General features: G+C 43.4%; 2 protein-coding genes and 2 long non-coding RNA genes across 7 annotated transcripts; 2 read left to right on the plus strand and 2 right to left on the minus strand.

Annotated features, from left to right (window-relative positions):
* Positions 1–6949: 6949 nt before the first annotated feature.
* Positions 6950–8862, plus strand: LOC307036607 (zinc finger protein 862-like). The gene is made up of 2 exons (XM_079677063.1): positions 6950–7228; positions 7427–8862. The coding sequence occupies exons 1-2, from the start codon at positions 7151–7153 to the stop codon at positions 8399–8401; spliced, it is 1053 nt and encodes a 350-aa protein (XP_079533189.1). The 5' UTR covers positions 6950–7150; the 3' UTR covers positions 8402–8862.
* Positions 8863–36018: 27156 nt separating this feature from the next.
* On the minus strand, positions 36019–37165 carry LOC307036716. The gene is made up of 2 exons (XR_013807424.1): positions 36853–37165; positions 36019–36333 (listed from the first exon to the last, which is right to left on the minus strand). It is a non-coding gene; the product is annotated as an uncharacterized lncRNA (long non-coding RNA).
* A 1737-nt stretch (positions 37166–38902) lies between these two features.
* On the minus strand, positions 38903–42613 carry LOC307034768. Its single transcript, XR_013806989.1, has 2 exons — positions 42477–42613; positions 38903–42256 (listed from the first exon to the last, which is right to left on the minus strand). It is a non-coding gene; the product is annotated as an uncharacterized lncRNA (long non-coding RNA).
* Positions 42614–42662: 49 nt separating this feature from the next.
* LOC307034767 (uncharacterized protein) lies at positions 42663–49384 on the plus strand. 4 transcript variants are annotated; one of them, XR_013806986.1, is made up of 3 exons: positions 42663–44194; positions 44896–47193; positions 47416–49384. XR_013806986.1 is itself a non-coding variant. In XM_079673650.1 (2 exons), exons 1-2 carry the CDS (start codon positions 44082–44084, stop codon positions 46004–46006), a joined length of 1224 nt encoding a protein of 407 aa, XP_079529776.1. In that variant the 5' UTR covers positions 42663–44081; the 3' UTR covers positions 46007–49384. The 4 variants fall into 4 exon arrangements, 1 of the variants encoding a protein (XP_079529776.1); XR_013806987.1 differs by having other exon boundaries at positions 44896–47126; XR_013806988.1 differs by having other exon boundaries at positions 44896–46841.
* The last annotated feature ends 22705 nt before the right edge of the window (positions 49385–72089 follow it).

Raw genomic sequence — 72089 nt, forward strand, 5'->3', positions numbered from 1 at the left:
CACAAAGTCATAGTATATCCTATAATGCTGGTGGGTTTGTCTCTTTACTGTATATTTTAGAAAGGCTCACTGTACTTAAACAAAATGACTCAGGGTGCATCTGAGATTAGAGGGGGTGCAGTGGTAAAGTGCTCTTTTTATAAGTGGGGAGTGGACCTGACACCCTCTAGTCTAGGGGGGTCCGGGGGCATGCTCCCCCGGGAACATTTTTTTTAAAATATTGAAGTTAGATGCATCAATCTGGTGCACTTTGAGAGCAAAATGAAGAGATATATGGATACCTCTCAACATCCATAATGAAACAACTGTAAACAGATTTACTTTTTCTTTATGGATATAAAAGAAAGTAAAGCTTGACTCCTACTGGCTGGTTAAATGACTCCTCGTCCCTGAGGCCACTACCAGTTTTTTGTGCCATTTTGCTGGATTTATTTGTCAATAGCGTTGCTGCACAAAGTGATAGCCCTCTAGTTTAAATCTACTACCCAAAAAGAATCATATGGAGATGGGTTACTAATTAAAAAAAATTGCAAATCTATTTGGGAACAGTGGGGCCGGGCCTCAAATCCTATAGGGGGGTCCGGGGGCATGCTCCCCCGGTAAGATTTTTTTTTAAATGTTGGACTTAAATGCATCAATCTGGTGCATTTTGAGGGGGAAATAAAGAGACTACACCCATATGAAACAAAAATGTATACATTTAAATAATCATAAAATCATAAGTACATGGCCATAACCAATAACATACAATATCCAATATGAAAAAACATTGAAACTTGTTTATTTATTTGTTTTTGGTTCATTTATAGTTGTGAGTGTGTCTGGGCTCCTGAATCGGCCTCTCCTGTCTCCCTCCTCTCCCCCCTGCTCCTCTTTGAGGCAACAGCAAAGACTAGTTTTAGCTCTCAACAAGTTTATCTTACCTTTTTTCACCTAGTTAACATTTTGTTTGTATTATTCATGCATATTTTACTAATCACTACCCCCTGAAATGGAAATATGTGTTTACATAAATGGTGACCGAACCGTTTGAGACCCACTGAGATAACTTAAACTAAGTTAACTATCTAAAGACTCAGAGAGTAATTTACCTCACCAGAGCTGTAGTTATCAGCCTCTCAGTCTGACAGCAAAGGACTCTCCCTCCACCTTGTTGTTGAAACAGCTCCTGATATCCGTTAGCGCAGCTAGCTAGCACCAGATGCTAACAACAATACACGTAACCGGTGCGCGCGCTTTCTGGCTCGCTCGCGCCACACACACACCAACACACACCCTCCCGAGCTTGAATGACACACAGAGACCAATCGAGGGCATTAGTATGATCTCTATGAAAGTGGCAATGTCGGCAGGCCACGTCATGTAGACAGCCAGTCACCCTCTGTGAGGCAGAGTCAGACCCACATTTGCGCTGCGTTGCGTTTACAATATATACGTATATTGCCGGCGGCTGAGTACCGGCATTTTACTGAGTACCGGCACCTTGCCGGTACTCAGTAAGAAGTGCCGGTACCACATGGGTAAAAATCAGAAGTGCCGGTACTGCGTACCGGTGAGTACCGGCCCAATTCAAGCACTGGACCCAGGGGAATCACCCCGTGGTCGGCTGCCATCATGCCGAGCAGCCGCATCACGGAGAGGGCTGTCACCACGCTGCCGGGTGTGACGCGTCGAAGGAGAGCTGTCAGCGTCTCCACTCTCTGCCGTGAGAGTCGCGCTCTCATGCGGGCTGAGTTCAATTCCACACCCAGGTAAACAATACTCTGGGAGGGAAGAGGACAGCTCTTTTTCCAGTTTATCATGAAACCCAGCTTTGACAGATGCGATATGAGCTGTACCGTCTGTAAAGCCACTTCCTCCCTGGAGCGAGCCATCAGCAGCAGGTCGTCCAGGTAAAATAGTACTCTCATCCCTCCTCTGTGTAGCGGCTGCAATGCCGTCTCTACACACTTCGAAAAGGTGCGAGGAGCCAGGGAATAACCGAACGGCAGACGGTTGTACTGGTAAGATATTCCCTGGAATGAAAACCGCAGGAATTTCCTGTGTTGTGGGATGATGGGTACGTGGAAGTATGCATCCTTTAGGTCTATAGAGGTGAACCAGTCTCCCTGGTGAACACACTCTAGCACCCTTTTGACCGTCAGCATGTGAAACGGCCTTTTCATTATTGCCTCGTTGAACGCTGACAGGTCGAGGATGGGTCTCATGGGAGAGTAGCGGGAGTAATATCCCTGATTTTCTTCCCCTCGGGGAACCCTGGAAATAGCCTCTTTCAACAGGAGTTCCCGTAGCTCTGCTTGGAGCGCCCGACACTGTTCCCGGGATGACAGGCGTGTCTCCTTTATCCCGTTGAACTGTGGGGGGGGGGGGGGAGGCGAACTGCAGGGTGTACCCTCTGCTGATCAGCCTGCTCATCCATCTGTCCATCAGACACACGCGCTGCCACTCCGAGAAACACTCTGAGAGCGGGCGCACATGCTCGAGATGTGTTGTGGTTGTCATGATGACGAGCCACGCCAGAGCCCTCGCCGCCGCTGCCCGTGAGGCAACCCAAGGTGGGCCTAGAGCGAAAGGGCTGTGAAGGGGCCTCCACACGCTGCGTTTCACTCCGACTCTCATCGTGAGGCGCGTACACGCTCAGAGGATGAGTAGAGGTGTGTGCAGTAATATCCACATGAGGCGTTACCACGGCGCTCATGGGCTTATTGTGACCGTGTGTAGGTGGCAGATCTCGGACAGAGGAATGCCGCGAGGTCTGTGGTTTAATAACCGAAAAGTTATAACCATCAGGCCCCCGCAGCGAACCCTGCTGCCTACTAATCAACAGATTGGAGGCAGCTGGCGTAGTTACTGCGCTCTGTAACTTATTAACCGATAGATTAAAATGTGCAGGCTTTTGTAACGAACCCTGCTGGCTATTAACCGATAGGTCATAGGCAGCTGGTTCACCCAGAGTGGGGGATATGTGAAACCCATTTGAAACTGACGACAAAAGGTTGGAAATTAAGCTTCTTTTATTTCCTTCACACTCCCCCCCAAACCGTCAGGGCCGGCTCTGCTTCCTCGGCGGCTCTCGTGGAGCAGACGACGAACGGGAGTACTTTTCTTTTTTCTTTTCTGGTGGGGGGGCGGAGGCTCGGGACGGTGCCCCTGCCGCCGCCGACGGGCGAGTCTGCCGCCTCGGCTGTCTCTCTGCCTGCCGCTGTGGCCGGGTTGGCTGCTGCTGCTGCCGCTGGTGCCGCTGCGGCTTCGCCGCAGGCTGGAGCCAGCCAACGTGCTGGCGGATATCATCCGCCTGCTCCGCTGCCGCTTTCATGGCCTCTACCATGGCCAAAAACTGGGGTCCGAACAGCCCTTCCGAGCTGATCGGAGCGTCCAGCAAGACCTTCCTGGCCGGCTCTGTAACAGCCGCCTGTTGCAGCCAGAGGTGGCGCTGGATCTGCGTCATCCACGCTTCGATCCTCGCCTGGGAGACAGCCACGGACGCGCACAGCGTGAACGCCGTGCTGGCCGCCTTGCCGATCTCCTCCGCCTCCTCTGGAGCCACGGTGGTGGACCGCTCCACCAGCGTAACCACAGAGTTTGCCAGCAACGCGATGTTGTTCGCCGCCGCAGACGCCTGAACCGCACACTGGTGCGCCCGGTCAGCCTGGCGGGCGACATACTGATCCTTGGGGGAGGCCAACACAGGGCGCCGTCCGGCGACCAAGTTGGCCTGCTTAACCCCAAAGAACGCTGTCAAGTTCTGCTCCAGAGCGGGGGTGGTTGCGAAACCCTCGTCAGTGAATCCCTCCACCTTAGTGAAGGGAACAAAGGTGGCCACCGGAGCCCTCAGGGTCCTCGGGTTCGCCGCAGCCCCCTCCTGGTACCTCCTAATGGCTGGGAAGCGCGGCCAGATCGGGTCACTCCTGCCCGTCTGAACGCGGGAAAAAACTCCGGCCATGTCATCCAGAGCTACCTTTTCCCGTCCTAGGGGAACGAGGAGACCCTTGCAGGCTGCCGCCTTGCCGATGATCTCCGGCAGCTCCAGCATGATGCCCCCCAACGCCGGCAGTGCCGTGGCAACGGAGAAGGGGACCGCGTGCTCGGCCGCCATACCCGTACCTCGCTTCGACCCCGTCTCCCCCATCCGGGGGAGAGGGGGGAGGGGAGAGCCGCATGGCGAGCCATGGAGGGAAACGGGGTAGGAGTCGTCCGACTCCTGCCCACCACTCGGCTCCAGAAACAGGCTGTCGTCCCTGTGCTCCTGGACTGGCCAGTCGTCCTCCTCAGCCGCGGCAGCTAGAGCGTCCGCTCTTCGCTGCCTGTCGGCTGATGGGAGACGGGCACAATGCGAACACGCGACCTGCTGGTTGAGAGCCGCGTACGCGTGCTCTGGCCCCAGACAGGATTCGCATATCGCGTGTAGATCATAGCTCATGATGTACCCCGTTTTACATGAGGGACAATCACGGACACAATTGTTGCTCATGACTCATTCCTTTCCTGTGCTTCAGTACTATGACGGTTGCTGAAGAAAAGAGGGAGCAGATTGCCGGGCCACCTTCCTATTTATACCGGAAGGAGGCCCGAGGGTGGGGCCCACCTTGCGGGTGGGCGTGGACTACAAGTGTTTCAGTGCTGCGCGGGGGCGCAGGGGGATTACCCAATAGCGATAGCCTTAGAGGGCGAAGCCATATACGAAATAGAACAGAGCGATTGCTCTGCTGTGATTGTTCCGTCAGACATGCCTGTAGGGGCCCGACAGCCTCCTCCTCAGCCGCGGGAGCAAGACAAGCACAGGGAAGCAAGCGGACCAAGCTGTTTTGATATGATTTAACTGAAGTATGTGGTAGTATTTGAAAGGACTTAACATGTACGTGTTTATAGAAAGTACTACTGATAGGTAATTACCATTGTATTAGCCTATTTAAAGTCAACTCGTTACATTTTGCCATGAAAACTAGCGATAGCTAGCTAGTTTGGATAGCGCTAACATCTTCCCTTCAAGGGGTCTACATCTAGTGTGGCTTCTACAAGCTAGCAGATAGCTGTCACCTTTGAATCTAGTATTTTTCTTGCTAAGCGGTTTTGATATAATACATGACTGACTTATGTGGTTTATGGCTGAACTTAACGTATACGTTTAAGAAACACTATTGCTATTCAGCCATTTGTAAAACGACTGGTGTTGACGTTAGTGCTACACTTTTCAGTCATGTTGATTGACTAGCGAAAACTGGTGAGCTATCACTAGTTAGGAGGATACGTCTCTCTTTGAAGGAATTGTAGGGGTTACTTTTGGAATCCTTCTCATATGATTTTCTGGGCTTTTTGAACTAAAATTCTGACATTTCTGTGAGATGATGCATAATGTTTCAGTTTATCCTATAGTTAAGTTGTGGGTTTTTGCTGGCATCATGTGGGTGATTCAAACTCTGAAATAGCAGCTTGATTCACACTTGATAAAATGTAAAACAGCGCTGATGTAATCCAAGTATTTAGAATACGATAATTAGATGGAGTAATGTAACGGAATATGTTACAAATGACATTTTAGGGCATGTATTCTGTAACTGAATACATTTTAAAAGTATACTTCCCAAAACTGAACGCAACTAATAGGTCGCCAATACTATAATAATCGTCTTGCATTTCACCCTTTTCAGAGATGCCTGGATTTGACAGAATCCGTAAAAAAAAAAGAGAAACTTCTGCGTGATTCTGCAGCTAAGTGCATGCGTCTTGATGGATTTATACATCGGTGAGTTTTGCAGTTTCATTCCCAAGTATGTATGTGTACTGTATGTGTGAGAAAATCGGAACTAATGAAATGTAAAGGTTCCAATTATGTCCTAATAAAAGTTGTGAACAGGCTATATATTCTATATTATAATAGTCCTGATCTCAAGCTGAAGCTGTGTTTGTTTAACTTGCACATTCGGTTTTCACAGCACCCAGGTCAGTAAGGCTCAACATGATGGTGCACAGGGAAAAGATGGAGAGCAAAACAGAGATATGCAGGAACAGGGAAGCAGAGAGTAGACACAGGAACCAGAAAGCATGGAGTTGACACAGGAACAGGGAGATACACTAACAACGGCCAGGGCAGGAACCCAGATAGAAACGGAGGCTAATGCAAAACATAGGACATCAGCTACCCACACTGTGGACTCTTTGGGCTTTGATTGGCTCCGCTATGAGGCTAACAACAAAGTAGTAACAAAGGTCTGGTGTTGCACATGCAGAGAATACTACAGCGAACACCAGGGGTCTATCCCACTGCATGCAGGGCAAGAAAGACTTTGTAACACTGAACCGTACATCTCAGGAACTACAAATATAAAAAAAGATACAGCTAACATACATGGAAAGTCCAAGTCACATATCGCAGCCTTTCAGGCACTCACTACTCCATCACCTGAAGTGTCTGACACAGTTCAATGTCTGCAAAGGCTTAATGATAGAACAAAAGAGAAGATGTGTAAATTATTTGACATTGCATACATTGTGGCCTTTCAGGCTGCTCAGAACTTTAGTGGGACTGGAAAAGAAGCATGGTGTGGAGCTTGGAGTTACATATCAAAATTCAAAAGCCTTTCGACTTTTCATAGAGCACATCGCTGGGACAATGAAAGACCAGCTTCATGACCTTGTTAAAAAGAAGCCATTCTACTGCTCTTTGCTTTTTGACAGGAGCACAGACAAAACGACGACGGAGAAAGAGGTGATAAGCGGTCATTGAAAATGGCACACCAAGAATTCGGCTGCTTGGGTAAGTACTGGTAGCTCCCTCACATACTTGTTTATACAGTCATTTACTTGGCTTTTGTTTATTAATGCACCTGGCTTTTGAATAACTGGTTTTTAGTGTGTTGTTGATTCAGTTCAAATGATTTTCCATTTCAGCCTGAGCCAACATATGCCTCAATGTTAATAAGTTAAGGTGAATAAATGTTTGGTTTTGGTATGTTTTTTTTTTCTTTTCAGAATTGTAGAGCCAGACACCTGTGATGCTCAGGGGATTTTGAAGGCTGTTGCACAGAAGTGTGAGGAGAACCAGCTCAACCTCAGCAACTGTCTGACTGCAACAGCAGCTGATGGTGCCAGTGTACATTTTGGAAAAACCACTGGTGTCCTGACAAGACTCCAGCAGCAGTCGGCCCCCTGGATGATCAAGGTTCACTGCATTGCTCACAGGCTTGAGCTGTGTCTGAAGGATGCTTTTAAGGAAACATACTTTACCCAGGTGTGTTGAAATAAGCATATATTAGAGGATTTTCTGTGTGTTTGTGCAGCAATGTTTTGTTACATTCTATAACTTAAGAAGAAATGCATGTCTTATTTTTGTCCATTACAATGCTGTAGGTAAAAAACACACTTAATGTGAAGAATGTCTCTCTCTCTCTCTCCTCTCTCTCTCTCTGACGCCCCCCCCCCCCTCCAGATTGATGATCTTCTCACCCGCCTTTACTCACTCTACCGCCGTTCAGCCAAAACATGGAGGCAGCTGAAGGACCTCGGAGAGGCTCTTGAGGAGCATGTATTGAAGCCAACATGTGCTCAGGGGACAAGGTGGATCAACCACAGAAGGAAAACCTTAGTCGCCCTTGCTTCCAACTATCGTAGTCTCTCGGTCCATCTTCTCCAGGGTGCAGATGAACCTGGACAAGACAAAGTCAAACTGAAAGCGTACTGGCGGCAACTAACCTTGTCTAAATTTGTCCTGCATATGGTCTTATACCAGGATCTCCTGGCTGAACTGTCTGAACTCTCTCTGGACTTCCAGGCAGATGAGCTGTCCCTTTCCTCTGTCAGGAGTCGGGTTGTGGCTTCCCAGACTGCTCTGCTCAGACAGAGGGAAAAATCTGGCCCTTACTTGCGTCCTGTCCTCAATGCCTTCACCAGCACAAGCAGCGCTGCTATTTTTGAGTTTAAGGGAGTGGCTATCAGCCACCATTCTACGTCTGATGAGGCCTTCCGCCACCAAAGGGTGGAAATAGTCAACAGAATCACTGACTGCATCTCTCAACGGTTTGCCACTTTCTCCACAGACCCTTTGCTCCTGGCTGCTGAGATCTTCGATCCACACAATATGCCAGAGAACATCAGTGCAATCGACCCTTACGGAGACGAGGAAGTTCAGAGACTGTGTGAGCATTTTGAGCCACTGCTTTTGGGTAATGGCTGCAATGTGGCCGAAGTGGAGAGAGAGTGGCTGAGAGCCAAACATGACATTCATCAGCATCACAGGAAGGAGGCCTTCCTTGTGCTATGGCACAGGATGCTCACAGAAAAAAGAAGCCATCTATCCAAACCTCCTTCCTCTCATCAGGATTGTACTGGTCTTCCCTGTCTCCACAGCACCAAGTTGAACGCCAATTCTCAACTATCAAGAGGATCCAAGGAGACTGGCGCTTGAGATTGAAATTGAAAACAATAAAAGATCTCCTCTTAATCAAATCACAGGGATGTGATCCCTTGGAATACCAAAGTGAGGATGCAGTGGCAAGGTGTTGGAGAGATGGCCTCTCAAGCAGGAGACCAGACATTCAGCCGTATGGGCCAAGACTGAACTCTGAACCTGTTCCAGATTCTGATTCTGATTCCGAGTCAGATTAAAACTCCCTGTCTCTCTCACTCACACTCTCTCCGTCTCTCTCATACAGTCTCCATCACTCTCTCTCACTCACATTCTCTCTCTCTCTCTCTCTCTCTCTCTCTCTCTCTCTCTCTCTCTCTCTCTCTTTCTCTCTCACACACACTGTTTCAAATTGAGCTTGTATTGTTAAGTAGTTTTGTTTGTGTGTTTGAGTGTATATGTTCATATGTATGCAATGTTTTTCAATGTTTTTAAATTAAAACAAATGTTTTAATACATAATTAATGTTTCTTGGTGAATGAGAATGTTACGGTATAAATCTGAAAGGTAAAACCAGCGTAATTTAACCAAACGGCCTTTGTGCACTGTCATGTGGCCTTTGTGCCCTTAAAAAAAACGGGAAGGCCAAATGGCCTTGCCCCTAAAATGACGAAATTCCAAGCCTGCTACCTCCCTAAATAATGACGGCAGGATCCAGGACAGGGGGTTTCCATCGGATTTCAAATAAGAAACAAGCCTTGGCCATTAGAATATTCAAATATGATAGCCGAATTAAAATGATGAATACGCCGTTGACGTTCGTAAATGTACGATGACGAGCTGCCAACAGAGCTACTTGAGGGCAGAAGTTTTACAACAGACTGTCTGTGTTGTGTGTGTTTCCCCTGGAACTACACACACACTCAATCACACTGTACTATGCCCCTATTATTTTAAGCCTGGATCCCCCTCTTAAAATTACTATGGCAAAACTTTGAAGGCCTTTTTCTAAAAATTGTGTCTTGGTTAAGTCTTTATGTGTTTTGTCATCACCAAAATACTAAGTGTATCATTGCAGAGCTGAGAATGTCCTCTTTCCAATAGTGTATGTAACTCAATATGTGTTTCAGGTTTGATGTGACTTTGATACAGCAGGTCACTGATAATCCCCGGATATAATTTGAACCCAGGTCCGCCGCAATGGGGACTGAGCCCCAGTATATGGGGCTCTACCATGAGCCATGGCAACCATAAACATGTAACTTGTGTAATGTGTTTAACATGAAGGTGAAAAATGATATACAAAAAGCATTGAGCACTCAGCATGGATGTCAAGCCTTCCTGCTGACACTGATAATGACAGATGTGTCTAGAGTTTTGTCATGTTACAGGCATGTGGATGGATTTTAACAGCCATTTGAGACAAGCCAAATGAAGATGAAGAGGTTTTGCATGTGCTGCAGACAGATGGCCTTCAACATCATAAGTGAAGACACATGTGCCACATTAAGATGAAGTGGAAAGTCACACTACCTAACGCAATCTAATCTCTTGGATTGGAATCCACATCAAACATAAGGATACCATTTCTGTTTAAAGAGAGAGATTTAAAAAATCTAAATTGTATTTCTTTTTTATACATCCACCTCTTTGTATCTGTCTGATTGTCCATCTTTCAATGATAAATCATTTCCACACACTTAGTTTTATCATCAGTCACAGTTTTCTTTCATATCTTGTAATACCGAATCTTTCTTAGCCATTTGCCACTGAACTTTGCAATCTGTACTTTTTAGAATATGCAAAGCTTTGGTACATGTGCTTCCACAATTTTTTACAAACTTGGACATTTAGCTGCATAAAAGGTGAAAAATGCTGTCATTGTTCAGCGCTGTGTTTTAGGAAAGTGTAGTAAGTGGTTGTGGTATAGAAGACAACAATTTGGAATAGTGGTGCCGATATTTTTATGTTATGCTGACAAGGCCTTGATAAAGTCATTTTGTCTGTCCATTTGTTTTTCGCCATTTGTTTACCTACACCCAACATCAACCAGTTATGTTGGCCATGTTTAACCTAATCTTAACCCTAAAGTGCTGCAGAAAAGAAAAACCTTGCAGGATACAGCATTGGTCTGGGATTTCAACTATCAACATTTATGAGGCTTCAGTAGGAACATTCTTATGCCTTTATTGTGATATCTGGAGACTACAACAGTGCAACTCTTGCTTAGAATTGTTCTGCTTTGTACCAGTTTGTGGACTGCATCAAGATGAAGAACAGGATAACATACCTCCTTTATGATAATGTGAACATGAAAAGTGTTATGTGAAAAGTTTTGTGTTAAACTTGGTGAGCATATCGTTAACCTGAGCCTGGGACTAAGAAGGGGAACAGAACTTCATAAGATTTATTTGTTTTGGTCCAGTTCCTCAGAAGGGTTGCCCAAATATGCTGAATGACTTTAGGCCAGTTGCTCTGACATCACATGGAGTAAAGACCCTTGAACGACGGATTTTTCATCTCATCAGACCCCAGGATGGCCATGCACTGGGCCCACTACACTTACAGATGAAGTTTGATGTAGATGATGCTATACTCCACTGCAGCACGGAGCTCGCTTTAAGCGTGCCGAGCCGTGCGGGGCCCGTTCTTGGTTGCGTTTCCACTTGGCCTAGTACCGGCTAGCGGGTCCTAATTCACAGTTTTTCTGGCCCCATAAAATCGTGGTTCTAGGGCCAGGAACAACCAGGCTGAGTCGGGCTGAGTATGCTAAACGACAGAGAGAATCGCTGGCAAGGGGGCTACAACTAAAACAAGATGAACATATTTGACCTTGATTTATTTGTAATACACGTTTCAAAATGATGCCGAAGTAACAACATACTGATACCGGTTAGTAAAAACCATAAATTAATGCTTTGACAAGTCTGCAGACAGACGGCAGGCGAAAAACCTTTTAAAATGCGTGTTTTCTAAATGGAGATTGGCTCAGCTAACGTTGTAAATGCTCCGTCCACACTCACAACAACGGCCTATACAGACATAAATAAACCAGCGACTGTATTCGCCATGACACAGACAGTCTGTGGTTTGTACTTGTTTAACTTTTGTCTAGTTTCTGAACAGATATGAGGAGCTGTGAGCTCTGAGTGCTAAGAGCTAACGGCTGTATTGTTTTTCTGGGGCTCTCACTGAAGATGAAGTCACGGCTCTGCCTACACTGCGTTACTATAGATACTACCCCAGTTCCTAAACTGTAAAGGAAATGTGCCATAAAGTGAGCCAGTCCTAACGAGGCCTAGCCATACCTAGGGAGGCCGAGCGAGGCCGTGTAGTAGAAATGCGCCATAAGTGCCTCAATGGGATTCCTCTTATTGGTTAATGCTTTAAGAATATGTTCTCTGATTCTTTAAATGACTTCCACTAACTCCTAACCGTAACTCTATATCCCAGGTGACTGTGCTCCACCCTGTCTCGTTCACTCTATACGCCAGGGCTGCCAACATTTGAGTTCAACTTGGAGTGAGATTTTTTTTTTGGTGAACCGAAAAAAGAAACGTTCATGTGTTACAAATGTATTGGGGGGTCCTCACCTCCTCTAGGGGGGTCCGGGGACATGCTCCACCGGGAAGATTTTCGCAAGGTACGCAAGTACAAGTGTCTTGAAGTGGATTCTAGCTGTTACCGGAAGCCAGTGAAGGGAGCGGAGGAGCGGCGTGGTGTGGGAGAATTTTGGAAGGTTGAAGACCAGACGAGCCGCTGCATTCTGGATGAGCTCCAGAGGTCGGATGGCACATGCAGGTAGACCAGCCAGGAGGGAGTTGCAGTAGTCTAGGCGTGAGATGACGAGAGCCTGGACCAGAACCTGCGCTGATTTCTGGGTCAGCTGGGGACGTATCCTCCTGATGTTGTAAAGCGTGTATCTGCAGCAGCGGGTTGTAGCAGCAATGTTTGCAGTGAAGGACAGTTTGTTATCTAGGGTCACACCCAGATTCCTTGCTGTCTGAGTCGGGGAAACAACAGAGGTGCCGATGTTGATTGTTAGGTCAAGAGTGGGACAATCTTTTCCCGGAAGGAAAAGCAGTTCACTCTTGTCAAGGTTGAGCTTGAGGTGATGAGCAGACATCCACTGAGAGATGTCTGCTAGGAAAGCAGAGATGCGTGCGACGACCTGGGTCTCTGAGCGGGGAAAGGACAGAATTAGTTGGCTGTCGTCAGCGTAGCAGTGGTAAGAAAAACCATGCGGGCCAATGACAGACCCGAGCGAGTTTGTTTCTTCCAAACTCCTTGCTGTAGTATGACACACAGGAGACTATTGATGTGTGTAGTGAGTTTGGTAGTAATAAGCTGTATAATAGTGATTGAATATTATTGTATTCTCTTTTTTCGGAGTTGCACTTTGCAGACGGTCCCTGAGCACTCGTTTTTTCTCCGGCTGCGGATAGAGACCAATGTAATGTGCCCAGCTCGGAGGACGGCGCGTATTGGCTTTTTTTTTTTTATCAAAATGTGATTGTAGTTCGTTGTCAACCTTACCATGGTACTTAGGAGACGTCATTTGTGTCTGAATAACGTTTTGTTCATGAGTTATTGATCCGTGAAATCAGAATCTCCCAATATCGTTCCAACTTTACTGAACTAAGCCAGAAGACCGTCTCATTTTGTAGACCGCTCGGTTTGCTGTTCCTTCACTTTATTTTTATATACATTTATTTTGGACGAAAACTTAGCGTCAGGAAAGGCAAGTGTGGCGTGAGTGCGTGAGATATAGGTTAATTGCGTGACTCTAACGCTCAATGCGTGAGTGTTAGCAGCCCTGCTATACGCACATGCATACGTCCTTAGCTACACAATTGCACTTTACCCTTATTTGCATAACCTCAACTTGAAAGTCAGTAGTGCACTGTTGCAGTGAGTGAAGAGCACCACGATGATTAAACCATTTCCCTTTTCATTGACCAGAAGTCATGTCTAATAGCTGTTACATTGATTTGCTGTAAGTGTTGCAGCTCACATCTATTCAAAACAGTTAGCATGTTTCAAGCACTTAGTGTGACTGTGTGTGATTTATGGGCTGAGTGCTCCATTTACATGACTCAAAGGCGAACCTCTACTCCTACCCTCAGAGTCATGTGACTTCTGATTTCTGCTTGTAACACCAGTGATAAAATCAAGAAGATTTGCAAAGTGAAGGAAACTGGACTTGCTTTGGAATCTTGAAGAAACGTGGCTTCTGATCAGAAAGGACAGGTTAAAGACATCAGCAATCAAAGTTTGAAACTCCTTCCCTAACTGCTCTTTTTAAATACTGCTTTGTATAGAACAATATAAGTTAAAAAGGATTATATATTATTTTGGATTTCCTTTTGTTTTTCTGTTACTATCTCTCTTATTGAATAGCAAGGAGAATAAGCCTTGTTAATATATTCACTTTTTCTTTTCTGAATACTGCGGTCGACGTCCAGCCTTGTTCTTCTCTGTTTTGTTTTCACTGCTCTACACCATCTCTTCAGCTCGTAGCTTCATGGCTGGTAATTAAGTGCTGAGGGGCTCCCAGAGACCCCTTGTGTTTCACACACTGACCATTACACCAATAGAAACGGGAGTAAAGAAAAAATGTATACATAACAAATTAAATGAAAAACTGAGTATTTTAATGAGAAGCTCGACAAGCAAGCGAAACAAACAGACCACAAAATAAAACACAAGAGTTTTAATTATGGTTTGGATGGAGCTGGGGGATCTCTGCAGAACTCTGCCTCCAAATGTGTTTCCACATCACCTGCTCTTTGTTTTGTACAGCTAGTTCTATTTTTACATCCATTATAATCATGTGCGTTCTTCATCTGTAAACTGGGAACAAACACAGATAGGCAGGGTTCAGTCTATTATTCATGTGTGTGTTTTGTTGCATGCATGTGTTGATTCCCCTTAATTCATCTATAGATATATATCCTTCATTATTGATATGTATATATTCACTGTTGTTTAACTTCTACTGCTGATATGTATATCTTTATTGTTTTTATTTTGTTTACTTCTGATTCATGTACAATGTGTCATCTATGCTGCTTTCAATCAATCAATCAATCAATGTTTATTTATATAGCCCAATATCACAAATGTTACATTTGTCTCAGTGGACTTCACAGTTTGTACAGAATATCAGTATGACAATACGACACCCTCTGTCCTTAGACCCTCACATCGTACAAGGAAAAACTTCCAGAGAAAACCCAGTTTAAAGGGAAAAATGGGAGAAACCTCAGGGAGAGCAACAGAGGAGGGATCCCTCTCCCAGGATGGACAGACGTGCAATAGATGCCGTGTGTAAATTGAAAAGATAATACATTTGCAACATAGGTCGTCCAAATGTTTGGAAATGCATGTGTGTATAATAGGAAGATGAATCCATGAGTATATCCATCCAGGACTTATGATCCAGGACCACAGCCACGACTCAAGATCCAGGACTCGCAATCCATGACACAGGACCGCAGGATCATCCATGACTCCGGATCCCGGCGTATATAGACACCAAAAAGAAAGACATTTGGGGAAGCTGGGTTAATCGGAACATGAGAGTACACAGGTATAGACAGAGAGAAGGAAGAAGTAAGATGTCCCCCGACAAACTAAGCCTATATCAGCAAAACTAGGGGCTGAATCTAATCAGCCATAACTATAAGCTTTATCAAAAAGGAAGGTCTTAAGCACACTCTTAAAAACGGATAGGGTGTCTGCCGTCCGAACACAAACTGGAAGCTGATTCCACAAAAGTGGAGCTTGATAAGAAAAGGCTCTGGCTCCAATTGTACTTTTAGAGACTCTAGGAACAACCAACAACCCTGCATTCTTGGAACGCAATGCCCTAGTAGGACAATAGGGTATAATGAGTTCTTTAAGGTAAGATGGCGCCTGCCCATTAAGGGCTTTGTAGGCGAGAAGAAGAATTTTAAATTCTATCCTGTGTTCTATAGGGAGCCAGTGTAAGGCAGCCAGAACAGGAGTAATGTGGTCCCTTTTCCTAACTCTGGTTAGTACACGAGCTGCAGCATTTTGAATCAGCTGAAGCGACTTGACTGACTTCTTGGTACACCCTGATAATAAGGAGTTACAATAATCCAGCCTTGAAGTAACAAATGCATGGACTAGTTTCTCTGCATCGTTTTGAGGCAAGATATGCCTGATTTTTGCAATGTTACGTAGATGGAAGTAGGCGGTCCTTGAAATTGATTTTATGTGGGCGTTAAAGGATAAATCCTGATCAAATATAACACCAAGATTCCTTACAGTCTCACTGGAGGCCAAATTAATGCCATCCATAGTTAATATATCTTTAGATAATTTGTTTCGTAGATTCTTCGGGCCAAGTACAATAACTTCAGTTTTGGTCGTGTTTAACATCAAAAAATGTAAGGTCATCCACGTTTTTAAGTCCTTGAGGCAGTCTTGAATTTTATTTTGATGATTAATTTCATCAGGCTTGATTGATAAATATAGTTGAGTATCATCCGCATAACAATGAAAGTTTACAGAATGATTCCTTATAATATTGCCTAACGGAAGCATATATAGGGTGAACAAAATAGGTCCAAGCACTGAGCCCTGTGGCACTCCATGGCTAACTTTGGTTTGCATGGAAGATTCATCGTTGACACGTACAAACTGAGAGCGTTCAGATAGATAGGACCTAAACCAGCCTAATGCAGTTCCCTGTATGCCAACTAAGTGCTCTAGTCTTTGCAATAGGATATCATGGTCGATAGTATCAAATGCAGCACTAAGATCAAGCAAGACAAGAATAGAGACAAGTCCCTTGTCAGAGGCTATTAGAATGTCATTTGTGACTTTAACCAGAGCTGTCTCTGTGCTATGTTGTGTTCTAAAGCCAGACTGAAAATCTTCAAATAAATCATAGTTTTTTAAGTAATCACACAGCTGTTTTGCGACTGCTTTCTCAAGAATCTTTGAGAGGAACGGAAGATTAGAAATAGGTCTATAGTTGGCTAAAACCTCTGGATCGAGGTTGTGCTTTTTAAGAAGCGGTTTTATCACTGCTACTTTGAATGATTGTGGAACATATCCTGATAATAAAGACATATTCATAATATTTAATAAAGAAGTGCTAATTAATGGAAAAACTTCTTTTAACAGCTTAGTTGGAATCGGGTCTAAGATACACGTTGATGGTTTAGAAGAGAGAATCATTGAATTTAATTGTTCAAGGTTTATGGCTGAAAAGCATTCTAGTTTACTATCTAGTGTAATATTAGAACTTACGTTTCCGGGAGCTGTTGATAACACTATACTGGTCAAAGGCAAGAGGTCATTGATTTTGTTTCTAAGAGTAACAATTTTATCGTTAAAAAAGCACATAAAATCATTACTAATGAGTGCTATGGGAATAGAAGGCTCAGTCGAGCTGTGGGTCTCTGTCAGCCTGGCTACAGTGCTGAAAAGAAATCTTGCATTATTCTTATTCTCATCTATTAATGAAGAGTAGTATGCTGCTCTCGCTTTACGCAGTGCTTTCTTATATTCATTGAGTGTAATATGCCAAATTAAACGAGATTCTTCAAGTTTAGTGGAACGCCATATCCTTTCAAGTTGTCTCGACTTTTGCTTTATTTTGCGGGTTTCGGCATTATGCCATGGAGCTAATCTATGTTGTTTTATTTTCTTCTTTTTCAAAGGAGCAACAGAGTCTAATTTTATTCGCAGCACATCTGTAGCACTATCAACAACATGATCAATTTGGGGTGGTGTACATTTTGTATAAGTTTCCTCCCCTACATGCAGACATGCTATCGAGTTAAGTATTGGTGGAATCTCTTCCTTACATTTGGCTATAGCACTAACAGATAGGTTTCTGCTGCAGGAGCTTTTGGCTAATGCTTTGTAGTCTAGTAACAGTACTTCAAAAGTTACTAAGAAATGGTCGGATAAAGCAGGATTATGCGGTTCGACTAATAGTTGCTCAATTTCAATACCATAAGTCAGAACAAGGTCAAGAGTGTGATTATAGCAGTGGGTTGGTTTATTTACACTCTGACAGAAACCAACAGAATCTAATATAGAGTTAAATGCAACAGTAAGGCTATTTTTATCATCGTCAACATGAATATTAAAGTCACCTACGATAATTACTTTATCTGTTTTAAGTACCAAAGCTGATAAAAACTCAGAGAATTCTGATAAGAATTCTGAATAAGGACCTGGTGCACGGTACACTGTAACAAATAAGATTGGCTGCAAAGTTTTCCAGGTCGGATGCGTAAGACTGAAAATGAGGCTTTCAAAGGAGGTATAATTTAATTTTTGTTTAGTATTGATAAGTAAACTTGAGTCAAAGATTGCTGCAACTCCACCTCCTCGGCCCGTGCCTCGGGCAATATGAGTATTGATATGGCTGGGTGGAGTGGCCTCATTTATGCTGACATATTCTTCATGTCTCAACCAAGTTTCAGTGAGACAGCATATATCAATATTATAATCTGATATTAAATCATTTACCAGTATTGCTTTAGATGCTAGAGATCTTATGTTTAAGAGACCACATTTAATCTTCCTGTTTTGTTGCACTGTAGTAGTTGTTACATTTACTTTTATTAGGTTATTATGTATGACACCTCTATTAGGTTTTACCTTAAATTGTCCTTGGGCAGACACACACACCGTTAATATTGGGTATTTTATTGGGTTCGGGATTCCTATGGATGACTGCCTAGGAGAGAGCGCAGAGAAGCGTGTAAGACTGCGACTCTGCCTCCTGGTCTCAACTCCAGTTTGTCATGGATTAAGTCCACAGAGCCCTGAAATGTTTGCCGAAATGAGATTTGCACCTTCCAAAGTAGGATGAATGCCGTCTCTCTTAATCAGACCAGGTTTTCCCCAGAAGGCTGTCCAATTATTCACGAAGCCCACATTGTTTGCTGGGCACCACCAAGACAACCAGCGCTGAAATGATGACATGCGGCTATACATGTCATCATTGATCAGATTGGGGAGGGGACCAGAGAAGATTACGGTGTCCGACATTGTTTTAGCATAACTACACACCGACGCCACATTAAGTTTGGTGCATTCTGATTGGCGTAAACGAACATCATTACCACCGACGTGAATAACAATCCTACTGTATTTACGTTTATTTTTAGCCAGCAGTCTAAGATGCGCCTCAACGTCGCCCGCTCTGGCCCCCGAAATGCATGTGACTGTGGACGCTTCGGTCTCTAAATTCACGTGTCTCATAATAGAGCTACCAATAACCAGAGTTGGCTTCTCAGCGGGTGTCTCGCTGAGTGGGGAATATCTGTTAGATACGTGAACGGGTTGGTGGGGACCTGCGGGTTTCGCGTTATGCCCCTTCTGAACAGTCACCCATTCTCCCTGCTGCTCGGGAGTTTCCGGGGGACGGCTAAGAGGAGCTACCTTTTGCCGGTCCGCACCGGCTAATATGGGCTTTACTGTAGCTGAGTTATTTTCTAAGATGCGGAGCCGGGCTTCTATGGCTATGATTCCCGCCTCCAACCTAACAACTATACTACATTTAACACATGTATCGGTGCCAGTAAAGGAGGTAGGGGAGTAACCAAACATGAGACAGTTAGAGCAGGAAATAGCACCCGAGGGTGGGGAAAGAGCCATGGCTAGCTATCAAGCTAAAGTAGCTACCGTTAGCAAACCCGAAAAGAGTGTAGGCAACTGTGGAGTTACAGTCGCTAAGAGAAGGAGAGTTTGTGAGTGCTTAAGCTGTAGTAACGTGTGATTACAACGTCAGGCAGTTGCCGTGATCAAGAGTTTTAAAACGATCGATTAAGTTAAGATAATAAGCTATCAGCAACATGCTTTGATGTAAACATTTCCATATCTTAGTATTTCTTATCCAATCCAATCCAACTTTATTTATACAGCACTTTAAAACCTCCAGACCAAAGTGCTGTACAGAGAGATACATCAAATATAAAATCACACAGCTCAGCTCACAAAACATAAAAATAAGTATAAAATCACGTAAAAGATACGAACACAAAACAAACCAGAATAAACGTAACAATTACAAAATAAAAACATAAAAACAACCTGTCTGATTAGCAAGGGTAGGTCGTTCCACAGTTTAGGGGCGGCAGCAGAGAACGCACGATCCCCTCTGCGCTTAGACTTTGTTTTTGGCCCCCTCAGGAGCAACTGATCAGCTGACCTGAGAGTGCGAGTGGGCGTGTAGCTGTGTAACAGCTCAGAGAGGTAGGGCGGGGCCAGGCCATTGAGGGCTTTAAAAGTAAATAAAAGAGTTTTAAAATGAATTCTCGAATGAACGGGCAGCCAGTGGAGTGAAGATAAAATGGGGGAAATGTGCTTGTGTTTGTGAGTGCCAGTTAGGAGCCGTGCTGCTGCATTTTGCACCATCTGCAGGCGAGCAAGGGAGGACGCACTTATCCCAATATATAGTGGATTAAAATAATCCAAGCGGGAGGTGACGAAGGCATGGATTACTGTTTCAAAAAGGTCACTATTTATAAAAGCCTTTATTTTGGCTAGCTGCCTGAGGTGAAAGAAGCTGTTTTTAACAACTGCCTTGATCTGGCTGTCCAGCTTGAGTTCAGGGTCCATCTTTATCCTAAGATTTGTGATGGTAGGCCTGGTGGAGTGGCCCAAGGATCTTAGGTCTATAGGAGTGGTCCGAGGGGCACCAAAAACCATAACTTCGGTTTTGTCATTATTTAATTAAAAAAAGTTGCATGACATCCAGGATTTAATGTCTTCTAGGCAGTTTAACAGTGGTTTAATTGAGTGTGAGTCGTTCTTTTTAAGTGGCACATATATTTGGCAATTGTCTGCATAGCAATGAAAAGCAATGCCGTGCTTCCTAAGAATGGACCCAAGAGGGAGCAAATACAGGGAGAATAACAGGGGGACTAACACTGAGCCCTGTGGAACCCCACAAAGTAGAGGAGCAGACGAGGACTTTGAGTCCCCAAGGCTGACGCAGAAAGTCCTACCAGTCAGATATGACCTAAACCATTTGAGGGCTTTGCCCCTAATGCCCACCCACTGCTCCAAACGAGCTATCAGGATCTCATGGTCCAATGTATCAAAAGTGGCCGTTAGATCCTGGAGTAAAAGGATAATGCATTCACCTGAGTCTGTTGCTAAAAGGATATCATTAAAAACTGATTCCGTGCTGAGCAACGTTTTAAAACCAGATTGGAAGACCTTGAGTACATTGTGCTCTTAGAGAAAAGCGAGAAGTTGACTGTATACAATCTTTTCTAGGATTTTCGACATAAAAGGCCATTTGGAAATGGGCCTAAAGTTTGCAAGAACTGTGGGATCCAGACTAGGTTTCTTAATAAGTGGTTCTACAACGGCATGTTTCCAATTTCCCGGAACAACACCTGTGAGCACACTGCTGTTAAGAACTTCAAGAGCAAATGGTCCTACAGTGTGGAATACCTCTTTAAAAAATTGAGGAGGGACAGGGTCGATTGGAGAACCAGAGGGCTTTATTTTGGAGACAATCTCCTGCACAGAGGACAGAGTCATAGGTTCAAAACGGTCAAAAACACAAAGCAGGGCGCAGAGACAGAGATATCGTTTGCTGGAGCAGTGATTTGAGTCCTAGTTGAACTGACTTTATTAATACAAAATTGAAGAAAATGTTCACAGACTGCAGGGGAGGTCTCAACACAGGTAGTCTGAGGTGCATTAAGAACATAATCTATTGTCTGAAACAGTTACACAAGGTTTGTGACAGTTTTAAAAGAATGATGTCAGAGAATTTTTTTCTTTTTGCCTCTTTCACAGTTGTCTGACAGAGACGCCAACACTGCCTCAGCGTTTATCTTTATATCAACACATTTATATAAAAAAATGTATTTCAGAACAAAATAAACAATATATAGTATCCCTATACATGTCATTCAGCAATCTTATTGAATTGATTAGTGTATATGGAATTGTGGAAGATTTATAATGTTGTCCATCAGTAATGTCTTGAGAACAGATTCTTTGAAACCAAGTCGAATAATGGTGAAAATGTGCATTGAGAAAAGGCAAATAAAAAATGATTATGATGGGTTAGAATTTGATTGTGTAAACTTATATTAGAAAGGACCTCTGAAACATATTCAAACTGTAATACAAAAGTGTATGTTGAACTACATAGGATTAATGTGTTTGTTTTTACCATAGAATCAGATTTGTATGAAGGACTGCAGAATTTTACAAGTAAAACCTTTCTGATATGGTGACATGCAAAGAAAGACTAACTTCAGAACAGAAGGGAGTGGAAAGTGGAAATAGTACATTCTCCCGTAGGGAAACATAGACTCAGAGGTGGGTGCAGGGTGGAGGTAGAGCTATGAAGAGCTGCAGCAGTAACATAAAGTGACAGCACAGCTGGCAGGTGAGCAGTGTCACTGCAGCAGCGCACTGACAGCTTAAGTGAAATTTTGATGAAAATTCTGATTAAAAGAGTGCTTTTGATACACGTTGTAGTGAAAGGAGTCTGCCCTCCGAGTGCAAGCAGCAGCCGACTTGAGTAGAGTGACATGAACAATTATTATTTGCGCTAATGTTTGTATTCACTCCACGAAAGGTGAGCAGCAGTGTTAATGGCGGCAAATAATTGTACACATTATTACGTTAAAAACGTCCAAACACTCAATTTATTTAATTAATGGGTTAGTTTAAATGTTTATTTACCCGTTTGTGAATGTTTGGGAGTGAGATGTTTATGTTTTGTCTGTTCATTTGGTTATTGTATTGGTTAGCATGTAGCTAATGCGCTAATATTTGTATTCACTCCACGAACGGTGTGTCAGAAGAGCTGCCATTGGGACGAATAAATCATTACTCAGCGTCTCCATCACAATCCGATCTACTGTGTCCTGTCTTCCTCCCCTCTGCATAACATCCCATCACCAGTAATAAACACAACGCAGAGTCCCAGGGTGTTCAGAGAGGCTACGGGACATTTGGGTTAAATCCTTCCAAGTGCCAGCTTGTGAGAAAGGAAGTGCAGTACTTGGGTCACTTGGTATCGGCGGAGGGAATCAGGACTGACCCAGAGAAGATCAGCAAGGTCAGGGACTGGGTGAGGCCCACAAACAGGAAGGAAGTGTTGCAGTTCTTAGGGTTTGCTGGATATTACAGGCGGTACGTTGGTGGCTACTCGAGCATCGCTGCTCCTTTATACCGCCTGACAACTGGTGACCCCAGGAAGAAAATAAGAGGAAGGAAGACAAGTTTGGGTCCTGAGCTGCCCTTTTTGTGGACTACAGAGTGTGAAGAAGCCTTTCAGTCCCTGAAGCAAAAGTTGAGGACTGCTCCAGTACTGGGTTATCCGGATTACAGCCTACCTTTTGTGCTTCAGACCGATGCGTCGGGACAGGGGCTTGGTGCTGTCTTGGTTCAAGTCCAGGATGGAGCTGAGAGAGTCATAGCCTATGCGAGCAGAGGCTTGAGCCCGGCCGAGTCGAGGTATCCTGCACACAAACTGGAGTTCCTTGCTCTGAAGTGGGCAGTGACAGACAAGTTTTACGACCATCTCTATGGGCGTCCATTCTCTGTCCAGACAGATAACAACCCCCTCAAATATATGTGATGTCCTCTGCAAAGCTGTATGCTACCGGCCAATGATGGGTGTCTCGGCTGTCCACCCAGGTGTCGCACAGCAGTGGAGAAGCGGAGGTGCATGGGAAGCTCTACTGGCTCCAGAAGGTACTGCAGGTCACAAATCCAGTACTCTATGAGCATTTTACTGTCAGCATTGCCAGTGAAGACTTGGACATTCTTCACCTGATGGGTCTGCATGAAGCCACCATAGGCAGGCAGTGGAATGCTTGGGTGGGTGAGGGCTCTGCCAGGATTCCTTTGCAGTGGCTCAGATAGACCAGGTTGAGTGTGGTGATATGGAGGTAAGCGCGCGGACTGATGAAGAAAATGGCGATTACTGCTGAGTTGAAGGTCCGAAGCACGCATCCTTGGAGCAGGGGCTTGGGTGTGAGCTGCATAAGTTACATTCAGGGGGTTGGGCGCTGTCATGTTGGGGCCCCATGCACTGGCGACAGAATGTAGCCTCGGGGCTCCTTCACTTTGAGTCAGGTCATGTGGATAATGGACAGCAGCTTGTGACATATGTGATTGGGGGGTTCGTTCATAATCTGACCATCGGAGGGTCTGCCCAGCAGCAGGGGGGTTATTCATAATGTTAATTGTTTGTGGTGTTTCAAACCTTGGTGCGGGTACTTGGGGTTCAGGAGCTGGATATGCATAGCTGGTGTAGACATGGGATTTTCGTTGACTGTATCACCGGCTGAGAAGCGGCTGCACCCAGTCTGCCATAATCAGACCTGTTAGTCTGGTGACTTGGACCCGGGCTAGGGCTGTTGTCGAAACAGAGCTGAAGTACCTGTATTGAAGCTCCAGTGCCTGGAAATGAAGATACATGAGCTGGAGTAACAGGGTGATCAGTATAAGGTGATAGGATTGGGGGTTGTGGGGTATTATGCAAGCCTGAGTCTGTGGGGTTCCAGCTGATCCGGTGGTCTTCAGTATCAAACTGTAGTGAAGCATTTGCAAACCTGGTGGGCTGGTTGGTGAGTTTTGGCCTCACTGATAGCTGGTGGTTCGCTGTGCTTGTGCACCAAAACCCATTAATTAAATAAATGGAATGTTTGGAAGTTTTTAACGTAATAATGTGTACAATTATTTGCCGCCATTAACACTGCTCACCTTTCGTGGAGTGAATACAAACATTAGCGCCAAGATGGCGGCCGCACCCAGAACAGGAGAAATACAGTGTCTCACAATGGACAAAACACAACAATTTGCTGCGCAACACCTATTAGCCTGTCAAGGCTGCTACCTTACACTAACATGGGGAAAGTGACATCTGTAAATCAGTGGATAATTTTTTTTAAACTCAATAAACTACCCAGTATGAACTATTTTATAGCCCTTAGAATCATTAGGTCCTTAAAGTTGTAAAATGCACTAAAAGCCGAATCTAGATTTATTTTCTCTCTGCATTCATTCTAGTGAGCCGAGAGTGGGAGCTCGGGGGGCGGCGCTTAAGGGGCGAATGCTCTGTGAGCGCACATACGGGTTATTCTCATGGATGTATAATAGAGAGGCGAAGTCCCTCCCCTTCCGGTGGGACTCATGGGACCTTATTTCGGAAAAAGTTTGTATTGAAGTCAATGGGGAGAGAAAGATTATCTTTCGATCCCGTTTGAATTGTGCCACGAATTACACATATGATGTTTGTCAATCTTAAATAATAATTTCCATGTCAAAAAAGTCACAGTTTGTCGCAAAACTGTTGAAATATAATGAAAAATATGCAACTAGAAAGACTACAAATCCCAGAATCCCGGTCCCGACTAACTCCCCTTTTGTGTATGTACAGCTCTCATCATGGCCAGACTTGTAGTGAATTTCACCTCTTTTAATACTTTCCGCCTCATTCTGAAAGAAAGAAGTGAAATATGCCAACGTGACGGCCGTCTTGGTGGGTGGTGCGAGACGGGAGATGTTGTTCATTGAGCGGTTTCACACCAAAAAAGTGTTACTTCACAGTTTTCAGACCCATTTTTATTTTTTTGACTTGTAAAATTATCTTTTAAATTGATTGTGGGCTACCTAGCGCCACTTGTTTTGATGTACGTTTTTGTTGATAACGTCGCGAGTTTGTATCTTTCAGTGTTGAGGTGGGCACTGTTAGATTCGGTGTCTTTACGATAATAAACGATGTGTTGGATGTGCAGCTAGGATAAGTAATAAGGGAGCTAGGAGTGATTTTCGGTGCATTAATAGGTTAGCATCTTTCGCTCAGGGCTAATTCAGAGGCTCACTGTTAGAATTATGTGTTTTTTTTGAAAAAAAAATGAAAAAGATCAGTTAAATGAGTTTTTTCCAAGCGGCAAATCCTGGGGAAGAGCCGGGATGCCAATACGGAAGTGCAACACACTGCAGTTCATCTAGTGGCCAGTAGGAGCAGTCTGCAGAAGGGAGCAATTTCCATAGACCCCCATGTTAAAATGCCCAACTTTAAAGCAGAAATAAACATGTTTACATCGTGGTTCAAAAAACCATATTCTCTGTATAGTTAGATCCCCCCTTCATGAATATGGATTGGGGGGTGAATTATTTTTCAACTCATCTGTTTAATTAATATTAAGCCTTAAAATTACGCATATATTAGGGCGTGGTCACATTGAGTGACAGCTCCGTTCAATCACTGCTGCTGCTAGCTTCTTGTCTCTCTGCTAGCTGCTCCGTGAAGCTAGCTACAGGGACTCTGCCTGCTCAGTTCATCAAGGGAACACAACTTGATCCGGCCGTGGTTGTTTGTTCTTCATGCTTATATATCGGACTATTGTGACTCGTTCTGCGGTTAAAACAGACGGCGCATTAATGCGGTTTTTCGGTAAGTGAAATTCGAGTACTTTATTTATGTGTTAATGATTTTAACCAGCTACGTAATGAATGTTAAGGCTTGGGTTAGCGTGTAAGCGAGTGGTAGCTACATCGGTACTAACAATGCTAATAGTGTAGATCATTCTCATATGATAGCCTCCAAGTTAAAATCATAGACTATATATAAAGGTTAAAACGAAATAGACAAGTGTTAAGCGTTAAGTGGGATAATACTGTACAACAAACGGCTTCTGTTTGAGGTTGATAAAATAAGGTCATCCTTGTAACTTAGAGAGATATTTTATTTTATAGGTAGGAACTGTATGCATCGCTAAGGTTAATTTAGTATGTAGACAAGCTAATGTTGAAGTCAGGGTCGGCGTCATGGGTGGGCATTCGCGGGCCATGCCCCCCCAAATGAGTCACTGTGCCCCCCCTGCCAGGCCAGGCAAGCCCTGCCACTTTGCCGTTTTTTTAATTAATTTTTTTATCATATTATAAGTGAAAACGTTTCCACTAAATCTTTTTTGTGTGAAATAAATCAGAAATAAAAGAATATAAATAAAAAACACAGCCTGAGGTGTGCTCACTGGTGATTGGTGTGTTTCTTGACCAATGATCCCGGCCTTTGATTTGTTGTTATTAATTTAAAAAATGCGCGCATAATTAGCAAGTCAGTGAGACGAAGCTAATGCTCGGACTGTCGGACAGTAATAAAGTAATGGATATACGAAAATGGCTGCAAGGTGCAGCTGCTACACGGCCTCCTCCAACTCCTCCACCTCCTGAAAACGAAGGGAATAATGCACCCATCTCCAGCATCGCCGGCGGCACCACCTCTGAAGAGCTGGAGCCGTGCTCTTCGACCAGCCAAACTGCTAGCCAAGCCCATCTACCTGCTGCAGCTAACGTTAGCGCTGGAATTCAACAACCCATATATGATCTTGGAACTGATCAGCCCAAACAAATCTTCTTAAAACAGTACCCTTACAGCATCCTCACTGGCAGGAGGCGTTCGTTTGTCTCTGCTTGGTATCACAACCGAGACTGGCCTGAATACAGTGTTAAGGCCGATGCTGCATTTTGTTTCTGCTGTCGGCAGTCTAGCAAAACCCGGAGAATGGATGCATTTATGTCTGTTGGCTTCCGTAACTGGAAAAATGTGGTGGAAAGAGACAAGGGATTTCAGAAACATGCAAATTCAAAGGAGCATCTATCTTGCTATGCAATGTGGAAGGAGCGAGAGAGGCGTGCCAGCACTGGAAAGGAGATTTCTACACTTGTTAACGCAGACCAACTACGAAAAAACAGGTATTATATCTCCTCTCTTATTGATGTGGTTGGATTTCTGGTGGAAAACCAGTTGCCTTTACGAGGGAAGATAGAGGCTTTTGATAACATGTCAGAGGGGGGCAGTGGCCTTTTCCTCTCCCTGCTGGACTATACGATAAAAAAAGACCCCAAATTGGCTGATGTAGTGAAATCAATCCCTCGAAACACCACTTACACTTGTCACAAAATGCAAAATGAACTCATAAGTACACTCAGCAATGTGGTGACTGAGGCTATCGTGGAGGAAATAGGAGACTCCTTTGACACACTGAAAGTAGATGGAACCCGACCAATAATTTCACCATATATGTAAATAATCTCTCTAATAATTTATCAAAGGCTGCTTTCCATTTTTATGCAGATGATAGTGTTATTTATTGTTCATCCTCTTCTATAGAGCAAAGTCTTGATTTCCTCCAGTCGGCCTTTGATGTTATTATTATTATTTTCTGTCAAAAATACTTGAACGTGTCATTGCCTCACAACTAAAATCCCACCTCAGCTCCAATGACCTCTTTGAGCCATTTCAATCCGGTTTCCGATCAAAACACAGCACCGAAACAGCTCTTCTGAAAATCACAAACGACCTCCTCCTCTCCTCTGACTCCGGCAACCTGAACATCCTCATCCTCCGCGACCTCACCACAGCATTCGACACCATCAACCACACCATCCTGCTGTCCCTCCTCGAATCATCACTCAACATCACTGACACTGCACTCTCCTGGCTGAAAAACCACCTCACCGACAGACATCAGTTTATCAACATCAACAACTGCACCTCCTCCACTGCTCCTCTGTCCCAAGGCGTCCCCCAGGGTTCGGTGCTTGGCCCCCTCCTCTTCATCCTTTACATGCTCCCCCTTGGCAAAATTATTCTTCGCCACAACCTTCAATTTCACTGCTACGCCGATGACATCCAACTTTATATCTCAACAAAAGCCATCACCCCCACAAAACACTCCACTCTCACCAACTGTCTCTCAGAAATAAAAGCATGGATGCAAACAAACTATCTCCAACTGAACAGTGCCAAATCAGACATCATCATCATCGGCCCCCAATCCCGTATCAAAGACATCCAGAATTTCAACTTCACCATTGACAGCCACACTCTATCTCCCCCCCCCCCCCCCCTCACATCCGCAACCTCGGAGTCATTTTTGACAGTCAGCTCAAATTCAACCACCACATAAATCACATCACCAGGAAACCCTGATTCATGCATTCATCACTTCACGACTCCATTACTGCAATAGCATCCTCTATGGCATACCATCCAACCTCCTCAATAAACTCCAACATATCCAGAACTCTGCTGCCCGCCTCCTCACCCACACCCGCTCCCGAGACCACATCACTCCCATCCTCCAGAACCTCCACTGGCTCCCCGTCCGTAAAAGAATCCACTTCAAAGTCCTCCTCATTACTTACAAAGGCCTCAACAACCAGGCCCCCCCCCCCTACCTCACAGACCTGCTGCACCACCACACCCCTTCCCGCTGCCTCCGCTCATCAGAAGCCAACCTCCTATCCATCCCCACCCGCACCAATCGCCGGACCTGGGGAGACAGAGCCTTCTCCGTCGCTGCCCCCTCCCTCTGGAACTCACTCCCACAACCCATCAGAGACTGCACCGACCTCACCACCTTCAAAAAACTCACCTCTTCAATCTGGCTTTTAATGTGTGATTGTTTTTGTATTATTTGACTTTAACTTTAACTATATATTTATTTGTTGTTCCTTTCTTCTCTTTTCTTTTCTCTTCACTATTATCTGTAAAGCGTCTTTGAGCACATGTAAAAGCGCTAACAAATTAAATCTATTATTATTATTATTCCATCTAATTTATCTCAAGTCAAGTTAGTATTAAATGCAGACAAATCCAAACTCATTATATTTTCAAATGGCAAAAAGTTAACTTATTTTCTCCCCAACATTTGTACTGTTCAAGGGACTGACATTGATATTGAAAGGGTCACTACATATATCTAGGTTTTATTATTGATCAGAACTTATCTTTCAAGTCACACACTGAAAATGTTGTTTTAAAATTAGGTTTCTCCTTTCAGACAAGGAAACATTTGATCTCTGTAACGTTTTTACCAGTATTGGATTCTGGCGATCTGCTTTACATGAATGCCTCTAACCAGTGCCTAAAGACTTTGGATACTGTGTACCATTGCATTGTGCATTACGTTTTATTACTGGAAGGATATATATATTGTGAGTTTGGCATAAATATGCACTTTATGAAAATTATTAGTTGGTTACTGTTAGTAAAAACAGTAAGGTTAATAGCCTACTGGATGTTTGTTTTGCTAGTGGATCGCCAGGCCCTCTGACCTGATCTGTGGAGTCTCAGCTGTTCATATGAACAGGGCTTGACATTGTAAATGGCCCGCTGGCCCGGAAGCATTATTTAGACACCTCGGCCAGCATAACGTACTTTAAAATCGCCCCACAGCTGTTTGCTGCGGAGCGCAGCGGGAGCGGTCTCCGGTGAGCGGGAGCGCATTCATTCACTACAGTCAGTAGTGGGAACCGCAGTAGACAAAAGGCGTTGCTATAGCAACACGTCATATTTATGTGAAAAGGGGTGGGGTTCCGCTGGCGGAAATAGGTAACAACAACAGAGGGTGCTACATAACACTTTCAAGTGTGTGTGTGTGTGTGTGTGTGTGTGTGTGTGTGTGTGTGTGTGTGTGTGTGTGTGTGTGTGTGTGTGTGTGTGTGTGTGTGTGTGTGTGTGTGTGTGTGTGTGTGTGTGTGTGTGTGTGTGTGTGTGTGTGGGGGGGTGTGTGTGTGTGTGTGTGTGTGTGTGTGTGTGTGTGTGTGTGTGTGTGTGTGTGTGTGTGTGTGTGTGTGTGTGTGTGGTACCGATACATGTGTTAAATGTAGTATAGTTGTTAGGTTGGAGGCGGGAATCATAGCCATAGAAGCCCGGCTCCGCATCTTAGAAAATAACTCAGCTACAGTAACGCCCATGTTAGCCGGTGCGGACCGGCAAAAGGTAGCTCCTCTTAGCCGTCCCCCGGAAACTCCCGAGCAGCAGGGAGAATGGGTGACTGTTCAGAAGGGGCATAACGCGAAACCCGCAGGTCCCCACCAACCCGTTCACGTATCTAACAGATATTCCCCACTCAGCGAGACACCCGCTGAGAAGCCAACTCTGGTTATTGGTAGCTCTATTATGAGACACGTGAATTTAGAGACCGAAGCGTCCACAGTCACATGCATTCCGGGGGCCAGAGCGGGCGACGTTGAGGCGCATCTTAAACTGCTGGCTAAAAATAAACGTAAATACAGTAGGATTGTTATTCACGTCGGTGGTAATGATGTTCGTTTACGCCAATCAGAATGCACCAAACTTAATGTGGCGTCGGTGTGTAGTTATGCTAAAACAATGTCGGACACCGTAATCTTCTCTGGTCCCCTCCCCAATCTGATCAATGATGACATGTATAGCCGCATGTCATCATTTCAGCGCTGGTTGTCTTGGTGGTGCCCAGCAAACAATGTGGGCTTCGTGAATAATTGGACAGCCTTCTGGGGAAAACCTGGTCTGATTAAGAGAGACGGCATTCATCCTACTTTGGAAGGTGCAAATCTCATTTCGGCAAACATTTCAGGGCTCTGTGGACTTAATCCATGACAAACTGGAGTTGAGACCAGGAGGCAGAGTCGCAGTCTTACACGCTTCTCTGCGCTCTCTCCTAGGCAGTCATCCATAGGAATCCCGACCCAAATAAAATACCCAATATTAACGGTGTGTGTGTCTGCCCAAGGACAATTTAAGGTAAAACCTAATAGAGGTGTCATACATAATAACCTAATAAAAGTAAATGTAACAACTACTACAGTGCAACAAAACAGGAAGATTAAATGTGGTCTCTTAAACATAAGATCTCTAGCATCTAAAGCAATACTAGTAAATGATTTAATATCAGATTATAATATTGATATATGCTGTCTCACTGAAACTTGGTTGAGACATGAAGAATATGTCAGCATAAATGAGGCCACTCCACCCATCCATATCAATACTCATATTGTCCGAGGCACGGGCCGAGGAGGTGGAGTTGCAGCAATCTTTGACTCAAGTTTACTTATCAATACTAAACTAAAATTAAATTATACCTCCTTTGAAAGCCTCATTTTCAGTCTTACGCATCCGACCTGGAAAACTTTGCAGCCAATTTTATTTGTTACAGTGTACCGTGCACCAGGTCCTTATTCAGAATTCTTATCAGAATTCTCTGAGTTTTTATCAGCTTTGGTACTTAAAACAGATAAAGTAATTATCGTAGGTGACTTTAATATTCATGTTGACGATGATAAAAATAGCCTTACTGTTGCATTTAACTCTATATTAGATTCTGTTGGTTTCTTTCAGAGTGTAAATAAACCAACCCACTGCTATAATCACAGTCTTGACCTTGTTCTGACTTATGGTATTGAAATTGAGCAACTATTAGTCGAACCGCATAATCCTGCTTTATCCGACCATTTCTTAGTAACTTTTGAAGTACTGTTACTAGACTACAAAGCATTAGCCAAAAGCTCCTGCGGCAGAAACTTATCTGTTAGTGCTATAGCCAAATTTAAGGAAGAGATTCCACCAATACTTAACTCGATAGCATGTCTGCATGTAGGGGAGGAAACTTATTCAAAATGTACACCACCCCAAATTGATCATGTTGTTGATAGTACTACAGATGCGCTGCGAATAAAATTAGACTCTGTTGCTCCTTTGAAAAAGAAGAAAATAAAACAACATAGATTAGCTCCATGGCATAATGCCGAAACCCGCAAAATAAAGCAAAAGTCGAGACAACTTGAAAGGATATGGCGTTCCACTAAACTTGAAGAATCTCGTTTAATTTGGCATATTACTCTCAATGAATATAAGAAAGCACTGCGTAAAGCGAGAGCAGCATACTACTCTTCATTAATAGATGAGAATAAGAATAATGCAAGATTCCTTTTCAGCACTGTAGCCAGGCTGACAGAGAGCCACAGCTCGACTGAGCCTTATATTCCCATAGCACTCAGTAGTAATGATTTTATGTGCTTTTTTAACGATAAAATTGTTACTCTCAGAAACAAAATCAATGACCTCTTGCCTTTGACCAGTATAGTGTTATCAACAGCTCCCGGAAACGTAAGTTCTAATATTACACTAGATAGTAAACTAGAATGCTTTTCAGCCATAAACCTTGAACAATTAAATTCAATGATTCTCTCTTCTAAACCATCAACGTGTATCTTAGACCCAATTCCAACTAAGCTGTTAAAATAAGTTTTTCCATTAATTAGCACTTCTTTATTAAATATTATGAATATGTCTTTATTATCAGGCTATGTTCCACAATCATTCAAAGTAGCAGTGATAAAACCGCTTCTTAAAAAGCACAACCTCGATCCAGAGGTTTTAGCCAACTATAGACCTATTTCTAATCTTCCGTTCCTCTCAAAGATTCTTGAGAAAGCAGTCGCAAAACAGCTGTGTGATTACTTAAAAAACTATGATTTATTTGAAGATTTTCAGTCTGGCTTTAGAACACAACATAGCACAGAGACAGCTCTGGTTAAAGTCACAAATGACATTCTAATAGCCTCTGACAAGGGACTTGTCTCTATTCTTGTCTTGCTCGATCTTAGTGCTGCATTTGATACTATCGACCATGATATCCTATTGCAAAGACTAGAGCACTTAGTTGGCATACAGGGAACTGCATTAGGCTGGTTTAGGTCCTATCTATCTGAACGCTCTCAGTTTGTACGTGTCAACGATGAATCTTCCATGCAAACCAAAGTTAGCCATGGAGTGCCACAGGGCTCAGTGCTTGGACCTATTTTGTTCACCCTATATATGCTTCCGTTAGGCAATATTATAAGGAATCATTCTGTAAACTTTCATTGTTATGCGGATGATACTCAACTATATTTATCAATCAAGCCTGATGAAATTAATCATCTAAATAAAATTCAAGACTGCCTCAAGGACTTAAAAACGTGGATGACCTTAAATTTTTTGATGTTAAACACGACCAAAACTGAAGTTATTGTACTTGGCCCGAAGAATCTACGAAACAAATTATCTAAAGATATATTAACTATGGATGGCATTAATTTGGCCTCCAGTGAGACTGTAAGGAATCTTGGTGTTATATTTGATCAGGATTTATCCTTTAACGCCCACATAAAATCAATTTCAAGGACCGCCTACTTCCATCTACGTAACATTGCAAAAATCAGGCATATCTTGCCTCAAAACGATGCAGAGAAACTAGTCCATGCATTTGTTACTTCAAGGCTGGATTATTGTAACTCCTTATTATCAGGGTGTACCAAGAAGTCAGTCAAGTCGCTTCAGCTGATTCAAAATGCTGCAGCTCGTGTACTAACCAGAGTTAGGAAAAGGGACCACATTACTCCTGTTCTGGCTGCCTTACACTGGCTCCCTATGGAACACAGGATAGAATTTAAAATTATTCTTCTCGCCTACAAAGCCCTTAATGGGCAGGCGCCATCTTACCTTAAAGAACTCATTATACCCTATTGTCCTACTAGGGCATTGCGTTCCAAGAATGCAGGGTTGTTGGTTGTTCCTAGAGTCTCTAAAAGTACAATGGGAGCCAGAGCCTTTTCTTATCAAGCTCCACTTTTGTGGAATCAGCTTCCAGTTTGTGTTCGGACGGCATACACCCTATCCGTTTTTAAGAGTGCGCTTAAGACCTTCCTTTTTGATAAAGCTTATAGTTAGGGCTGATTAGATTCAGCCCCTAGTTTTGCTGATATAGGCTTAGTTTGTCGGGGGACATCTTACTTCTTCCTTCTCTCTGTCTATACCTGTGTACTCTCATGTTCCGATTAACCCAGCTTCCCCAAATGTCTTTCTTTTTGGTGTCTATATACGCCGGGATCCGGAGTCATGGATGATCCTGCGGTCCTGTGTCATGGATTGCGAGTCCTGGATCTTGAGTCGTGGCTGTGGTCCTGGATCATAAGTCCTGGATGGATATCCTCGTGGATTCATCTTCTTATTATACACACATGCATTTCCAAACATTTGGACTACCTATGTTGCAAATGTATTATCTTTTCAATTTATACACGGCATCTATTGCACGTCTGTCCGTCCTGGGAGAGGGATCCCTCCTCTGTTGCTCTCCCTGAGGTTTCTCCCATTTTTCCCTTTAAACTGTGGGGTTTTCTCTGGAAGTTTTTCCTTGTACGATGTGAGGGTCTAAGGACAGAGGGTGTCGTATTGTCATACTGATATTCTGTACAAACTGTGAAGTCCACTGAGACAAATGTAACATTTGTGATATTGGGCTATATAAATAAACATTGATTGATTGATTGAGTGTGTGTGTGTGTGTGTGTGTGTGTGTGTGTGTGTGTGTGTGTGTGTGTGTGTGTGTGTGTGTGTGTGTGTGTGTGTGTGTGTGTGTGTGTGTGTGTGTGTGTGTATGTGTGTGAGAGAGAGACTTGGCTTAATGAAGCGTGCAGTGCTGTGTGTGTGAGAGACAAGAGTCTTTACAGCATGTGTGTGCCCTCCCCCTGGTAAATGATTGCCCCCCCATTCGATTTGTTCTGGAGCCGACCCTGGTTGAAGTAGTGTATGTGAAATCAACCTCACAATAAGATGTGTGTATATAACAATTATTAATGTCATATTTCAAGATGATTACTTAGATATTACAATATGGTTGGTTGATCTGGAGTTCATTATTGAGCTTACACGTTAACGTCACAGTCATCTGAAGAACGAATCCAAACCTTGTTGTTTTTATTAATGGCATTACCAAATGGGTATCAAATAAACAGTAAGCATTGATAACACAACTTCCAAAGTTACAGTAAAATAAAAAGGACCCTGACTCGGACAATACACAATCCAACATGTTCAACAGAAGAGAATCAGTTATATTGTTTGTACACATGGTACTTTACATATATATCTGTTTGTTTAAGGTGTCCAGGTGATGCAGACAGGCTGGACCAGAGAGTGAGAGACAGAACTGGACTCCTCATAGCAGTGAACTTCAGCACAGGTATAAAGACTCTGTTTTTCATACTGTACAAAGAATCAAGAAAGATATTGGTTTAACTAAATTCACCTACAGTACACATCAGTTAACTTGAGGGGTTTTTCCATGCAAAAAGTTACATTTAGATGTTAACAAGCAATATGATTTTGTCAGCTTTCTAATTTAATGTATTGAAGGCAAATATATTTAACACATAGTGAGAACTGCTACTATTTATCTCTGAATATTGTCTGTAAAAAACGTGGTAAAAGTTATTCTTTCAGTGAGACAACAGAGCAAGCTTCTACAGTTGCACAACATTTTTATAAGTTAAATATTATTTTGATAACATATATTTCAATGTTGATGAACTTCATACTGTTCATTATTAATCTGATTGTCTTTGTAGCTCACGGTTGAAATAAAAAAAAACATTACAATTACAACATAATGATATCTACAGCCCCTAAACACACAAACACACCGCTTTCATAAATAACACTCTTGTTCTGCAATAATATGTTTTATGTTTCCTGTCATTTTTGTTAGGAAAGGACATGCCTGAAAGACAGAACATGTTCTCCTTCTCTGAGGGTCAAGAAGAACATCCAAGAGGAACATTAAAAGCTGATGCTATGAGATTTTAAGACCAGTACACTAAGAAACTACTTTTATTGTAAAAACCATCAGCTGATCGAATGTACCTATTTCCACATCTACACTCCATCAGCTGATTATTTCTATTTGCCTCGCTTTATGAGCTTAACATCACTTGTGCCTTGTACCGCAGAGTTTGCATCGTCACAAATAAATGGGGCCAACCTTCAGTCAGATGTGAATGTGTAATCTAACATTTTCAGTAAGAATAATGGACGAAAGGAGTGCAAATACAAATACAATTTATTGAAATGTGAACCATAAGTTAATCAAACATGTTTTAAATAAAAAGCACATATGGACAGAAGGTGTAAAACTATTAAATGTATAAGTAAACACATTTAGTCAAATAAAGTGACAGACTAGGCCAATGCAGTTGGTATCAGCTTTGCCCAGCATGTGCTCCTCCATCAGGCCTGGTCCTCCTGATGGAGACCCTCAGTCCTCTCCAAACCAACAGACAGGACGTCCATCACATGGAGGTTTCTCCCTGAAGTCTCTGCAGCTTTCTGGACACCACGCTGTCTCAATCCATCCACACTGAATATGAGAGGGGGAAAATGAAAATAATAAATGCTTTAGACAATAAGAAACATAAAGTTGACTGTTGAGTTGCTCAGTTTAGATTGTCAATACGATTACTGTATAACTAATATATCAGGTTAAGAGGCTCATTAAAATAAAGATTGGTTTTTAAATACATGTTGTCTTTTGAATTGTTTGTCTAAAGTCAAGGATCTAGAACTGGTACTTAGTTTTAATGATACAGTCTGGTTATTATGCTGTTTGGAAGAGGCCTCACAGGTAAGAGCACTAACTAGCTACCATCACATGTACCTTAGCTTGACTTAAATGTATTTAAACGTATAATTAAGTGATATCAAAATATAAATAACTAATGTCATGCAAACATATTAATATTTGCTTGATTCCAGTGTTGAATTTAGCACAATTGTATGCAAACGTTCAGAGATTTTAAGATTCTGAAGTATTATGCAAAAAACTCAATAACTTAGATTATTATTTATAGTTTTGCTGAATAGTTTCATGTCCGCTTACCTTAGAAACGTAAAACGCCACGGCAGTGTGCAGATGGGGAGCATGTTAGCTTAGCTTGGTAGCTTCAGCTAGCTCTGGAACTTTCAGCTCGGTGGCAGCAGGTCCCGGTGTTACAGTATAAGTTGAGTCATGACAACTGGCGACATTCTATTATTTTCGTCATAGGAATCCGGGGCGTTTACATTGAGGACCCATTGTTGACTTACCAGGAAAGAAACATCGTTTGTCGTTTACGTTCATCTTTTGCTATATCTGCCTTCCTAAGATCACTTTGCTGCACATTCAGTACTCGTATGTGAGGTTGTGGGTGAGAGTCCGATATCGTGACGCTTACAGGGAGGTATCGAACATTACAAAGTAGGTGACTGTGTGGATGCCTGTTCAAAACATTGCAAACTTCAATAAATCATTTAAATTATATATTTGTGTCCGACTTTCATTTGTTCATCGTTCTTAATGTGATGTATAGTAGCTTTGATAGCTGTCCATACCTTCAGACAGCCTAAAAGTAAAACACAAGTTGTTTATTCACAGCCCGAACGCTCATCGAGATGACTGGATCAGTCATGACAACTTGTGATCAGCTCCGATTAAATTGTGATATCAATTCTGTAGCTAACCTCCAGGGAGCACGTTTATTTTATGAAATACCTGTATCCCTCTCATCACAACAAGACTCTACACTGTGCAGGAAAAACAATTACATACATGAAAATAACCTTGATGCATGGGAATTAAACACACAACTATCTTCCGTGGCTATACTGATATGTCACAGTAACGGTAAACCACAGAAAAGTAAGTCCAGCGGGGCACAAGTTGAATACATATAATACGGTAGTTCTATTATGCCTTTAAGCCTATACGTTTAACCCATAAGAACCCGGACCCATTTCTACTTTTGGGGAAATTAAGGGGAACGTCATTTAGACTAAATAGACATTTCTGACAAGTAACCTCCCTAGTGTCAAATATCTGGGCTTTAATGGTAAAGTAACTCTTATTTATAACTTAATTAACAAGGATGATGTTTTGGTTTGCATTTGTTTGAACATACTATGAATTGAAGAATAAAAAATATGTTAACTAAATATAATTGAATCAGATAGATTAACTGACCAGACCATAATCATATTTCTAATTGTGCATATATGTCACTCCGGGTTTACTGTGAATGTTTAGGGTTAAAGTCCCGATGTGACACCATGTGTCACAGCAATATTTATGGCATTTGTTTCATATCAATTTCATCAAGAAATGTTTCCACAACAGGTTAAATGTAATCAGAATCAGAATACCTTTATTCGTCCCACAGAGGGGAAATTTACATTTGTTACAGCAGAAAAGAGCCGAAGACAGCTTAATGTTTAACAAATGACATGTCATGTAAGCATTTTTATTCTTAAATGGCTTGAATATTAACTTTAGCAACAAAAAACCTTTCCAAATCTAGCTAGTTCTGTCACATGTTTTAGCCTGACACATGGACATCTTGGACATGTTGTTATGGGAAGATAAAAGCAAATGACAAGGACCATGACCCCAGACTGTTCAGTGTGTGTCACTTTGGGACTTCATGAGATAAAAAAGGCTAAAGCTGTATGGAACTTTCCAGAACATTTAAATTTCATGTGACACCCGTGTCTAAGCAATTCTGTCTGCCTTCCGTGTTCCTGTTGTTATTTACTTCCTCTCTGCCTTCTTCTGATGATTTATCTGTTAGTTTGTGTGTTTAATTCCCATGCATCAAGGTTATTTTCATGTATGTAATTGTTTTTCCTGCACAGTGTAGAGTCTTGTTGTGATGAGAGGGATACAGGTATTTCATAAAATAAACGTGCTCCCTGGAGGTTAGCTACAGAATTGATATCACAATTTAATTGGAGCTGATCACAAGTTGTCATGACTGATCCAGTCATCTCGATGAGCGTTCGGGCTGTGAATAAACAACTTGTGTTTTACTTTTAGGCTGTCTGAAGGTATGGACAGCTATCAAAGCTACTATACATCACATTAAGAACGATGAACAAATGAAAGTCGGACACAAATATATAATTTAAATGATTTATTGAAGTTTGCAATGTTTTGAACAGGCATCCACACAGTCACCTACTTTGTAATGTTCGATACCTCCCTGTAAGCGTCACGATATCGGACTCTCACCCACAACCTCACATACGAGTAATGAATGTGCAGCAAAGTGATCTTAGGAAGGCAGATATAGCAAAAGATGAACGTAAACGACAAACGATGTTTCTTTCCTGGTAAGTCAACAATGGGTCCTCAATGTACACGCCCCGGATTCCTATGACGAAAATAATAGAATGTCGCCAGTTGTCATGACTCAATTTATACTGTAACACCGGGTTATAGCAAAGGATCCGTCTAGTGTAAATATGACGTCACATTCTCGTTGTAACTCTCGTTGTAATCGGAGCGGCTCGGAAACACATCTACAGCAGTAACATGATGCAACATACACATTAATGCAGCTGCAATATTAATAGAGAAACATCAGACATAATAGTAAAACACTGCAAGGGAACATTTTATTGCACCAGGAGCTATCTTGGGACTTTTACTGCGAGAACATTGACTTGCCTGTGAATAAAAAAAAAACCATAGTGTTGGTGATCTACAGTGTTGTCGTTCTTCTTTGAACACCAGCAAGACCGCTAACACCCTATTTCAACAATCACACTCCCTGTAATTGACATAATTAATAGATAGTTTAGCTTCTCATCATCCTTTGCTGTGGTGGCCCACTGATGTTAACGATCGTAACTGAAAGGCTGCTGCCAAACGTAAACATTCAGCCACGTGACATTCAGCCAACATCTCGCGAGAGTTTTACACAAGACGGATCCTTTCTAGCCATAACCCAGGTCCCGCCTCGGCTCCGCCTCTTTGCCCTTATTTGGAGCAGGCTGGAGTAGGCGGGAGTTGAACTCTGACGTCAGTGTCGAGCCGTTAGTGGCCGACTCCGCCTACTAAGGGCTTCTCGGCAACTCTGCAGAATCCTATGGGTGACGTCACGGACCCTACGTCCATTTATATATACAGTCTATAGAGAGGCGAAGTCCCTCCCCTTCCGGGAGCCTCCATGGGACCCCGGAAGCGGAAAATTATACATTGAATTCAATGGAGAGAGAAAACGTATCTTTTGATCCCGTTTAAATTGTGCCACGAATGACACATATGATGTTTGTCAATTTAAAAGAACATTTTGCAAGTCAAAAAAATAAAAAATGTGTCGTAAAACTGTGAAGTAACACATTTTTTTGTGTTAAGCCGCTCAGTGAACTACATGTCTCTGGTCCAGCACAATACGCGTCACCAACACAAAGATGACCGTCACGTTGGCACATTTCACCTCATTCTTTCAGAATGAGAATAAAAGTATAAAACGAGGTGAAAATCACTACAAGTCTGGGCACGTTGAGAGCTGTACATACACGAAAGGGGAGTTAGTCGGTTCTGTAAGAGCCAGCATGCGGGACCGGCTTTACAAGGTTTCGGTGAGTAATATGAGTGCAATGTTTAAGGTTAATGTCAGTCAATAAGGAGGAGAATGAAAAAGAAGATGATGAACCACAGACCCGGCATATAATGACTGCAGTGTGCAGGGCTGTGTTAACTTATGTTACTGTTATCAATAGCATTAGTTGACTGAGAAAACCGTCAAGAAAAAAAGTTTAGCGATGTTACGAGTCGACTAGCATAATATGAACCACGGCTGTGATTGACAACCTGGACAGCCAGTCAGAAGCTAGAATGCCAACCTAGAGAGCCAATCAGAACCTAGAACGGGTGTACTGTATACGGGTGTGTATGCTGTGGATAACATTAGTGTTCACAAGAACAAGGTACACTCCCGTGTTTTGTTTTAGTTGCTCTTCAGATTGAAGCGGACAGTTTTATATCGACTATATGTGTGATCTCCTTTTTACATCTCGTTGTGTCATTTGAGTTTATTTGCTGTGTGTAGATTCAAGGATTTTGGTTATCTTGTCAATTTGTTTGGTTATCTAGGCACAGCTGTGTGTGACTCCCTCTGGTACACTGGTATGTTTTCCTAATGTAGAGAGCATTGATTAATTCATAAACTACACACTGAGTCTAGATCCTGACCAAATCCTTTTTTGTTGATCAAATGTTTTTCAAAAATGTAATACACATTTAAAAAAATACAATGTACAATCACAACCAATACAACACAAATTACAACAAATTCAGAAAAAACAAACAACAACAATCAGACAAGAGGACAGAACTATGGAAAAATAAACCCTCCCACCCCCAGATCTGGACCATCCTTGTATTGCTCATTCAATCTATTATAGCATGTTAACAAACATGGTACTTACTTTATTTGTACAGATCTACATGGGAGAGGATGGCGTGATGCAGAGCGCTGTCTGTGGTTGTGCACGGGGGATGTACAAATGCAGCCACGCTGCAGCATTGGCAATATTTGCCATGTGGCAGATCAGCTCCACAGAAGTTGAGTGCCAGTGGAGGAAGCCTGGCACTTCAAAAGTAGTCCAGCCGGTGTCTCAACTCTACCAACAGCAAGAGGAGACATACAACCCACTGGCCAGAGACATCGCCACTGAGGAAGTACAATGGTTCAGGTCTGCACTGAGGGGCGCAGCGTGGCATGGCATGGCTTTTGTCACCTGAGCCAGAGCTGCAGCCTCAACATCAGGCCATTTTCAACGTGCCGGAGCTGGTGAAGGAGCGTGGGGGTCGGGGGCTTGAGGCAATTCTTGCCTCAATGCGACTGAGCAGAGACCAGCAAGCTGCCATCCAGACAGCCACCGTAGGACAGCGGACACATCCTCAGTGGCAGTTACACAGGCAGGGCAGGTTGACAGCCAGCAATTTTGGTGCTGTGCTGAGGTCGGGACTTTCATCCACTCCATGCGCGTCCCTCATGAAGAGGGTGCTTGGGGGGTACAATTTAGACGGAGTCATGGCTGTCAACTGGGGAGTTGTAAACGAGGTGTGTTTGGCCAGTGTGTTTGGCCTTTTAAGTGTGACACATATGTAGTGATAAATGCTTCACCTGACCACTGTTCCTAAATAAAAAAAGTTTTCTGCGTCGTCAGTCATTTTTTCGAAATAATTACCAATATTTCACAAATTCTTCATGTCAACTTAAGAGCACAGCTGTATGTTGAGTGTCAGCTTTGCTTGGTTCATCTTACTGGGGGGCAGCTACATGGATGTCGGTGCAGTCCACAATCATTTTGCAGTTGAAGGCAGAATGAATTTATTATTGACTCAGAATGAAGCACAACTTCATGTCATACAATACATTGACTTTATTTGTAACTGTAAAAAAATAAAGCATTTATTAGCAAGCAGGACCTGCAGGAACAGAGAATGGTGATGGATGGAGCTGGGAAGAGAGAAGAATAAAGAAAACAGATCAACTTTATTATCGGATATTAAAAATTCAATTTCAAAACAAGTTGCCGCTCCTACAGTTTTCTAGTATGTAAAGATGATTTCACATTACCTATGCAAAATATCACACTCAATACATGTGTCTCTCTGGGGGGTGCGTTGTGCCTTTGATGTATATAAATAATATACCATAACCAAATACTATTACGTACAGTGGAAATCAGGTTGCCAGAGCAGGTCAGTCCAGTGTGCATGTTCCTCAGGGTCTCAGCAGTTACAGGTGAGGTAAAGAAAATAAAAGAGAAAAAGGTCAGTAACAACACTTTAAAGTAACAACACTGAATAATTATCTATTTTAATAATTTTCTCTCAGTAATCCCTCAACTACTGTCTTTCCAACCAACAGATTGACTCACCCTCACTGTGATCACAATGACACATGTCCAGAAGAATGTCATGCAAAGCTCCCTGCCTGCCTGCCTTCCTTCGACTCTCCCTGAACTGCTTCCTTAGCACCCGGTGGAGGGCGCAGTAGGCCACTCTTCAAATGTTTCACGAAATACTTACCATGATGACTACTCTTACTGTTTAACATTTTGGTGTACTTCATGTAATAAAATAATAACTTAATGGTAAGGCTACTAAAAATGACAAGGCTAAGTAATGTAATGCTAACTAACGTGCTCGCTACTCGTCGCTACTAGCTAGGTAGCTAACTTGACTATGTTCCATGCACAACATGTATATTACCTATGATATTACCTGATATGTCTGATCCAGCGACTCCTGTTCCTTTCATAAGAGGGGAAGCGATAGAATGAGCAAGTGGTATGATCACTTTTGTGATTACAACATGGTACAAAGCACACAGGCATCTTGTAAAAGTGAATTTATTGGAGCAATCTCTTATATTTATTGGAGGGAATAAATCAGTTATGAAATCTTCTTCTTCGCTTTAATTACGAGTCGCAACCACTTGGAGCATTATCGCCTGTGACATCACATGCGCGACCCAGAATGGGATTTGGGATTTGTAGTCTTTGTAGTCGCGTATTTTTCATAGTCTTATATTTCAACAGTTTTACGACAAAATGTGACTTTTTTGACATGGAAATGATTGTTTAAGATTGACAAACATCATATGTGTAGTTCGTGGCACAATTCAAACGGGATCAAAAGATACGTTTTCTCTCTCCATTGAATTCAATGTATAATTTTTCGCTTCCGGGGTCCCATGGACCGGAAGTAGATGGGCGTGACTTCGCCTCTCTATAGAGAGCCGCAGTGACGCGTCGTAAAACCCGGAAGTAAGTTAGCATTTTTTAGCACTTCCGGTTCCTTCCTCAAAAAGCAATGCATTTTTTCCATAGGGTTTTGGAAAATAGCTCGAAATAAGGTCTGTGGTTGACACAAATTTAAGAGGTAATTGACGTTTTGTTCTACGACATTAAATACATCAGCAGTGACCCCACTGGGGATTTTTGAAGAGTTTACGTGTCTGAAAAACAATGGTTGTTACCGAGTGGCTGAATAGGACTACAGAAATTGTCGAGGCCGTTGTACGTCATTACGCCGAACACGTAAACACTCCCGCTAAGTTTGTTTTCCCCTGTGTTCTGCTTGAAAGCAAGTACATGCATATCTTTAGTATCTGTATATATCTGACCATTAGAATCTGTATTTTTGAAATTGTCTTTTTTAACACCGTAGTTTTACAAATTATAGAACAATTAATTACCAGCATTTTCCCATTTTACTCGGCAGTTTGTTTCGTTAGCTAACGTTAGCTAAAGCTAGCGCTACTAGTTAGCTACGCAATGGTTTATTGCTTTGCTCCAGGTTGCAGCCACAGGTCTTCGCATGGAACGTGCTTGTTCTATCGTTTCCCGGCCAATGTTTCCCAAAGGAGAGTCTGGATTCGTGCTATGAGGTAAGCTGATGTTACATTTTTGTCCATGTCACTGTGAAATGTAAATGATGGGTAGTGACTGTATCGCCGTTTTAGAGATGGCGCTGCTGAAAAGACCGCAACATAAGTAAAGATAATGAATACATCCTATTAAAACCTGCGTGGCTTATATGATAAGTCTAATTAGTACAAGCAGCATAACGTTTCACCATGTAACTAAAGATTGTAGTCAGGGAAATCAGTTTGACATATTGAACTAATAACAAATCACCTCTGGCTGGCAGAGAACTCTGCTCCATAGCTTCTCTTGGACGTAAAATCACATGTACATTTTACATTTATATTCAATTTAATATCCCATCCCTCACATACTTTTGTATATGTAATAACTTATATTTTCTTTTTCTTTTTATGCTGCTGCAACACAAACATTTCCCAAATTGGGATCAATAAAGTAATATATTATCTTAATTAAGAAATATAACTATTATAATTAGTGTAGCAGCTGACACATATTTTCAGTATGGATTAATCTCCCATTTATTTCTTTAGTTCAATTTTGATCTATAAAAATGTCAAAATAGTGAAAATGTTCACGAGACTTCAAAGTGCAAGGTTATATATTTAGGTGTTTTGCTTTAGCCTATGTACTGTATGTCTTAATGCTCTTATATGTGACGGTGTGACTTCCATGAAACTAATATTTTATATCTTCCCAACAGACGAGCTGACAGGAAGCCCAATGCCTGTTCCCGCATCTGCAGCTGTCATTTTCTTTTACAAAAGAGAAAAAGGCCTGTTTCATTTGAAGCACAGAATGTAGAAGAGCATTCCTACTGTCTGAGAGGGATAATTGATGGAATGGAGGAAGAAGCTGCGTGTCTAATGACTGAGGAGGAAGCAGGTCCATCAACACAGGCGGCTGCTAATGAAGATCCTCAACCACTATCTGAGAATGCCGAGGAGCAAGCAACCACGGTAGAAGAAAAACTTCAATCTCAGCAAAGACACATAATGCAGCTAGAGATCCAGCTAGAGGAGTCCAAGGCAAAGCAGAGTTACTGCCGTGACAAGTATTCTGCCTCTCAGCTGAGTGAAAAGGTTCTTCGGATGGAGACAGGATTGCCAGATAGAGACACATTCAGTGCTGTGTGTGAGTATGTTGCTCGTTTTGAGGGTTCCATTACATACCCAGAAGGTTGGTTCCCCAAAGCACTGAGTCTTGAAGACCAAGTTTTCATGACCCTCATGAAACTGCGTCATAATTACACACACCTTCATCTGGCTGCACTCTTTCACTGTGGTGAAAGCACTGTCAGAAATGTGATTGTAACATTTATAGAGGTTCTCCACAAATTACTTTTTAAGGACATAATGAGTACTGTTCCCAGCCGGGAGAAAAATAAAACCAGCTTGCCTTCTTCATTTCGGCACATCCAAAACTGCAGAATGATAGTGGATTGTACGGACATCAAAATTGCTATCCCCAAGCAAATGGATATCCAGAAAGAGACCTACTCTGCTTACCGTGGCAAGCACTCCTTCAAACTACTGCTCGGGGTTGCACCAAATGCTGTGATCACATACTGCAGCAAACTATACCCAGGATCAACAAGTGACAAAGAGATAGTACGGGATTCTGGTGTTCTTCAGCATTTCAAACCTGGAGATCTGATATTGGCTGACAAGGGATTCTTAATCCAGAACATTCTTCCTGAAGGAGTCACTGTCAACATTCCCCCATTCCTCTGTCATGGCCAACTGACACACAGCGAAGCACAGGCTATATCGCACAAAATAGGATTCACGTCGAGAGAGCAAATGCTCGTTTGAAAGAATTTAGGATCCTAAAGTTCATTCCATCTCACCTGAGGCCCTTCGCAGATAAACTGGTGCAGGTATGTTGCGCACTAGTGAACTTCCAACGTCCTCTCATAAAAGAGGTGGGAGAAAAATAGTGTCTTTTCACATGTAAACACATATGTTTCATACACATCTTTTCAAATCTGTAAGCCCCCCTCCCCCCTCTCAATCAACTTCCTCTTGACTGACTTTTCTGTTTATTTTATTTTACTATATTTATTTGTTTGTCTGCCCTCCCTCTGTAAAGCGTCTTTGAGTTGTAAAAAAGCGCTATATAAATAAAATGTATTATTATTATACTTTGTTTTACATTTTGAGTTCATCATTACACTCAAACTGTCTTTTCATTGGGTGCATTTTATTTATTTTATTTAGATTCTGCTTTTTAATCAATCCAGAAACATGTTTCATACTTTGTTTTACATTTTGAGTTCATCATTAAACTCAAACAATGTCTTTAAACTGGGTGCATTGTATTTCTTTTATTTAGGTTCTGTTTAATACACATATTAATTTGACTCAGATGTGCTGATAATATCTGCAAATATAAATCTTTAAACTGTCTTTTTACCTTGAAAAGTCTGGCCTCTCGGGGTAGGCTCATGTTTGTTTTTCTGTCTTTCTCTATCAAAAACGTTACTCCAAAGAATGGTTTGTGATTTGTGATTCAGAGGCAGGCTTGAATCAAGAAACCACAATAGTTTTCTGCATGGACTGCCTTTTTTTATTAAGAAACATTATTTTGTAAATATGTTATTCTCTGTAGTCAGAAACCTAACACTCTAACAACCACAACATTGCAAAGGTGAGTAAATTACATTTAAAAATTATTCACAATTTCTTAAAATTACTATATTTGAAAATGATAGATTTATGATCTTTTTCATCGAAAATATGAACGACTCAAACAAGGATCGCAGCAGCTACAAGAAAGATCTTCAAAGGGGAACCATAACAACCTGAAGCTGAGTTTTCTCTAAAAGATTTTTTTAAATTTTAACAGCAGTGCTCTCTGAACTCAGAACAAGTAAATTAATATGCCTTTTTGTTTTTCTGTCTTTTTCAGAAAATAACCACAACAGTGACAAAGGTGATTATTCCGTCAGTGCCAGCTTTGGAAGCATGTGGGCCTTGAAAAAGTCCTCAAGAGCCAACAGGTTAGGCTGCCAATTGTCATCTCGGGCTATCGGAATGATAACACTGTCTTTCGTAGTCCAGACCACAAAGTAGCAACTCTCTCTTGCAGTGAGGTGAAGCTGACCTTGCACTTGGTGCCAGTAAGGATGTTCCTCACGCAGGCGGAATGTTTCTCCTTCCTTACTGACACAGAAGCCCTTGATTTGCAATGCTTCACTAATTGTGATTCCCTGGCTCCGTAGGGACACTTTACCTCCAGCACAGCGGAAGACCCTACCAGACCATCTGGAGATGCCCCCAACACTCCTGATTGGGAGAGCCACAAACCTGACTCATGGACCTGCATCTGGGTTGCAGTGGTGAATGCCCTGACGCCCTCACATTCATTCATAGTCCCCCACTGTACAGACAAAACACCATCAAGGGCCTGTTGTTGCCCTAGCACCCTGGCAATAAGGGAAGCAGTCACACGCTTTGACCTCAGGACAGCTCCAAAGTTGCTGGCAGTCAACCTTCCTTTCCTGAACAAATGCCAGTTTGGGTTGGTTCGCTGACCAGTGGTAGCCACCTGAATTGCCCTCTGTTGCTCTTCAGACAATGCCATGCTTGCCACAATTACCTCAGGTCCTTGATGCCCAACATATTTGAGAATTTCAGGAACAGTAAGTTTTTCCAAGCTGTAGTGTTCCTCTTCTGGCTCGGGGGAGGGAAGCCAAGAAATTCCTGAGAACCTGCCCCCGAGTCTGTCCCTCAGCCAGTCACGATCTTCGGAGGTGGGCTCTCTTGTCAGCGGGTTGAATGAGTTATTGGTTGGAGGAAATAGCTCCTCCACTGAATGTGTACGTTTAGCTGCCTTTGGTTTCTTCCACTGACAGGGGGTGTCAGTGCAGCTGAAATTGTGGATGGCAAAGACGGATAATGCAGCCGCATGACTGCATTTCCATTCTCCACGTGGGCATTCACATTTTGTGGAGAGAATTCCCTCTTCTCCTGTAGATACCTGTGGTGGTGGGATTGTTTTATTATTTAAAATATATTTACATTTGTAATGCCTTCCCAAGTATCCCTTTAATTGTTTATAGCCTACTGTATGTTTATTTCATGGATATTTCTGTGTTTTCTGGTGTGTAATATTTGTAATAAAGATTTCATGTGACACATAAAATTGATTTGTTGATGGGAATTAATGTGAATAAATTAACTCTAGGTTAATGGTACTCTCGCTATCACTACTCACCGACACTCTATAAACCTTGTCCCTCATGCTAGCTCTGACAACACCGGTAAGCACACCTTCATCTAGGCTGCACTGTTGTACGTGTCCTGACTTGTAGTGGTTCTCTCCTCTATCTACACTCTTCTTGTCATCTTTGTAAAATGATATCAGACTGGTAATTGACACAGCCATGACTTCTAGTGAAATTCAGTGTGGCTAAAATGAAAAGCTTTGTTAAAATATGCAAGTGCGCGAAAGTCAGTTGAAACGATCTTAAGTTGGCGTGACGTTGAAGTCGTACGACCCTGCTGCTGTACTGGCTTGTAGTTTGTTTATAGCATAACGTTAGCATTTTGCTTCTGCCGACTAGATTTATTATTCAAAAATTATAAAAGTAGGGTTGACATGTGGATATTATCCGGGTGAACAAAACGTGATCCATCTCTTAAATATGTGTCAACCACAGATCTTATTTCGAGCTATTTTCCAAAATCCTATGGAGAAATTGCATTGCGTTTTAGACGAAGGAACCGGAAGGAGTTTACTTCCGGGTTTAAGGACGCGTCACTGCGGCTCTCTATAGTCGAGCCCTGGAGGTCCCATGGAGGCTCCCGGAAGGGGAGGGACTTCGCCTCTCTATATGGATATCAAATATTCATAGTTTATTAAATATTAAGGTTCCTTAGACCTTAGACCGGGTCCTTGGGGGCCGAAATCGCATCATTTGCAGGAAACAACATCTAAGGAACCTTAATATTTAATAAACTATGAACATTTTATATCCATATAACGGGAAAAAACTCATTTAACTGATCTTTTTCATTTTTTTTCTCCAAAATAAACACACAATGCTAACACTGACCCTCTGAATTAGCCCAGAGCGAAAAATGCTAACCTATTACTGCACCGAAAATCACTCCTAGCTCCCTTATTACTTATCCTAGCTGCACATCTAACACATCGTTTATGATCGTAAAGACACAGAATCTAACGGTGCCCACTGAAAGATACAAACTCGCTAGGTAGCCTAAAACGCTAACATGGCTTACCTTGGTATTTCACTGGTCAAAACTGGTCTTCAATTACATTAAAAGGATAAAAACTATGCTCAATCTGTCTAAAAAGGTCAAATGTCACTTGTTTTGCATCAATCTTGATACAGGGTACTTATTATATGTTGTACTTTGGATTCCTAAAGCTTTTAGTCTACTAACCCATCATCCAAGGTTAGTTTTCACTATAAGTACAACATATTGTTTTGGCGGACACTATAATTTACAGTTTTTTACCATGTTCAATCTGAATTTTCTTGAAAATAAAAAACATCTATATTGATTCTGACTTTTCTACATCCAACTCACAGGTTTATCATTACTTTGAGAAAAAAAATTAACCCTTTTAGAAGGGAAGATATGGTCATCTGTTCTGGGAATGTAATTTTCGAGGCTGAAACCTGAAAAACAGGCTTGGGGCCTAACAGGTTAAGAAGCTACTGTAGTCTTATGGTCATGCTCGTCTCTTGTGTAAACTATTTGATCATAAAAATACAGTGTTTTTTTGCTAAATTGGATTTTTTTTAGAAAAGTGATAACACGAGATTGCAGACGTTTCTCAACTGGAAGCCATGATAGGTTTCTATGCCTAACTCCAATATGAGTGTGCTTCGAACAGTGGAGAGCTAGTCTGGCAGCCTTGTTTTGAGCTATTTGTAATTTCTGTAAATGTGTTTTTGCTGCTGAGGACCATATGACCGGACAGTACTCAAGATGTGACAAAACCAGAGACTGAATGACTTGTTTCAACGTGGTTGGTGTGTTACTGATGTGGAATCATCAGCATACATTATTACACTGGACTTATTTAATACGTAAGGAAGGTCATTTGTGAATATAGAATACAACAAAGGCCCAAGCGAACTCCCCTGTGGGACCCCACACGCAACACCTTACTTTCAGAAAAGCTCCCATTGAAAAAGACTTGCTGCCTTCGCCTAGTCAGGTAGCTCTCCATCCAACACATAACAACAGAACCAAAGCCATAGCATTTGAGTTTGTTCAGCAGCAGACTATGATCGATTACATCGAAAGCTGCGCTAAAGTCTAACATCACAGCTCCTACAAGCCTCCTACTGTATCATCCATGCTCTCGGTCATTTGTGCAAACGCTGTACTTGTAGAGTGACCATCTCATGTTGGTAGTTCTTTGTCAGATTGTTACTTGAAAAGTAGTATTGAATTTGGGTGTATACTATCTTTTCTATTAATGTACTTCACACTGGGAGGAGACTTATAGGTCGACTATTGGAACCAGCAAAGGTTTTTCTTTTATCCTTGGGTAATGGGATGAGCTTGGCTTCCTTCCAGATCTCGGGGCACACGCCTTGCTCTAAACTTTTATTAAAAATGTGACTCAATGGCTTGGATATATATTTGGCCGTCATTTTGAGCAGTTTACCATCCAAGTGTCAATCCCAGGAGATTTATCATCGGACAGATGTAAAAGCATATTTTCAACATATTCTTCTGTAACATTGTGGAATTCAAACATGGACTGCTTTTCCCTCATGATACGTTCTTTAATGATGTGATGTGACACGGTGTCCTCGACTGCACCCATGGCATTCCTCAGCTTATCTACTTTATTTGTAAAGTAATCATTAAAATGATTTGCAATATCTGCTGGCTTGGTAATTAATTTACCCTCGGTTTCTATAAAGGAAGGCTGCATGTTTGAGTTGCTCCCCATTATGTTATTCAATATTTTCCATAATTTCTTTCCATCATTCGTAGAATCACTGATTTCCTGCATGTAGTATTCCCTCTTTCTACATTTATTCAATTTGGTTACCGCATTTCTTAGTTTACAGTAATGTTGTTTGTCACATGGAGAACCTGTTCTGTCTGCAGTTTTTTTAGAATCATCTCCTTGGACCATTAAACTTCTCATCTCGTCATTCAACCAAGGTGCACACTTTGACCGGGCAGACCATTTTCTCATAGGAACATACTGATCGGCAATCCCCATGAAAGACTTCATAAATACTCCCAGTGCTTTTTCTGGGTTTTCCTCATGGCAAACATCAAACCATTGCACATTCTTTACCTCCTCTACAAATTGTTCCTGATTAAACCCCTTATAAATCCTTCTATAATTTATCTTGGAGCCAGCCTTAGGTATTTCGGTCTTGCGTACAGCAACTAGATTATGACCACTAAAGCTAGCTGTGAGTTACAACACTTTAGTGCAGTGCTCTGGCCTGTTAGTCTAGATGTGGTCAATGCAGGTCGTTGGAATAGCTCCATGTTTATTTGTAGCCCTTCTGGTTGGTGATGTTATTACCTGATTCATATTACACATTTTGGCAGCCAATGCAATCTTGTTCCACATGGGGCATTTCTCATTGAAGGCATTGATATTCAGGTCTCCCATGAAATATATTTCGCTATTACACTCAGCTGTATTATCTACCATTTCACAAATACCATCTAGATATTTTGAATTGGCACTCGGTGGCCTATAACAGCATCCAATTAATATGGGTTTTAAATTTGGCAATTGTATTTGTAACCATAAAGCTTCTACTTCATTTTTCATTAGGTCGTATCATACTTTAGCTGGAATATGATTTTGTACATAAATCAAAAATCCGCCACCATTCTTATCTCTATCCTTTCAGAACAGCTTGTAACCATGCATTGCAAGCTCTGAATCATCAACAGATGAGTCCAGGTGTGATTCTGAGATAGCCAGTATGTGTATATTATTTGATTCTAGCAAATGGCAGAGTTCATGCACCTTATTCCTCAAACTACACACATTCAAGTGAGCAAGTAACATTCCCTTCTTAGGCAGATTAACAGAATGTGACATTATTGTCATGTGTTCATAATTAGTTCATATCAGATATACCTTAAAAGTCCAGTGATACAATTAGGTTCTGGAGGGGGGTGGGGGGGACATGTCAAAGAGATAAAACCTTATGAAGGGGCCTAGCGTCGACCAAGACGCCACCGTGCATACATCTTCTACACTCACACCGTTGAATAAGGCTGTTGATACAGCCACAGCCCGTGTGGAGTGCGCACAAATCCCCGTGGGGCAGGCTCTCCCTGCCTGTCCGTAGGCATGTGAAATGCACTCGCGGGGCAAGCCTGCCAGGCGTTTCTTGGACAGAGCTTTCCCGATCAGCTAGCGCACGCACCGTGCAGAGGAGGTGCAGTTTAGCCTCCCTGGCCCCACCATAGGGGGGGGGGGGGACTAAACCCCCCCAACTGAATAGCCCTTGACCTGAACGCACTCCTTAAGTTTTAAGGCACAAAGGAGGGGTTCGGTCTAAGTGTCGTGCCGCTCTGGTCACCCCGAATTAGCAAACAACTTGGGTGCACCGACAGAGCAGTTAACTCGGACAATCTTTTGGCTGACGTTAAGGCAAGAAGCAAAGTTTTTTTCCACGACAATGCTTTCAGAGAGGAGAGCTCCAGAGGCTCAAATGGTCCTGAGGCCAGAGCCTCGAGCACTAGGGGCAGGTCCCACTGCGGGGTGGAGACGTGCACCACATGGCGCAGTCTCCTAACCCCCTGTAAAAACCGCGACATCAGTGGTTGACTAAAGGCTGACCTGCCACCAAATCCCTTATGACAGGACGAGATGGCTGCTGCATACACCTTCACTGTGGAATGCGCCAGCCCTCTGTCCACCAATAACTATAAGAAGGACAAAATAGAGCCTAGCTCAAAAGATAGGGGCTCTATTCTCCGCTCCTCACATCATCGCTGGAACCCCAGCCACTTTGGCCTGTAACAGGCTGTGGTGCATTCAGCCCTAGCTGCCTGGATAGACTGAATAACACTGTCAGATAATCCACCCTGTCTCAGCCTGTCCCTCTCAGGAGCCAGGCCTGGAGAGGTTGGCCGAGAGTGGGTAACGCCCCGATTGCACCTGCCTCTTGAGACATCGCCCTCCAGAGCTGGGGTATAGCCGAGGGCTGGCCCACCTTCATCTGTGTCATTTATGAGTACCACGGCGCCCCGACACAGACGTTCTTGCCTCACCCTCCCCAGGAGGGGGAGAATAAGATGCAGCGGTGGAAAGGCGTAGAGCAGCTTCCTTGGCCATGGCTCGTGTGCAAACGCGTCTACCCCCAAGGGCGGGTCATCGCTGAGGGCCATGGAGAACCACAGGGCACAGTGGCTGTTGCGCCGGCTGGCGAACAGGTCCACTTCCGCTCTCCCGAACTGGGCCCAGATCTGCTTCACCACCTCCGGGTGAAGCGTCCATTCGCCTGGCAGGGGGCCGCCCCTCGACATGAGGTGGCCCCCCTGTTCTCCAGTCCCGGGACGTGAAGTGCTCTCAGAGATAACACCACCTCTGAGGCCCATAACCACAGCTCCTTTACTGTGGCCAACAGGGCGGCGGAGCGAACTCCGCCCTGCCTGTTGATAAGCCACTGTGGTGCTGTTGTCGCTCCTGACCATTACATGTCTCCCCTGAATTAGAGGCATGAAATGCCGGAGGACTAACACTACTGTCCGTAGCTCTAGGAAGTTGCTGTGTCGAGACTCTGTCAGAGCCCAGCGCCCACTTATAGCCCTCTTCAGGCAGGTCCCTCCCCATCCAGTTCTGGACGCCTCCGTGAACACTGTGATGTAGGAGGTCACCCGTCCCAGTGGAGACCCCCTCCGGAGGTGGTCCGGGGACCCCAAAACTGGAGGTTGCCCTCCACTGAGGGGGGGATGGTCACCAGCCGTCGTTTGTGCCTCTTGGGGTCCAAACGTAGGCTGGAGAACCACCTCTGCAGGTGGCGCATATGTAGTAACCCCAGCGGGACCACCATGTGAGCAGCCGCCATGAGACCCAGCGTCTGCATGACAGTTAAAGCTGTCACAGTTGCCCCCTGTCGCAGCCTGTGCACCGACCTGAGAAGGGTGCGTCCCTTCTCAGGGCGCTCTCTGACAGGGTGGCGCGTCTGCATCGAACACCACACCGAAATACAACGCCTGTTGGCGAGGTATGGGGGTGCTCTTTTTCCAATTGATCGCAAAACCTAATTTGGTTAGGTGTGTGATCAACTGTGCTGTGCAAAACATTGCCTGCTCCCGGGACCCCGCCCGATAGGGAATAACGGAATGGCAGCCTGTTGTACTCGTAGGCTATTCCCTGTAAGGCAAAACGCAAATACTTTCTGTGCTCTTGAGCAATTTCCACATGAAAGTACGCGTCTTTCAGGTCGATGGTGGTGAATCAATCGCCTGGCTGCACAAGCCCTAGTAACTGTTTCACAGTTAACATGTGGAATTTCCTGCAGGAAATATTACGATTCAGGCCGCGGAGATCTAGAATAGTTATGAATTCCCCTGTTTTCTTGAGAACGAGGAAATACATGGAATAAAGACCCTTCTCTCTGTGCCGAGGATGCACAACAGATACAGCCTGTTTCTGCAACAGAGCCTGAATCTCTGCTGAGAGGAAACCCATCTCCTCCTGGGAAGACAGATTTACCACTCGCATGCCCATAAAAGGAGGTGGGACGCTGCAAAACTGGAGTAGATTTCCCGTTTCAGCGTCCTGTCCATCCACCTTGTCAGTACACAGCTGAGTTTCCATTCCCCATAACATTGTGTTAATGGGCAAGCCCTCAGCTGTGGGGCCGCAGCTATAAAGCTGTGATACTCTCTGATGACCCGCTTCGCCGCAAAACTCCCCGTAAAGGGAAGATTTGCCCGTGGGGGTTCGAAAAAGAAAGGGCCGATTATCTATTGAGGACCCTGAACGCACCGCCGCACGCCGTGGAACTTTAAAAAATAACTAGAATAATAATAGATTTATTTTGTTAGGACTTTTACAGGTGCTCAAAGACGCTTTACAGATATAGTGAAAAGAAAAGAACAACAAATAAATATATAGTTAAAGTTAAAGTCAAATAATACAAAAACAATCACACATTAAAAGCCAGATTGAAGAGGTGAGTTTTTGTGAGTTTTTTTAAAGGTGGTGAGGTCAGTGCAGTCTCTGATGGGTTGTGGGAGTGAGTTCCAGAGGGAGGGAGCAGCAACGGAGAAGGCTCTGTCCCCCCAGGTTCGGTAACTGGTGCCAGTGGGGATGGATAGGAGGTCGGCTTCTGATGAGCGGAGGCAGCGGGAAGGGGTGTGGTGGTGCAGTTGGTCTGTGAGGTAGGGGGGGGCCTGATTGTTGAGGGCTTTGTAATTAATCAGGAGGACTTTGAAGTGGATTCTTTGACGGACAGGGAGCCAGTGGAGGTTCTGGAGGATGGGAGTGATGTGGTCTCGGGAGCGGGTGTGGGTGAGGAGGCGGGCAGCACAGTTCTGGATATGTTGGAGTTTATTGAGGAGGTTGGATGGTATGCCATAGAGGATGCTATTGCAGTAGTCGAGTCGTGATGTGATGAATGGATGAATCAGGGTTTCAGCAGCAGAGGAGGAGAGTGATGGGCGGAGACGGGCAATGTTTTTGAGGTGGAAAAAGGTGGTCCTGGTGGTGTGATTGATGTGGTGATTGAATTTGAGCTGACTGTCGAAGTTGACTCAGAGGTTGTGGCTGTCAATGGTGAAGTTGAAATTCTGGATGACTTTGGTACGGGATGGGGGGCCGATGATGATGATGATGATGTCTGATTTGGCACTGTTCAGTTGGAGATAGTTTGCTTGCATCCATGCTTTTATTTCCGAGAGACAGTTGGTGAGAGTGGAGTGTGTTGTGGGGTTGATAGTTTTTGTTGAGATATAAAGTTGGATGTCATTGGCATAGCAGTGAAATTGGAGGTTGTGGCGACAAATTATTTTGCCAAGGGGGAGCATGTAGAGGATGAAGAGGAGGGGGCCAAGCACCGAACCCTGAGGGACGCCTTGGGACAGAGGAGCAGTGGAGGAGATGCAGATGTTGATGTTGATAAACTGATGTCTGTCGGTGAGGTAGGATTTCAGCCAGGAGAGTGCAGTGTCAGTGATGTTGAGTGATGATTTGAGGAGGGACAGCAGGATGGTCTGGTTGATGGTGTCGCTACCTTCCCCCGCTAGTCAACTCCGGGAAGATGGAGCACCCCACCCGGGCGCTCTCTCCTGCTGCGGAGCCCTTGGTCGGGCAGCCCTACCCCGTGACTGGCGGTACGCCGGTTCCACGGGGCGGGCCGTGGAAGTGGAGGGCGCCGTGACTGCCACCCAGCGCCTCTTCCTCCGTCTCACTGTCGCACTGCGCTCCCTCACCTGTGTGGAAACCCGTGGAGGAGCGCGTATCAGGGTCTGAGGAGGGGCCAGCGGCAGCATGCGGCTAAGCTGGACCCTCTCCTCCTCCAGGCGACTGAAACGCTACGTGACCGAGGAGATCGACCCAAAGAGCCCCTCCGAAGATACGGGTGCTCCGAGGACATCCTCTCGGTCTTTCTTGGACAGCGCGGTGAGTCCCAGCCACACGTGATGAGACGCCACTGTGGCTAGGGAAATCACCCGTCCAGAGGCCAGAGGACGGGGGCATCTGCCTGAGGTTTTGTGACGCCCAACACGCCAAGATTATGGGCCGCAGCCGCCATCTGAGTACTGAGCTTGAACATCTTATCTAGATATTCCAGGGTGTCTCGGTCCCGGGGCAGCAGGGGCAGAGGGCGTTTACCCTCCGACCAACCAGCCGCCCACGGGAGCAGATGGGCCGCCAGGCTCTCATCGAGGGGGGGCACACCCGGACATGTCGTGTCTGAGCGATCCACCACCTTAATGATACCCGCCATGGCGGTTACCGGGGCCTTCATTTTTAATGTTTGCTGCCATGTCGCCTCCACACACCGCCATACCTCTGGCAGCTGGGGCGAAACGAAGGTCGGCTGCGCCGGATGCACCGGGCCATAAACCCCCGATATCAGGCGGTTTACAGGCCTCTGTGGCAGCGGTGGGGGGAGCGGTAAACCTACACGCTCCGCTGCCAGAGTCATCACCGCCGGGAAATCCCTCTGCGCAGAGCTGAGAGTTGGACCTCAGAACAGCGAGGCGTCCTCGTCGTCACCCATCGGAGAGAACCGGAACGATGTCTCCTCGCTTCCCAAATCGCCTATGTCCACGACGTTGAGATCCAACTCATCCGACTCCTCCTGCGTGGCAAACTTCTCCAGGAAGTGCTACCCACGATACTCCCTCGTGCGCCGCGGGATCACCTGGCAGGCTGAGCACGCTGGCGTCGAGCCCATACCGTCCATCGCGTGGTCGGGCCCCAAACACATGAAGCAGAAGGGGTGCGGATCAGCCCCCGCAATCAGATTCGGACATTTCGGGCAGGTCCTATGGTCCAGTACTGGCTCCATACTTTCTCTCTTTCACTTTCACTTCAGATACGTCTCAGTCTCTCGTGGAATCACTTCCGCTGCTGAAGAGAAAAGGATGATGGGCAGGAGGCGAGGCCTCCTTATATACGGTGTGATGCGCGCGCATTCAGGGAGGCCTGCCCTAGGCCGGCTACGTCTATAGAAGTCCCAGTGGGGGAATGCACGCAGGATAAGGTAGTACCCATAGAGTCCAGTAGAGGGCGGAGCCTGTGAGTGATATAACCACTTGGTAATATACAAATATATATGTATTTTGAGTTATGATCAGTTGTGATTTAAATCTTTCTCTAAAAAGTAAAGCTGATGATGGATTACTGTGGTGGGGTTAAAATAACAATAGCCTATTTCTCTTTGAAATGTGATGGAGTAAAAGGATAGTAACTGGGATTATTCATGTTAAGTACCCCACAAGTAACTAAATGTATAGTACTTGAAGGTAAGGTGTAAAATGTTCCCATAAATACCAATATCACACACTACAACACAGACTATAACACCCCTTGTTGTTAAATACCAACCATGTGCAATATATTTTAAATTACATTTTCGTAGAGCTTTGACTCTTTCAACTGAATAAATATTACAACTCTAGATGGTTCACAGCTTCACTGTTGAGCTGTACAGTATGTTGTGCCCAGCATTCTCCTGTCCTGTGCTGAAATCAAAATGTGGATAAGCATAAAACAACACTAAAATAAATGCTACAATACTACTTGTTATTTGTTTTTTGACAACAAAGGTTGTTCATTTGTGTGTATAAATATACAACACAGGCTATATGCATATATATATATCAGGGATGCAAACTCATCAGGTATGAAGAGGGTGACAAGGATCCGAGCCCCCCGACCACACGGAATATCGGCTTTAAAATGAGGAATAACAGAGGATTTTAGCAGTCAGAACAACTAAAGCAGCAGTGTTAATAATAACAGAAATGCCAAAGAGTCACATCTAATAGAAATATATAAAAGCATTTATTTCAATTGTGTAGCAGTCAGTTTATAATTTTTTCAGCACTGTTGAGTTTTTTGAAAATGTATTTTCATGCCTCTGTGCAAGGCTTAGTCTTTCTATCTGTATAGCCAGTGGTGTAAAGTAACTAAGTTCATAAACTCAACAAGTACTATACTTGGGTACAATTTTGAGATACTTGTACTTTATGTAAGTATTTCAATGTTTTGCTACTTTGTTCTTCTACTCCTACAATTCAGAGGTAAAAGGTGTACTTTTACTCCACTACAAGTATGTAATACCTTCAGTTACTTTACAGATGTGGATGAATGATGTGAAATATAATCAAGTGTTAAATCAGACTTTAGTTCCACCTGGAGTAAATTCACAAGCTACCCTGAAGTATACAAAGTCATTCAAACTACACCTTTGAGAACACTTTAATGATCAATCATTATAAAACATATCATATATATTATTCTGAAATGGACCAATCTGCACAAGAACTGCTTTTACTGTCGCTACTTTAAAGAGAAACTTCCAGGTTAAAGCCACCTGTGAATAAATGTGTAGGAAAATGATGAATACACTAGATTTTCCCAAAAATATACAGAAATATACACGACAGTGACATCTGCTGTCGTTTTTGTAAGACATTTTCACTTCCGCATAAAAAAGCCTCGGCACGTGACCTCCCGCGTGTGACGTAACATGGGGGAAACAAGGGGGAGAGCGGCCGGTGTAACGTATTAATAAACATGGATCCCAATGCTAGTATCGACACAGAAGAAGTTGAACATGAATATTCGAATGCATATGACAGACCACAACCTTATAATTATGAGCCTGCAAGGCGTCCAAGAGACCAGGAGCAGCCAAGGATTAGAAGAAATAACAGCCATCGGAGAGAAATTGAGCTGTGGTGTGACGAGAACCAGTGGAGAACTGGGCAGCTATCTTGGTGAGTGACCGACGTTAGCTACAGAATGTTAGCTAACGTCAAGTCAAAACATTGTAAAGTTAGCTATCATATAGGCTATAACTAAAGTAGCATTGATAATATAGTAACGTTACTGGCAGGACTGTTGATACTGATCCATAACAGAAACTAATGCGCAAGTATCAGCCGTATCTCACGTTACCTAATGCAACTCCACACTACGGTGCTGTGTACCGGAGGAGAGACGCGAGATACGGCTGATACTTGACAATCTGGCGGAGAAAGGTTGTGGAGACTCCATTGATATGTCGTTGTAAATGGCTTGATGGAAAGCAGGTGTGTAGTCGGGGAGGGTGCACTGCACAGCTGATTGCAGCAGGTGAGTGGAGGTTGAGCCGGGAGCCAGGAGTGACAGCCACCACGCACACACAAACAACACAGACAGGGGGAAACAAACAAACACAAAGGAGACGGCTGGAGCAGTACAGCCACCACAGCGTTACCTAATGCAACTCCACACTATGTCTTACGGTGCCGTGTAACGGAGGGGAGAGAGAGAGAGCAGCGAAGGGGGGGGGGAGAGAGAAGTAATACGGTTTCCTGATAAAGCTGTGGAGAGTATGTGCTGCAGGGAGGTGGATGCACAACGCACCCAGGAACGAACGCTAGCTCCGGTCCTTTTTACTGTGGACTCGATGTCCTGACAGGCTGGTATTTGTGCAACCTGCACAAACACAATACTGCACCATGATTATAAATGGTGAAATACAATGTAAAACTACCGAAAAATACCAGCTCCTTAAAACACAACCGCTCTACTGTGGGATATTTTCATTTAGGGACTGGAAGAAACCTGCCGCCCCAACTCAGATGTTCAATCTGACCATTGATTGACAGTTTTGTGAATGAAAGCAGTATGGCGCCGGTGTGTGTACCTGGCCGCCTGCTACTCCTACAGTTGTTTGTGTTTTCGATGTTCTTAACCCTTGTCGCTACACAGATCCAGTCTCTGCTGGTGTATGATCGTCAATATCTTTTAGATCTTCGACATAATGTCAGGTTTTTGGATGCGTTTGAGCATGGTGGGCAGAAAACTGTGCCCCCGCTACTGGCGGGGATCCCGACTCACCTGTGCCGGGCCTTGGCCCTGCCTCCTCGGCGGAAGCGTCTCCGTCGTCGCGGCAAACGCGGAGGTCGGCTGGTGAAGCTTAAAACCTGGCTGGCAGGATCTTCGTCCATTTCCCGGACAGGACTTGGATTAATCCATCCTTTCGTTGTGACCCAGTGTTTCCTGGACCCCATCGATGCCTGCCTTGTACCTGTCATCGGATCGTTTGTGGGATTCCAGCCCCGCCGCCCCGGCCCTCCTCGGCTTTTCCAGCGCGGGGTAAACCACGATCTTCTGAAGACGCTGCCACGGTCTCGCAGATCCGCTGAACCGCAGCCCCCAGCGCCCGCCAGGGTCGGCCTGGTAAACGCCAGATCACTGGCGAACAAGACGTTTATCCTGAAGGATTTCTTCAACTCTCGCGGCTTGGATTTTCTCTGCGTGACAGAGACCTGGATCGGTGCTGGTGAGTGCAGCCCGCTGGTCAAACTTTTACCGGCCGGCTGTTCTTTTTTTAACTCCCCGCGGACGTCGGGCCGTGGAGGAGGAACGGCGACTGTCTATAAAAATGACTTTAAATGTAAGCAGCGCGCCGTCTTGTCCTCCTTTTCCAGTTTCGAGGCACATTTATTTGAGGTGGATCGCTCCGATCCGGTGCTGTGCGCCGTCATCTACCGACCCCCCAAATACAATAAGGACTTCTTAAATGACTTCTCTGATCTGCTGGCTGAAATTATGCCTCAGTATGATCGTGTCCTCCTTGTCGGGGATTTTAACATTCATGTGTGCTGTCCGGACAAGCCGTTGGTGAAGGACTTCTTAAGCCTTATTGACTCTTTTAACTTGGTGCAGTGTGTGTCCGGTCCTACACACGAACGTGGACACACATTAGACCTTGTCCTCTGTCATGGTTTGTCTGTATCCAACCTGGAAATCTGTAGTAATGTACTGTCTGATCATCTGCCTGTGATGTTCGAAGCTGCTTTCTCCCGCGCTGCAGTTCAATCCTGCGCTCCTGCTCGGAGCCGTCGGATTTTTAACCCTGTCACTGCTGGTCAGTTCTCGTCTGCTTTTAACCAGCTGTGTGTCTCCTCTGGCTTAACATCTGCAAACACGGAGGAGCTCAGTTCTTGGTTTCACTCCTCCTGCCGAACCATACTGGACTCTGTGGCTCCATTAAAAACTGTGCAGCCCAAAGCTAAACCTGAGCCCTGGCTTGATGCGAACACTCGCGCAGCTAGACAGGAGTGCCGCAAAGCTGAACGCAGATGGAAGAAGGACAAGCTGCAGGTTTTCTATCAAATCCTAATGGACTGTTGGCGCTGCTACCAGAGCACTGTTAAAGAGGCCAGAAGACAATACCTGTCTAACATTATCGACTCTAATCGTCACAACCCGCGTGTGTTATTTAAAACCATTGTAACTGTTCTTAACCCCCCCCAGCCTGGGTACACAGAGGCTTCCCCCGAAATGTGTAATAGCTTCTTGCACTTTTTCATTGATAAGGTTACTACTGTAAGGGCCCTCATCTCTACTCCTGCATCGGACCCCTCTGACCCTGTTCCTTCCTCAGCTGTGTTTGATGTGTTTGAACCTGTGTCTCTGAAGGCCTTAGAAGATGTGGTTGGCCAGATTAAGCCATCAGGTTCTCCTTGTGACTCTGTCCCGCCTCACTTTTTTAAAGAGGTTTTCCCTAGTATAGGGCAGTCGGTTCTGGCCGTTATTAACAGCAGTCTGTCTTCTGGTATTGTCCCCCAAAGTTTTAAACATGCTGTGGTGGAACCCCTGCTTAAGAAACCTGGTCTTGATCCTGGTGTGCTAGCCAATTTTAGACCCATCTCAAAACTGCCTTTTATTTCAAAGATCCTAGAAAAAGTTGTTTATACACAATTAAAATCTTTTCTGGATGAGCATGATGTCCTGGAGGTTTTCCAGTCTGGTTTTAAAACACTGCATAGCACAGAGTCAGCCTTACTAAGAGTTTTTAATGACATCCTCCTGGCAAATGACTCTGGGGACTATGTGATTCTTGTCCTCCTGGATTTAACTGCGGCTTTTGATACTGTGGACTACAACATTTTAGTGCCTCGGTTACAGCACCTAGTGGGTATTTCTGGTACTGCCTTGGACTGGTTCAAGTCCTATCTGGCAGACAGAACCATGTGCGTAAGCCTTGGTGGTTCTGAGTCCCACCCTGCTCCACTGTCATATGGGGTTCCACAGGGTTCAATTTTAGGGCCCCTGCTTTTCTCATTGTACCTGCTGCCCCTGGGTTCCATCTTGAGGAAGCATGGTATCTCCTTCCATTGTTATGCTGATGACAGCCAGATCTATGTGCCACTAAAAAAGAAGGATGCTTTCTCTCTGCAACCGCTTCTGTTATGTCTTGAAGACATTAAAGCCTGGATGTCTTTAAACTTTTTAAAATTCAATGAAAATAAGACAGAAGTGATGGTGTTCGGTCCCAGTGGCTCATGTAAACCCCCTCCTGTTGACTTGGGCCCCTTGATGCATTACAGGAAGCCAACAGTGACAAACTTGGGTTTTAAGATGGACAGTGATTTTAAACTTGACCGGCAAATTGGGGCAGTAGTGAAGTCCAGCTTTTTTTATCTTAGGCAGCTGGCAAAGGTGAAGCCCTTCCTTGGACACAAGCACTTTGAAATAGTAATCCATGCCTTTATTAAATCTCGGCTGGATTACTGTAATGCACTGTATTTTGGAGTCAGCCAGTCCTCCCTCGCACGTCTCCAGTTAGTCCAAAATGCTGCCGCACGCCTTCTAACTGGAACACGTAAGAGGGAGCACATTACTCCCATTTTAGCCTCCCTCCACTGGCTGCCTGTGCATTTTAGAGTCCATTTTAAGATTATTTTATTTGTTTTTAAATCTTTTAACGGTCTCGCCCCGCCGTACCTCTCAGAGCTGCTCCATCCTTACTCTCCTGCTCGGTGCCTCAGGTCAGCTGATCAGCTGCTCCTGGAGGTACCGAGGTCTAAACGGAAGCTCAGAGGGGATAGAGCCTTTTCCGCTTCCGGTCCCAAACTGTGGAATGGCCTCCCATTGACCATTAGACAAGCTCCTTCACTGTCCATTTTTAAAACTCGCCTAAAAACCCATTTTTATTCCTTGGCTTTTAACCCAGCATGAGACTCTGTTTCTGTTTGTTTTTATATGCTTCATTGGTTTTGTTGTTTTTATATTGTTATTTATTGTTGTTTTGTTTTTGTTTTTTATGGCATGTACAGCACTTTGTTTCAGCTCCGGCTGTTTTGAAAAGGGCTTAATAAATAAAGTTGAGTTGAGTTGAGTTTTAGATTTAACCTGCTCCATATCTGGGGATAAGATACTGTTTGATTAATGTTTACATGTTTCTAATATTGATTGAGTTATAACAGGTAACACAGATGCAGAATCAGTGGCCAAGGGGCTACTGAGAGAGGTAATTCCAGAATGAGAATGAGAAGGTGAACTGTGATAATGAAAACAATTTTGTAATATTTCAACAGGTATTAAAGTAACTGAGGTTTGAAATGTAGAAAGAACATATTACAGCTAAGTTAAAACATAGTAATGTAAGGAGATAGAATTTAATTTAGACAACATCTTGTAACTAGCCTGGTAAAGAAGAAAAAGTCATAGACTGTTTAGATCATTATGGGGATGTACATTTAATTTAAAGTCATAATAGAAAGACATTTGATGACAGTATGTTGGATTTCTGTATTCATTTTTCAGCTTGATAATATCCAAGCAGTGACAGGTAGAAGCAGTCTCGCCTGGAAAGTATTCACTTTGTCAGTATCATGATTTTAGTTGTTTTTAATCCATAACATTAGTGTGTTCCATTACCAGAGACATTAGCAGTTCATATTATATTTAGATTTTAAATGGGATCTCAAGGATTTCATTTATAATAACACAGATGCTTGTCAGAAATTCAGAGCTATTGAGATATGTTATTTAGTTAACCTGAAGATGTTGGGGTTTATTTTGTTGACACAGGCCAAGTATTAGAATTCTGAAGCGGCCTACCAGTGGTGGGTCAAACACCTGAGGGCCCAGAAGCCCTTAGCGTAGACTTGAGGGGTGGGTATCAGATTTCTCCACACAGGTTGCTGACGCCAAAAGGGGGACCCGAGGAGCAGGAGGCCGACACAGCGGAGTTCGTCAGGCCTACGTGACTCAACCCCAGGTTCTCCGCCCTCTACAGAGTGACCCAGAGGACATCTCATGCCGTCCGCCGAGGAGTAAAGGGGGACATCTGGTACTACTGGAGCCAGTGTGCAGCGGGGAAATCACCTGGAAGGACCCAACGACGACATCCGGACGGACCTGGCTATCATCAACGCGGACATCCCTACAGCAGACGACTTGGAAGCAGGCGTCAGCGGGCTGGGGGACTTCTCGAGGCAGCAGAGGAGTCTACTTCTCTCTGATCAGATTCATCAGTTCCACCTTTGAAGGAAAGGCCGCATCTCCCCCTCCCTATCAGCTGCCCTTGTTGGCGTATTCCGGGGGGGGGGGGGCACTCAGGCTCTCACTCTGATAGTTTCTTCACTGTCATTGGAGGTTGTTTTCTGTTCCCAAAGGTTTAATGAAGGGGGACAGACACAGTATCAAAGAATGACAGTAGTTTTGTTTCAAATGTCTTATGTGTGTTGGTCTCGTGAGGTGAGACCAAAAAGGGGGAATTGAAGGATTATTTGAATTATTTGAAGTATTAAAGTAACGTGTTATGGCAGGAAAGTTACATCTGGTATATTCATTTTAATGTCACCTTATATATATTCATGTGTTACATTTTAAGGGACAAAGTATATTTTCCCTCCCCAATATATTGAGGTGAAGTCTTTGTGTTTAGAGAGGGATGCAAGCAGGGGACATCCTAATTTGGGGATAGCTCCAAAACTCTGGAATGTTTCCCTCATAAAAGAAGAGGGTGCGTTACACATGCTTAGGGCAAATGTGTGTGTTTTCATTGCAGTAAATATATGTGCTGCATGATTACTGTTCAACTATACCTCTGTTTTTATTCTTTCATGTGTGGGTACTAAATGGCTAGCATTGTGGAGAAATTAGCTTAAACATGTTTTATTACTCTATATGAAATGGAAGCAGCTTTTATGACAGGGACGAGAGAGCTGGGGGAGGGGACATTCTTCCTAAGATTTTCAGCATGTCAATTATCAGGGAAATCTACTTGTTTTCAATAGACGTGTGTGGTTAATTACTTTGTATTAATAATAACAGTATGTGTAAAGGAAGCTGGAAATATGCAATGTGAAACCTTTTATTTGAAGTAAAGATGTGAACGATAGCTCAAACAAATGGAAGGGCTGTAGGACAAATGAGTGTGTTCTCTATATTAGGCCTGTGTGAAGTTTGACTATTTGAAAAGCATCTCTAATACTGCTTAAGAGCATAGGTAATGTGTTCCTCGTTATTATTGATATGAAAGTGATTTACATGTATTACGTATATTTAGCCAACTATAACAACTATATCTTAAAGGCCCAGTGAAGTGCATGTTTTTGCACCAAAATGAAATGGCAGTTTCATTCCTTACATATCATTGTGCCTGTTCATTGCTAAAATAATTTTTAATAATTCATAATTAATGAATTAATGAATTATTAATTTTGCCGTCTGAGCCTAACGGAAGTTGCAGACGATAGTGGCTGTGACGTCACAAGATGTACCCAGTTGCGATTGTAAACATGGCGGAGACTCTGGAAAGTGATACTAGTGTGAGAGAAATGATTGATTTGGACAGCTTTTCGGACAGGATAGATGAGGAAAGTGATCAATCTGGTGCACTTTGAGGGCAACATTAAGAGATTTATGGATACAGCTCTCAACACTCATATGAAACATATATTTCAATAATCAAAAAACATTGGAAGGATTTCTTAACCTATTTTATACAACTAATTTTACATAGATGGAAATATTTGTTTACATAGATGACCAAACCCACTGAGATAACTTAGGCTACAGTTTACCTCCCTGAGCTGACGTTATCTCTCTCAGTCCCACAGGAGAGCACTCTCCCTCTCCTTATTGTTGAAACAGCTAATCTCCGTTAGCTCCGAGCTAGCACCAGATGCTAACAACAACCCTGTAACTCTGTCAGTCTCTCTTTCTCTCTCTCTCGAATCGACCACTGGCCTTTATTTATCATGATCAATCAAATAATCTACGAAACAATGACACCAGCCAGGCTCACCTTCATCTTTTGGGAACAGAAACATCGCCACTTCGGCAGACTTGACATTACTACAGCCAGCGGCAATGCATCGTTTCCCCTGTGTTTTTCATCCCTCTTTCTTCACTGTCGCCTCCATTGTCAGGTTTTCTCGATTGGCAATCACTTCCAGTCGACTCCGACACACTTTCCAGGAAAATACTAGCTCAAAAACGTTGAGAAATTCGACTTTGAAAAAGAGAAAAAATGAACGGTGATGAATGTAAACAGTGCGGCGGCGTCCATCTCGTGACGTCACGCAGTAGATCGCAAGCCACGCCCACGAAGGCGAAGGTCGACTGCAGATTTCCCCGGAAAATTCAAAACTCGTCAAATTTGTTGCTATTCCAACATTTTTTGATATGGGTTCCAATGGACAATTTTGGTCATTACTATACGTATTAGCATAACAGATCATGCACAGGTGCACACTTCACAGGGCCTTTAAAACATACTTTAAACTTGTGTGTGGTAACCTGAGGGGGGAAGATGGACTCAGGGACAAAGGGCCATAAAGGGGATGTGTGTGTGCTGGCTACAAGATGTGAAATAAGATAAGGAAACTTGTTGTTTAGAGCAGGTTCGTACCAGACACCAAAAGGTGTCTGGTCTTCGTCAAACTGAAAGAGACTTTTTGTTTCCGGGTTTCTTCTGCTGTGTCGCACTGATTGGGTGCGACAGGCCATGTGTTGGTCTCTCCCAATAAGATGACCTCTGGGGGAAAGCACGCACACACCTCCTCCTGTGTTTTAGTATGAAAGCCTGTGTTTTCCTTTGGTTCGCGCTCTTGTTTTTGACCGGCCGTTCCTGAGACCTGTCTCACACGTGGTAGAACCTGAGCCCGGAGTACTCTGCAGAGTGCTTCGTGATTCCTTTGTATTTGTATTGTTACTTTGTATCATTAAAATAAGATTATTGTTTAACTTGTATTCTGGTGTTTCTTAATCCCTTCCTTTTTACGAATTTACCCAGCTTATCAAACGACACGCGGAGACGAGGTTGGTTTTAAACATCCTCAAAATCTCCAACACTACTCAACGCAACTCTACTATACCCGCGGTCAGAGAGCGGAGATGTGTCCCCTGTGTGATGTAATATGACGCGTTTGACGTATGACCTTAAAAGAAAGCCGTTTTTAAGAGCAGAGCTCAAAATTGCTCCTTTCCCTCTGAATTCCTGCCCTTATGTCTCGTAAAACATATCCAATCCCGCATTCACTTTTTTAATTGTAATTTTCAAGCAAGTTTAAGCATACATTTTGAAAAAATAAAAACCTGCAAGATGCTCTTTAACTATATTTTGATGAGAATACTTTTCTACTTTTACTTGAGGAACATTTTGAATGCAGAACTTTTACTGTAACAGAGTATTCCTAATTTCCTACACTCTGGTACTTCTACTTTTACTCAAGTACAATATCTGAGTACTTCTACTTTTACTCAATTACAAGACCTGAGTACTTCTACTTTTACTCAAGTACAAGATCTGAGTGCTTCTACTCAAGTACAATATCTGAGTACTTCTGTTTTACTCAAGTACAATATCTGAGTACTTCTACTTTTACTCTAGGACAATATCTGAGTACTTCTACTTTTAATCAAGTACAATATCTATACTTATACTACCTATGTTTATAGCCTATGAAAACGCTAACGTTAGCAGATATTGACAGCTCAACGATTCCTTAAATAATATTGCGACAGAAATATTTTTCTGTTCACATCACGCTCTGCCGCTCCGACAGGGAGCTCTGCTCTGAACACCCGAACGGTAAGGCGATATGGTCCGTTCTTATTGTGCATCCATGGGTAAAGGTAAAACGCATGTAGTACTGAACACGTAACATGAACGTGCCGGGCGGCGCGGTCCCGTGGGTTAGATACGCGTTCATAATGCCGAGGAAAATAACTCAGAATAACGTTATTAGCACATTTTACAACTTGAGGACCGAATGTTTTTAATAAGGGCAATACAAACGTGGCCCAGCAACCTAACGGAAGTGTAGTACTGCCGTTTGGCCACAACAAATATTATCCTCAGAGTCCAGCGCACTTCCTGGGGGCTTGGTTATTCTACTCTGACAGCCAGGCATGATGGGTAATCTGTGATGTTTCGCTCTCTCAAAAGTTGGGCCATTTTGCCTTCATGCGCCAATGAGCAGCTCTCATAAAGAACGAGACCCCGCCTTCCACGCTGTATCCAGTTCTTATTATACATCCATGGTTTGCCCGCCTGCTTCGATTGTCTGTCCTGGCATGATTAGTTCCACCTGTTCACAATTAGCTCTGCAACACCTAGCCCGCTGCGGCTGCACACCTGCACTTGACCCCCTCATTATGTTTGTCTGTATTTAGTTCCTGATTTTTGTTAGTCTTTGTTGGATTTTTGTTCTGATTTGTTCTCCAGTGTACTCGCAACATCTTGCATATGAGACATTTTGACTGTGTACTTGTGAATGTATTTCAGGCATGAGATGCTCACAAGCATTCTCCTAGTGGCCAAACGGTGCTACTACAATTAAAGATTATTTACCTTTGAATTACATTGGAAAAGTGATTTGTAAATCAGCGTTCAACTATTTATAAGCTGTAATTGTGCTCAAAGCCATATCCAGAGATGTTTTCCCTTTTCTAATTATTATTATTATTAACTACGTCCTTGAGGCGGTGCTTTAAAAAGCGTAAACGCACATGATCTATGGACCTAGATCCCTGGATGATCCGTCTATTTTTGTACCTGAAAGTCGATCATTTTATCTTTATGGGCCACAGAGCAACTTATATGAATGGGACCTGCCTCCAACACTATATCCTCTTCTCTTTATACATACATGGCTGTGCATCTGTTCCCCTCCTTCCCAGCCCCGAGCAGCAGGTGTAGCATCTGCAGGCTAGACTGAGTTTGGGCAGGTGATGTAGCTATGGAGGACACCTACCTCATCAATACGTCACACTGTATGCCTCTACATTCTATTGCACTGCTTCAATACCTCCCAGAATCTAGAAGAGTGTTCGCTTCCTCATTGACTGGAGCCTTTATCATCAGGCTAGTAATACATTCCAGTTGACAGTTGCGGCTTCTGAAGACAGACAAAGACATCTTGTTTAGCTTCATGAAACGGCAACTAGATGTTATAAGTGGGTGTTTTGAGAATGTATAGTGCCTTGTCAAAACACTTAAACAGAAGGGAAAATATATCCAATTACATCTCAGTTTCTGATCAGAAAGAACATTTATTTACATATTGAGTGTTAAAAAATTGAATGTACCATGAATAATTCAAATTTAAATTCTATGAATCTTGTGTTAACCATAGATCTTATTTCAGCAGTCTAACCAAATACATTAAAAAAAACTGTTAGCTACAACGTGAGTGAACCGGAAGTGCTAACTCATTTCCAGGTTTAAATAATAATTCCTGCACCACTCTACAGATGACACAGGTAGATAACAGCCTTTCAACTTTCCACTCAACCCTGGGAAAATGTCCATTATGCCACATAAGACAACATGACATGCAACTACATGCATGTGTGTGAGGTGTTGATGTTATAATTGCATTAAGCAATATGCTGACAGTTGTTGCGCTGCGTCTTTTTGACATTGCCGTGTGCTGGTTTATTAGTCCGTCTGTATAATGAGCCAGATTGGTCCAGTGCCAGCCACACCCCCACACACACTGAAGATGAAGGGCACAGTGACTGATGGCTGCTACCTGCTTTGTTAAAAAACATTACATACTGTATGTGTGTGAGCACACATTCTTTTTTGTTCTTGAACGCATCAATACCGGTTTGTAAATGCATGCATTTTTCAATGTGTCACACTGTATGATTGCATGTTAACAGTATGAATGAATGAACGGCTTAGGGAGTACATGCCTTTACAATAGAAATTGATTGTGTGTGTGTGTGTGTGTGTGTGTGTGTGTGTGTGTGTGTGTGTGTGTGTGTGTGTGTGTGTGTGTGTGTGTGTGTGTGTGTGCGTGCGTGCGTGCATGTGTGTATATGTGTGGTGTATGTTGGGGACTGATGGAAATAGGCATGATCCCATCTCAATCTCGTCCTCAACCCACTGTTGTCATGAATGCCAAATAGCCAAGTTGTGTGTGTATGTGTTTGTGTGTGCGTGCGTGCGTGTGTGTGAGAAAGAAACAGAAAAAGAGAAGAAAAGCAATAGGGTGTTGATGTTGGGGGAAGTGATTCATGTGTTCACAGAAGCCTCCAGTAGATGGAACAGTAAAGTGGAGTGAACAGTGTAATATTGGAATTCAAGGCATTTTGATAATATATCATTTTAGGTATAATAAAAATCAGTTCACACAGTCCCTATGTAATACATGTGTGCAATACTGTGGAGCATTGACCATAGACTATGTCCATTTATGGCAAATGCTTTTTATCAGTTTTAAGTTCTGTTCAATTGTTTATATTGATCACTAATACCATGACATACAATATTTAAATGTGCAACGCTTGTATTTATCACAGGCTGGCGGTTGATATTAAGGGGACAAATGAGAAGGCTTAGTGTCATAACACCAAACATGAGTGCACTTTGAGCTTTGTGGTGGTGATACGCAGCCAAGCGACAGCACTGTAATTCGTTTATAGCTTAAAGCTCCATTCACATGATTCAAAATGTGCTCTTTTCTCACCACAAGGTTGGGCGCAGTACCATGAGGTAAGACAGTAGTTATGTTGTATTTGTATGGTTAGCTCCTCTGCTAGCTTTCCGCGCTACATACAGCTGTTATATGATTGGATGAGCATCGAAAGGTCCGCTGTAACTACGTCAAAGTTTAAATAATATTTACTTTGAACAAAACGCTCAGCGACAATTCCGAGAATAAAACATAACGCAAGTGCAGAACTGCTTTGGCGCTTGTCGTGAATGCAGCTTTCCTTTACCTTTTCAATCATGGCAATTCCATTTACCCTAAACAAATAATAAAGTGGTTTTAATATGTTGAGATTATCCTGCTGCACAATGTAAGTTTCATAAACGTTTTTTTTTTTTTTTGCAACGCTGCACTGCTCTTCTGCAGAACATAGTGAATACAAAAGTGGCTAGATTTTAACATACATAGCAATAATATTTGTCAGATTGCTGTTAAATAAATAGCC

This window comes from Notothenia rossii, assembly GCF_949606895.1.
Source record: "Notothenia rossii genome assembly, chromosome: 4".
In the NCBI taxonomy this organism is placed as follows: domain Eukaryota; kingdom Metazoa; phylum Chordata; class Actinopteri; order Perciformes; family Nototheniidae; genus Notothenia; species Notothenia rossii.

Bases quoted from the DNA above. Each gene is read 5' to 3' on its own strand.
- LOC307034767 (XM_079673650.1), top strand. From the start codon at position 44,082: ATGGTTTATTGCTTTGCTCCAGGTTGCAGCCACAGGTCTTCGCATGGA. The intron at 44,195-44,895 runs GTAAGCTGATGT...TCTTCCCAACAG, and splicing joins GTCTGGATTCGTGCTATGAG to ACGAGCTGACAGGAAGCCCA.
- LOC307036607 (XM_079677063.1), top strand. From the start codon at position 7,151: ATGATCAAGGTTCACTGCATTGCTCACAGGCTTGAGCTGTGTCTGAAG. The intron at 7,229-7,426 runs GTGTGTTGAAAT...CCCCCCCTCCAG, and splicing joins AGGAAACATACTTTACCCAG to ATTGATGATCTTCTCACCCG.